This window comes from Labrus mixtus, chromosome 3, assembly GCF_963584025.1.
Source record: "Labrus mixtus chromosome 3, fLabMix1.1, whole genome shotgun sequence".
NCBI classification, from domain to species: Eukaryota; Metazoa; Chordata; class Actinopteri; order Labriformes; family Labridae; genus Labrus; species Labrus mixtus.
The window spans coordinates 2,669,156-2,741,244 of record NC_083614.1 but is presented as its reverse complement, the minus strand read 5'-3'; the positions used below and the strand labels follow the sequence as shown (position 1 = coordinate 2,741,244).

Here is a 72,089-nt window from a genome sequence, read left to right as displayed (position 1 = left end):
GCTCTGAGTGCAGCGTGAGGTCACTGCTTTAGAAACACTGACTGGAAATAACACTTTTAAAGGGTTACAATAATGATTTTTATGGCACTGATGCTTCATGAAGATGACCCCTCCCCCCCTTTTTTAACCAGCTTTTCAGTAACCTTTTCTGATCTTCCACTGGCCATGTCGCACTATTAAAGTTAATAAAGTCCAGCCTCATACTACAAAGTGCTGCTGCAGCTTTTTGACCTCTTTAATCCTTTCACGCTCCATGCTCCTGGGTAGTTGGGGAAGTTGTGCCAGAAAACACGACTCTGCCTCTTTGATGATTGGTGATGAAGCAGGAAGTGTTTATTGTGTTTATAAGACACCTTTCACGGACTGCCAAGAACAAACCAGCGTCCATACATATTAAAAATATGAAAACAGATAATAAATAAATTACTGCAGCATTTAATATACAACTACTTTAACTAAGATCACACCTTGTGTCTGTAGAGTTGGTACATTATCTGACAAAATATAGAAACTAAAACGTAATTTAAATGAAAACCAGTAGAGTTGCAAGAAGGAGATATCGAGAGTTCACGAAGATGGGGCGCCGGTATCCTAGTGCAGTGTTTTTCAAAGTGAAGCTCCTCGCACCCTTGGGGCTTGCAATTGAGCACTAGTGGGGGTCCCAGAAACTTAGAGGAAAGGGGAGGGAGGATCAAAACAAGACGTAAAAATCAACAAATAAAATAAAGAAAATGTTATAAATATGTCTCTTTAAGTTGTTATCAATCACTGCATATATCAAAATGTGTGTTCTTCTTTATTCCAATCTTTCAGTTAAAAAAACCCTGCCACTAAAGCCAATCAGAATCTAGCAGCCACAATGAGTGACACTGACCAATCAGAAAGTTGCTGTTCCAATGAAAACTAGCAACCTGCCTCCTCTAAAAATGAAAACATTTCTCAAAAGAAAAAGGCCATCAGGCAACAAGACTGACAATGACACTACTGCAAGAGAGCTACAACCAGGGGAACACCACCCTGGCCTCTGAAACCCGCCGGTATGATCTAGAAAACATAAAGGACAGCTTCACTAGAGCAAGTACGAGCGGCCATGATGTGACAAAAAGATCCTCGCCAGTGAGTCTAACCTTGAGGGACACCAGAAATGTAGCAGGAGAGGGGTCCCTGCTAGAGGCTAATGCTATATGGGGTCCTTGGCATGGTAAAGTTTGGGAACCCCTGGCCTAGTGGTTAGTGCGTGTGCCCCATGTATGGTTGGCCCGGGTTCAATTTCGACCTGCGGCTACTTTCCCATGTCATTCTACCAGGGGCGTTGCCAGAGGGGTTCTAAAAAAAAACAATCATAAACTATGATTGGCTATTATTTTCCCTGTCAGAGGCGGGACTTGTGTAAAAAGTACTATTCTGGCTTTTTTTTTGCAAAAGGTTTCTTTTAGTTTCTTTTTTTTGGGGATTTTAAATTGTGCATAAATACTTTGTACATCTATTTCATAAAACATACATTGTTTGTGTGTGTTTATGCACATCACACTTCAGGCCACCACTAAGTCAGTGCCACACACGCCCCTGCATTCCCCTCCCTCTCTCTCTCTCTCCCTGATTTCTGACTCTATCCCTTGTCCTCTCTCTAAATAAAGGCATAAAAAGCCCAAAAATAAACCTTAAAAAAGGGTTCACAGAGACGTTCAGTATCACTTCTAACTCAACTTCCAAACGCCTGGATTTTATAAACATATTTGGAGCATGTGCTGTTGGTTAATCTCCCTTATTATTCTGATCCAACAACAAGCTGAGGAAGTTATCAGAGTAAGATAGAGAGAAAATGCAAGAGTCGGACGACCCGATGTCACAGGCTGTGACTCATACTCAGGATGTTTTACGAGTCTGTGGTCGGTGCCAACGAACGGATCTACAAAGCAATACAAAGAAAAACTAAAACTGAAGAAGACTTAATTGCGGTATTATTTTCTTGTTTTCTGTACATGCAGCCACATGTCCGATGTGTCCTTGGGCAAGATGCTTAACCCCGAGTTTCTCCCACTGATTCGTCAGCATCGCTTCAATGTGTACAAACCCAGGGAGACACTGCGGAGGCTTATCTACGGTGCACCTAAAGGGACAAAATAGCAGGGCGGCTGTGGGTCAGTAGAGTCGGTCATCTCTCAACCAGAGGGTCGGGGGTTCGATCCCCAGCTCCTGCAGCAACGTCAGATGTGTCCTTGGGCAAGACACTTAACCCCAAGTTGCTCCTACTGCTTCGTCAGCGGCGTATGAATGTGTATGAATGGATGAGTTAATACTGATGGACTCTTTACACAGCAGCCTCTACCATCAGTGTGTGAATGTGTATGAATGGACGAGTTAATACTGATGGACTCTTTACTCAGCAGCCTCTACCATCAGTGTGTGAATGTGTATGAATGGATGAGTTAATACTGATGGACTCTTTACTCAGCAGCCTCTACCATCAGTGTGTGAATGTGTATGAATGGACGAGTAAATACTGATGGACTCTTTACCAAGCAGCCTCTACCATCAGTGTGTGAATGTGTATGAGTGGATGAGTTAATACTGATGGACTCTTTACTCAGCAGCCTCTACCATCAGTGTGTGAATGTGTATGAGTGGACGAGTTAATACTGATGGACTCTTTACACAGCAGCCTCTACCATCAGTGTGTGAATGTGTATGAATGGACGAGTTAATACTGATGGACTCTTTACTCAGCAGCCTCTACCATCAGTGTGTGAATGTGTATGAATGGATGAGTAAATACTGATGGACTCTTTACCAAGCAGCCTCTACCATCAGTGTGTGAATGTGTATGAATGGATGAGTTAATACTGATGGACTCTTTACACAGCAGCCTCTACCATCAGTGTGTGAATGTGTGTGAATGGATGAGTTAATACTGATGGTCTCTTTACTCAGCAGCCTCTACCATCAGTGTGTGAATGTGTGTGAATGGATGAGTTAATACTGATGGACTCTTTACACAGCAGTCTCTACCATCAGTGTGTGAATGTGTATGAATGGATGAGTTAATACTGATGGACTCTTTACACAGCAGCCTCTACCATCAGTGTGTGAATGTGTATGAATGGATGAGTTAATACTGATGGACTCTTTACACAGCAGCCTCTACCATCAGTGTGTGAATGTGTATGAGTGGACGAGTTAATACTGATGGACTCTTTACTCAGCAGCCTCTACCATCAGTGTGTGAATGTGTATGAGTGGATGAGTTAATACTGATGGAGTCTTTACACAGCAGCCTCTACCATCAGTGTGTGAATGTGTATGAATGGACGAGTTAATACTGATGGACTCTTTACTCAGCAGCCTCTACCATCAGTGTGTGAATGTGTATGAATGGATGAGTTAATACTGATGGACTCTTTACACAGCAGCCTCTACCATCAGTGTGTGAATGTGTGTGAATGGATGAGTTAATACTGATGGACTCTTTACTCAGCAGCCTCTACCATCAGTGTGTGAATGTGTATGAATGGATGAGTTAATACTGATGGAATCTTTACTCAGCAGCCTCTACCATCAGTGTGTGAATGTGTATGAATGGATGAGTTAATACTGATGGACTCTTTACTCAGCAGCCTCTACCATCAGTGTGTGAATGTGTATGAATGGATGAGTTAATACTGATGGACTCTTTACACAGCAGCCTCTACCATCAGTGTGTGAATGTGTATGAATGGATGAGTTAATACTGATGGACTCTTTACACAGCAGTCTCTACCATCAGGGTGTGAATGTGTAGGTGTGATCTGCGGTGTAAAACGCTTTGAGCAGTCAGAAGACTAGAAAAGAGCTAAACAAGCTCAAGTCTGTTTACCAGTAAGTAACTGTTACAAAATCCAATCCCTTCCAGGATCAATACAAACATTTTCATCAGATTTGTGATCAGGTCTTCAAAAGAAATCTTTCCCATGAACTCTATGAGATATTTAAGCCTCCTGGTGGTAAGAGGACTGTTCATATGTTCCCAAGATGTCTTCTGTGGTCTCCAGAGACTCAAAGGTGAAACATTTCTCACTTTTTTAGGCACTGGATTAAAACACACTTTTATGAGCTAGCAGGGGAGAGCATGTGTGATTAAATTGAAAGCAAACATGAACACTGGAACTGTGAGCGATTCCTCTGGTTATCACCTGAATGGTTCAACACGTACTGTCACTATGCAGGGTCATTACCAGAGGAGCGAGCTGTTGGCTGAACTCCAGATCGAGTTGCTTTTTTCCGTTGCCAGGAACCTTTCAGTCAAGATTTACCCTCCCTGCAGCGCAGACCTGGCCCAGGTGTTTGACTGATTTCTACTTCCTGACCCGTGGATGGCTTAGCCCTGCATTTTCTCTAAATGCCTCCATGCAGTGCGTTCCTAAGAGAATGGTTATTAGCGCTGTAGCATGCTCATTTACAGAGGCAGAGGTGCTTGTCAGTTCATGCCTTGATGTTTACCAAAAGTGAAAACTTGTAATCATGAGGAAAAAAAGAAGAGAAAAATGCACAGAAGTATTCCCCAGGCGACGAGCGGACCCATTCAATCAAAGCCAGAGCGGGTACATATTCAGTCGTGTTTAAACATGCCACATTGGTTTCCATTATAATGTAATTACACAAGTATTTCCATGTTACAAATGAATAGGCAATGTTCTGGCAATCATGTGTTACTTCACTAAATGTTATTATTGTTTTTGAGTGAGAGTCACGAGAACATTCAATGTGATGCTCGAGGGTTTCGCTGTAATGTTTTCCATCTCTGCGATGAGTACGGTTTGAAGAAGGAGGAACAGGAGGAACTAACTGAGGCTCTACAGAAACACTGTCAGTATCCCCAGTGATCGACACAATGTGCAGAAACTGCTTCAGGCACATCACTGTCCTGTAATAACCTCTGATCTTTACATTCATAAATACCTAGACGTGGAGGGGAAGGCATGTCCCATCAGATACACGAGCTGATGGGACATGGACTTGAGCTTGTGGAGTGCTTTCTAGTCTTCTGACAACTCAAAGTGCTTTCACACCGCAGGTCACACCTACACATTCATACACTGATGGAAGTAACTCATCAATTCACACACATTCATAGGCTGACATCGAAGCAGCGGGAGCAATTCGGGGTTAAGTGTCTTGCCCAAGGACACATCGGACATGTGGCTGCAGGGGTTCGAATCTCAGACCTTCCGGTTGAGAGACAACTGACTCTACCACCTGATCCACAGCCGCCCTGCTATTTTGTCCCTTACGGCTCTCCGTAGATAGTGGTCCTCAGTGTCTCCCTGTAGTCTCAGTGATGTAAAAGAAGGACACTGCTGCATATTTGAATGTCTCATTTCACTTTAACAAACTCTCAGACAGCTCAGCTGACGAGTCCAAAGTAAGATCCACCTTATGACATCACACATTGACCTTATGACATCACACATTGACCTTATGACATCACACATTGACCTTTCTTACCGTTTTCTTGAGCTGTTTGACCTCACTTTGGGATCCCTAAGCACTTCCTGTTTCTGTGCTTAACTTCATGTCCTAACCTTCACTCTACAGGAAGGCCTTACTTTATTTCAAAATAAAAGCCCACAGCAAGTAAAGTACTCTCAGCTTAAGACAGGACAAACTTTCAAAATGAAAGCTGAACAATTTTTATTTTTAAATGCCAAATAAGAGAATTTCAAACATTCATTGTGACCAATCTTAAAAAAAATTGTTTCACCTACATTTCCATGAAAATTAAAAAATAAAATAAAGATTGATTGTTTGAAGGGGCTACTAATGACACATGATTTGAGTATTTTCATGTCTGGGATTAAAAACTGAACTGACGGGTAGAATAAACAGACATGCAGCAGGCTGTCATTCATCTTATGAAGCTGTGATGTAAGTCAGACTCCGACACATTGGATTCATTATTTTACCCTGCAGTACAATGTCGTTCAGTTGGCCAAGGTCATACTCAGTGTTGAAAACTACCAGGCAAACATCCAGAGGATACATTAGTCATCCAGGAGTAACACGCTGCTATTTTACGGCCTCCTCTTCAGATTTATGAAGCTTTGTTCTGGAAAAAACGGAGTAGAAGAAAAGTGCCCTTCCCATGCAGCCTATGCCCTCAGCCACAGGGAAACAAGGGACGACCGTTCGAGATTTTATTTCATTTCATTTCATTTTTATGTCCACGAGGAAAGACTAACAGAGCTTCTAAACATCCTCCATAAAACTTCTACATTATTCTTAATGTTAGTTAATACTCCAGCATTTCTGATTCAGTAGGATCCAGTATTAGAGTGCAGAGAGTAACATCAATCTAATACTTTTCCTCAACCAGCAACCTCTGCTGTTGAAAAGTGATGCACAGGCTGAAGTGTAAAATCCTGCAGTTCCTGGAGTGTCCACTAGAGGCTGGCTGCAGAAGCACAGGAAGTCACATACACACCCATTCTAAAAAGTCTGTTTTTACAGCAGAGATTAACATGTTTACAGCCTGGTTCAAAAAAACAAATAGGTGTGATTATCTCATGTCTCGATGGACACACACTGTACGGGGGGTGAATGTTTTGATGACTCATCAGTTTTGATTTGATGAAGGATAAGAGTTATTCACAATAAGGCGTGTAGCTGACCTGATTGACAGGTGGGCGCGGTGTAACGGTTTGTCAGGAGGTTTAAAACCCGCCTCAGCTCCAGCTCTCAGTCTGTCGTTAGGTTGACTGAAAGTTAGACTGAGACAGCATTTCCAGCATGGAGACCGCCATCGATGGGACTCCAACGTCCCCTGCAGGAACAGATGGGTGACCCTCACTTTTCGTCCATTCATATTTACAGTCTGTGCTTTTTCTTGAGTTTTTTGCATCTCAGCAACTTGAGGATTACCAGCGACTCTCCTTGTTTAATGTTAGATTGATTTTATCGCTCCTTCAGATGTTTTATTTGTTTCTTTTATTGTTATTTTTTCATTATTGTCATTTCCTGTTTTATTTTGTTAATGGACTTGAGGCTGCTATGTAAAGTGACCGTCACAAGTCATGTTTCCCGCCTTGTGTTTCACCTCCTCCCCTGATTCTACTCACCTACGTTTCCTTATTGTGCTTTTAGTCCGTGTGTGTCCTCCCTCTTCTTTCCTCATGTTGCCTCGTCCTGCCGTTATTTCAGTGTTAAATTTCTTATGTATGACTGCCTGCCTTTTTGACCTGCCTTTGCCTATTCCCTCGGATTTGTTTGCTTGAGCGTTTTTGGATTGATTTGTGTGTAATGAACCCGGACTGTCACATTAACCTGCCGTTTGTACTCTTACAGAGTCTGCAGTTGAACCCTCTTAGTGAATGTCTTTGTTTCAGTTTCTTGTTTGTGTGTTTTGATTTGAATATTTCCACTGAATGAAAAAATGTATTTTCTAGTGTGTTATGAGTTGTTTGTTTGAATTCCTAAAGGGAACTTTTGGGTCCAGCAGTCGTGACCATGATGGCTCTTTGCTGTATGAAGATTGGGAACTTATATGACTTTGTTAAAGAGCCACAAAGCGCCCAGGTGGAGCGTGAGCTGGATGAATGAATAAACAAACCTGGTGGTTTTGGTGACCTACTGCAGTTTCCTGTCTCACACAAACAGTCAACATCGATTTTCCCATCAATGACCGCAATATTTTAACCTGCTCCATGGTTTCCACATCTACAAGTTAACCTTGTAATATAAAGGGGGCGGAGCTGATGGTATATGAAATACTAACCAATGTCTTCAGGCCAGGGTGTGTGCAACCTTCTGTCCTGCTCCAGATCCTCTGCAGGAGACCAGGAGGGGTGCCTGAGGACCCGCTGGAGGTCCAAATTAGCCTCTTTATTCTCCTCTTCAGAAAACACATCTTCAACAAGCATCAGCAATGAAGCCACCATCCACAGCATCACCTGTTCAACACCAGGAAAGAGTTACAATGAAAGAGTTACAATGACAGAGTGTAGATTTCATCAGTTACATGCAAGTAAAAGAACTAAAGTATAAGCATAGCGCCTCAAAAAAGAGCTACTCACCATGTTTAATGGTTAATTTCAGAAACATTAAAGGTGACATATCCTCCTCCTCTTCAACCAGTTTAAATAAGTCTCAGAGCTCCACAAAACATGTGTGTGAAGTTTCTTGTTCTAAATCCACTCTGATCCTGTATTTGATCATGTCTATAAACCCCTCTATTTCAGCCCTGCTCAGAACAGGCTGTTTCTGTGTCTGTACCTTTAAATATGTAACTCTGGAAGGGCTTGGGTATCTCTGGTCTCGCTCCATGTCCTATTGTTTACGGTGAGAAGGCAGACTCAGAGGGCAGAACAAACACCTAGCTGTGGGAGTGTCACCCACCTGGGGGAGGGGTTACTGCCCTTTGTGATGTCATGAAGGGAACATCTCCAAACAGCCTGTTTGAGCACACATTTTCTGAAAAGTGGAGCAGGAAGAAGATGGAGAGGATGGACTTTTCTCATCATTGGGGGATTTGTAGACAGACTAGAGACACATGTTAGAGTTAGAGGAACATGGAGAAGAGGATTCTGTATGTGTGACCTATAACTTTTAACAGAAGATGCCCTTCTTGATCTGCAAGGATATGTTGGTGGGTTGACATGATGAAGATATTCGTAATTTACCATCTTAAAAACGCAACTTAAATGCTCCGATGCTTTTTTAGTCTCTGCTGAAGGATGAAGGACGACATCGCTAACAAAATAATCATTAACTTTAAGGACTATAATGTTATTTTATAATATAATCTATAATGTCTCCCTCCTCTCGATCAGCTTCAGGAGCTCCACAATCAAAAGATCTGATCGGTCAGTGGGTGGAGATTTTCACAGGTTGCTCCGGAGCAGGTTATGTGTGCAGCATAAGTTACGGTGGCGATATGCCTATAACACAGGGTTAACCATGAAGTTACCTCTTTGACCCCAAATCCTGCCTCGTAGTACAGGCCCCTGGTCTCATATCTAGCAAACATCCAAAACAGCCGTGTGGGGGGTGCCTTAAAAGCGCCTACCTTCTCTGGTCCAAACAAATCCAGAACATTCAGGAGCAGAATCTAAAGTTAGAAGGAGGACATACTGGCTGCTGCATTGTTGTCAGAGAAGCCAGCTCTTCAACATAGCATGTTTCCTTAATGTCTGATCATATAGTAAGATACCTTTATCATTTCACTCTCTACACATCTCACTGATTGGACCTTTAAGCCTAATGTTTCACATCTGTGAAACAAGTTCACTAGATTCTTCAATAATCAATGAAAACGCCTGAGACCACCGACAGGAGTGTATCTGACACCTGCATGAGATACTGTTTGAGCCCCAGTATACTGTATGTTAGGATGGGTCTAAACATCATGTGTGTTACATGTGTTGAAGGCTGCTCTTCACTTGATTGGTGCGCTTTAAAACTTTAAAACAGCTAGATAGAAACTCAGGCAGTCATTTGGAGGTATCCTAAAGACCGGTCATGTCTTTATAGATTATGAGGCAACAGATGAGATTTTGATCTGAACCAAAGTGTAGCCTATAGAGCCAGACCACGAGGAGTGAGTATTTGCATTTAATTTGGTCGTATACAGTGTGCATACATTATGGGAAGTGAAGGCCGCTCTGTGTAAGCTGATCCATCCTGCTCTGTCGCCTCTTTCACATGGAAATTGTGTCTGGGTTCCCTGTGTCTGGCTTTCAGCCTATAGTGGCCCTGTCTGCACGGCATTGTGGGATACCTGTAGCCTACACCTGCCCCTCTTTAATTACTTAATTGACACGTGACACCTTCACTCTGCGCCGGTAAGCTTAATATTTTAACATCACTTATAGAATGAGTTTCTCTGTGGTGTCGGGCTGAACATGAGGCCCAGATCAAATGGGCAGTGTAGTGGAAACTAGCTGATGGTGAAACCTGTAAGCCGACAGTCTGCCAGCAAAACCTACTGGCCTACTTCTGCCTCTGATAGTCCGACATTCACAAACTGATGCTCACCTTCCAGTTCTTCAGGTGATGCTGGGTAGTCGACGCTTCCTGCCTCCACCAGGTTTTTCCATCTGAAGATTAAAAACAATAACAACAAAAGAGTAAAACTCTCTGACTGTTCACCAGCCATCACAGGACTGACATATAGAGACAGACAACCAAGCCGGAGTACCCGGAGAGAGTCCACAGTATGTTATAAATAAAGCGACACCAATGATGACTTTAATTAACAAACTTAAGTTTCACAGGAAAATTGTATAACTTAGCAGTGCAACAAGGTGAGCACTGTGAGATTGGGCCCTGTAAGGGAAGTTTCCTACAGTCCCCCTACTGGCCTGGGGCCCCAAGCAGTTGCCTGCCTTGCCTGGTTGACAAGCAGTGCCTCAGAGAGGTTCCTGTGAGATGGAGATTCAAACCATGAACCTTCTCGCTGTGAAGCAACAGCGCTAACCACTGCAGCACCGTGCAGCCCAGCTCTTCTAAAAGCTTTTAGAAATGTTCACACAAGTTTCAAGGAATGTGGGCTTTTCCTGAAGTTAATATCAAGGTGCATATCAAGGTTCTGATCAAAAGACTTTCACTGATGACTCATGCTCTGTTTACTGCAGCGCAATGAGGACTGAGAGTATTTAATTTTCCACACCACGTCATTGAGGAATCCTGGAAATGCTCCCTGCTGTTTAAAAGCACATGGATTTCAGTTTAGAGAGAAGTTACTTTTAAAACTAACCTGATAAAAAAATGTTGAATGCAGCTGAGACACAGTGCTGCAGAGCCAGTGGAAGTACACGCATTAGCTAAAGTTAAAATCTATCAGCTTGCGCTGTGGAATAGAGGAGCAGACTGAACTCGCATCTGGGGAAATATAGCAGTTAGCCACCAACTCTACCTCCAGGTTATAAAAAATTTAAATAAACACAAGAGTTTCTCATAGACAACAATTCACCCCGGTTCTCTTTCACTCTCAGTTCATTCACACATGGAGCATTCACTCACAGTAATACTCTGCTCTAAGCTCTCAAACTTGTCTGGACCTCACAGGTGTTAGGACTCAGACTCATCTCTTACAGTAATCCATATTGACAGTGTTATTTTTCCTTGTCTGTGTTGCTGGCTGTGCTCGTAGTGTCATGATTGGGTCTCATTTAGTTTTGTATTTCAGCGTTTAGGTTTCCATGTTTTAAATTTTCCTGTCCATCCTAGTGTTGCTCGTTTCCCTTGTGTGTTTTTGTCTTAATGTTTCATAGTTTTGTCTTCAGTATTTCCTGTTTTATTTTGTCATTTATTATCCTCGTGTATCTTTATGTTCTAGTGTTTTGTTACATTCTTGAGTTCTGTGTGTCTTTAGTGTTTCATGATTTAGTTTATAGTTGTCCTCAGTGTTTCTTGTATTCCTTCCTCTGTGTGTTTCCCTCCATGTTGATTACCCTCATTGTCTTCACCTGTGTCATTAGTCTCACCTGTGTCTGATTACCCCTGTGTCTATTTAGTCTCTGTGTTTCTTCCCTCGTGTTGTCAGATCATTGTTTTAAGTTGCCAGTGTTGTTTGCCGTATGTTGGAGTGTCAGTGTTTCCTAATGTTTCTCAGTGCTTATCAGTTTTCGGATTTTCTCAGTTTGGAAATTTTGATAGAAAGTTTTAGTTTTTGCCTTTTTGTTGAAATAAATAGTTTTATTAGTTTATTCTGCACTTGGGTCCACCTTCTTGTTTTCCCACACCTGTGACATGTAGACCTTAGAGGCTGCTCTGCTGCCGCTAAGCTCTCTGTAATGCTCTTCTTTATAGTGACCTCTGGTTTTATTTCTGTCTTGACTTTGACTCAATCTCAAACATGTTTTAAGTAGTCAGAAGACTAGAAAATGAATATACAAGCTCAAGTCCATTTACCACTTCATCCCCCTGATTACACCTTCGAGACATTCAGATTGAAGGCCAGGGGTGTAAATATCGCGGCTTGAAATGGCAGTCTGAATAGGGCTTGTACGCATTTTTAACGAGCTGGATGCAGCAGGAAAATCAAACCAGTTTAAAAATAATTCACCAGATAAAAAGTTTCTCAGACAGTAATGAACAAGTCTCAAATGAAGATGAACAAAATAATCCTTCAAAGATACTTGGATCAAAGCCGGAGTACTTAATATGTTTCATTGAACATTTCAAAGAATGACTCAGAGACGACACAGAAGCTTTCAGGATCAACCCCCCTCATTAAAATAAATTACAACCTGGAGGTCTTCAAGTGGAAAATGATCTAACCCTCTGTAGTGTGAGTGGAGCCGTCTAACGTCTCGTTCCTTACTGTGTTCAGGCTTTGGTCACAGTAAAATAAAGTTTGTGATTGATCGTTTGCTTTGATTGTTTTTTTTATCTTTGTATCTGAATGGTCGTAAAATGGATGGATCGGGTACAGAAGGTGATATGGATCAGATTACACAACACTGACTGTGTTGTGTGTGTGTGTGTGTGTGTGTGTGTGTTTGTGGGTGGGGTGGATTATGACCTTCAATGGCACACTTTTCTCAACTTTGCATACCCCCTATTATGTAATCTTCCGCCATAACAGAAGACAGAGACAATAAACCTTCTCACTTAAATATAAACAGAACATGTAAGGGTTGGGAGGAGCCATCAGAGACCCATTTCATTTTTGGCATTCTTAAAAAAAAGTACACAAAAAATCCTACTTTGTACGTGTACCTTCATGTGTGAGGCTGAACACACTTTATGCAACACAGACTGTGACACAGTGTGAAATATTCAGAAACAACGTTCATGTTATCAGAGGGAGACCATGTTAGCCTTAATCCTGCATCATCATAAAACACAGTGTCCTCCTGAGCGACATTCTGTTTGTTGCCAAAACAAAACTTTCTCTGCTGAGCAATCTGCATGTTTGTTTGTCTGCATCTAGCTTGAAGAAAAATATTTCTGCCTGAAACAAAAGAGGACCAAACCATCAAGAATATGCAGCTTTAGACTGATTTGATTCTGGTCCTTACAAGCAGAATACCAAGAATCGCCTGAGGAAAAAAGACAAGTCGGACATGTACAAGTTATGGCTTGGTTTGATGTGAAGGGTGGTGGGACGCCTATTGTATGTAAGTTTGTTTGTAAGTTTATAAAGGTCACATATCCTCCTCCTCTTCTTCAGTTTAAATAAGTCTCAGAGCTCCTCAAAACATGTGTGTGAAGTTTCTTGTTCTAAATCCACTCTGATCCTGTATTTGATCATGTCTATAAACCCCTCTATTTCAGCCCTGCTCAGAACAGGCTGTTTCTGTGTCTGTACCTTTAAATATGTAAATGAGCTGTGTCTGACCACGCCCCCTCTCTGGAAGGGCTTGGGTGTCTCGGTCTTTCTCGCTCCATGTCCTATGGTTTACGGTGAGAAGGCAGACTCAGAACAAACACCTAGCTGTGAGAGTGTCACCCACCTGGGGGAGGGGCTACTGCCCTTTGTGATGTCATGAAGGTAAAATCTCCAAACGGCCTGTTTGAGCACACATTTTCTGAAAAGTGGAGCAGGCAAAAGACGGAGAGGATGGACTTTTCTCATCATTGGGGGGTTTGTAGACGAACTCGAGACACATGTTAGAGTTAGAGGAACATGGAGAAGAGGATTTTGAATATGTGACTTTTAACTTTTAACAGAAGATGTCCTTCTTATTTTGCAAGGATTATGTTGGTGTGTGGTTGACATGATGGGGAGTGCAAGATCTTTGTAATTTCCATAAGTTATTGGCAAATCTATCTTTTCCTAACGACCACAGCAATAGCATGAAAACAGACTGCTTGAGTTTTTAATAAGTCATTGAGTTCATTGTATCCAAAGCCCCCAAAGTCCGTTTTATATCCCTAATGCTGCATAAACACAAGCATCCAATCACACATGGTGGAATAAAACGGATTCTATCCCTGTTTATGTGTCCGCAGTAACAGTTGAGCCAGCACTGTGTCTGCACCTCTTGATGGATGTCTTCAAGACATTTTTATATAAATTGAGCCTTAATAAATGGAGTGGGTCTGTTTGGATTTCCCAGTGTGAGCGTGACTGATGTGGATGTTATTGTAAACTCTGCATCAGGCAGACAGCGTCCACCAGATGAGTCTGTTCTTTACACTCAAAGGTTACCGGCACAGTGAAGTTTTACGAGATCATTTTAACTGTAATCATCAAACTTAAAATCTCGCACTTCTTCCCCAGACATTGGGCGCTGCAGTCCGTCCATGTTTCAGGAGCAGCTGATTAAAACATCATTTTCTCAGGTTATCTTGAAGAAGTTAGCTCTGTTTACAGGAATGCCTCAGGCCGTTGTTCTTAAAAATCTGTGTTTGTAGAACTAAACTCACTCCATATTTCAAGGATCATCCTTAGCTTCTATATCAAGCCCTCGACATTATGTAGCAAAAGACAAAAACAATAGAGCTACACACATCACATCCTGCTTCCTCATACTGAAACAGTTTACACATGATGATACAGTGAAACTCCTACAGAGAGAGAGAGAGAGAGTAAAAATATAAAAAACAAGTTCCTCTGCTATCCCAGTTTAAGGCTTAGGCCCTGACACACCAAGCAGACGGCAAAGAACGAGTGGCAATGAAGGCCGCCTGTGTCGTCGCCTCACGTTTTGGCCAAAAAGTTTAACTTGAAAAGCCGACGGCCAACCATCACCTACAAATAATACCGCTGTCGGTCACCACTCGTAATATAGGTAGTTCTTTTCCAGAATAATGTCTGATAAAAAGTAGAAAATGGCGCTGGCGCTGTCAGCTCTTGGTCTTTCAGTGGAAAAAGAAAAGAAGAGGCGGAGGAGACAAATAAGGAGAAACCACACTAATGGGTGAAAGCATGGATACTACAGCGGCATGCTCAAGGGGCTTTACTGAACCTGAGAGGAGAGCTGGAGATAAATGAAACCTCCCAACAGCCAATCAGAGAGATTCCTCTCACCGACGTTGAATCGGCCGAAAAAAGGCCGACGGGTAACGATTGAAGCCGGACACACCGCAAAAACTAGGGCGACGACCGCTCACTGCCGGTCAAACTTGGACTGAAGGCCCGTGTCGATTCTAGCATTTTTTTCTGAGCGGCAGCGTTTTTTTTCAATTATTGCCAATGAGGAGAGAGCGTTCGCAGCAACAGGCAGCAGCTGGGAGATAAAGCGCAGCGCCCAGCGTCTTTTTTCAGAGCGCTCCCCTTTTTTTGAGCAGCCACTCCAAGCACTCAAGTTGAAAATCTTTCATCTGTTCAGAAAGGCGCTGTTGAAGTCACCAGCACTATTTTCCAAATATTTGATATTCCCCATATTTTTTCGGCCTACAGATCATGTCACATCCTCCTCGCTCCGTGTCTGATCGGGAAATAAACGATCTCTAATCTAAAACATACAGTAAAATGTAACAGAGCAGTGTCTGTCATACAGCGGCCGTCGTCAACAGACTGTTGTCATAGAGACAGGACGGACGTGCAGGGCTTTTCCTCTCAGTGCACAAACGCTTCATGGAGGTGCTCCCGGGCGCACAGCCAGCACTTTACTGCCCGGCAAAAACCGCCAGGTGGACACGGAGTCTTAAGGTAAGCTGCTGAGAGGCATCCTCAAAACTCCTCTCAGAAATCTAACATTTTGCTGTGCATCATTTTAACGATCTAGAAAAGTAGTTTAATAGGGAAACAATAATAAACACAGGAAGGTGACATCATATTCTCATACTGTAGATATCTGTATATGAACCTGAGGCCAAAATGTTCTAAAGTTGATGATCACTATCAAAAACCAAAGAAGTCACTGAGCTTTAGTGTGGAGCATGAACATGCAGGCAGTGAAGACCCTTTGGTCACAGCATCGTTTGTTTGTTTACAAAGCTGGTGAACCATTAACAGAGTGGTCCTACAATTCTCACACTAATCAGGTCTGTAAATTCAGATTTTGTTCATAAGGCCCTGAATTAGAGGTGGGCGATATGGGAAAAATATCATATCACAATTTTCTTTTGGCAAAATCACAATCACGATTTTATCACAATTTTTTTCATACTGAACTTTAGACAAATTTGTAAGTTACTGACCAGTTCAACCAAACTTATTTCCCTGTACAATGTTTTTAAATGCACAAAAACTATGCAGACAAGTTTAATCTATTTGAAAAACATCTTTGTAGGAGGTCTGGAGGTCTCTCACCCAGAACATCTTTAGCAACAGAAACATCTTTCCCTCAATTTGATCAATATTTATGCACAATTTGAAGGTTTTCCTCACCACTTTGAAATAATGATTGAGTCCTCTTTTTATTTTCATCAGGAACATTTTCACGCAGTGATGCATTCATTTAAAAACATGTAGACTTCAAGTTCTTGTGTTTCTGTTCTATTTTAGCCCTGCAGAGTTCCTACAGCTGTAGCTTCATACAGGCTCTGCAGCCTTTGTTGTTTTTTATGACATCATTGGACTAACTTTAGTTTGGTTTATATATAATCAAACATAATACAGAATGTGTTCATTATGTGACACATGATCAAAGTAAATTTTACTGACAGAAGAGTTTAATTCATAGAGGGGGCGGGACATCATTGATTGACAGACAGACAGTCACCATGGTTACTCACTCTCACCTGCCTGCTGCACACAACGGGTAACGTCGTTTAGCGTAATCCCTCTAGGTTCCGTTATCACAACAGGTGAGCTTCAGGTGGAGAGTCAGTTTGGAAAAATATCAGAACAGTTGCATATAACCGGGATGGAGTTGTTTTTGCGGACTAATTCTTAAGTTTCGTTTTCGTTTTTACCGCTGCGGAAAGGAGGGGGGGAGACGCGTCTGTGTCGGAGCATAAACTGCAGCATGATAGAATAAACACATAAGCCCAGTTCTACGATCTCCCTGCTTTGGCAGATCGTCAGCAAGTTAAAATCCTTCACGATCTAAGATCGTTATATCGCCCACCACTACCCTGAATCATCTCTGTACTCTGTTTGATCAAGTCGGCTGGCTTGCAATGTCTAAAACCATTGAGAGTGATCATCGACTCTAGGTAGTGGGGCGGGGGGAGAGACAGCTCTCTCCAATGTTTTGACTTTGGACTGCAGTACCCATTTTAAACACTAGGTGTCAGAGTAACATACTGCTCCTTTAAATAGGAAATTAATACAATAACCCACATAAGATGTAGAGTGTTTCAATTACTGCACGCTATAAAAAATTCAAAAATGCAAATCTTTCTTTATGTCCAGGTCTCTCACACACACACACACACACCAGGAGCCAATGTAGTGTGAATAATAGTTATGTTATTGATTTACATGTTTGTTCATTCACTGAATTTGGACCTCGATGGTGATAAATGGGGTTAATAGGTCAGGGGATACGGGTAGGTGTTTATAGGTCATGGGTGAACAGGAAGTTAGTGGCATATTGTGAAGACACAGTTCTTCCCATGCACGTAGTTTCATACTGGTAATGGTAAACATACTGGCCTCAGCAGCAGCACTGAACAATCTGGTTTTATATCATCACTTCATCTTCACGCTCATTCTTTATCTGCTTCATCCACTTTTCCATACACCTTTGCAAGCGACTAAAAGCTGGAGATGAACATTAGATAGTCACACACACAGAGGTGGAAGTGTTCCTATGCCTGTCAAACTTCAGACAAAGCAGGCCACTACTACTCCACACGTTCAGGCTCACAGCCCTCGTCTCGCTCACCTTGCACTCATTGCAATCACTGTCTGATTTTTTAGGTGAGGCTTTTGAAACACCTGATTTCAAGCTTCGTTTAAACACACCTGTTGTAAAGACACACGACAGTTTGTGATCAAGAGAAGCTACTCTGGAGATCTTCTACGGGGACTAAATATTGTGATTCGGTTCTGTCGTTTCCCCAACAGTTAAATCATCCAATAACCAGGAAGAGGTTTTTCTCTTCATGCTACAGTACGGGTCGTGTCAAATACTGGATGACCTGAAAGGTATGAACCCTGCATACAGTGGTGGTTCTAGACCACTTTTACTGAGGGGGCCAAACAGGGGCCAGTTGTTTTGTCAGAGGGGAACATTAAACCCAGGTGAAAATAAACAAAGATGATTGCTTTAAATATATATATATATTATTCCAAATAATAGCACTCATCATTAAATACCATGATTTATATTTGTTCCAGTAACAGAATTTAATACTAGATTGTGAGTCAGGTTGTTGAGTCACATATTGTGTATGTGTTATTAGGGGGGGCTCTTCCTTTTGGAGGGGTGGTCACAGGGAGGACCAAGCTCAGTGTTACAGGGGCACTGGCCCACGTTGGCCCATGCCCGCATATAAATTTAAATTACATGTTTAACGTGGTCGTAAACAATACAGAGAAGAAGACATTTCTGTCAATGATGGTGATCTGATGACCCAAAACCTTTAAGTAGGTCCACTACCATCCACCAAATGTCTAGAACATGTTAGCATGCTCCCTTCATGGCTTGATTGTTTGATACCAGCTGGCTGATTTGGCAGAGCGACCTACCTACTGGTCCTCATGTTGAAACAGTGTTATGACCCACTCAAGCAGCACTGTGGCTCTTTGCCTGCCTGCCTGTGGGGTATTTCATTGCCAAGCAAAGTGCATGATGAATTGGTTAGAGAACAGACAACAAGAAGCATGATCATGAAAATGATGCAGCTTGAAACATGTTGTTGGTATTTCCGTGGAAATCAGGTTTTGGAAGTTGCACTGCGAACAGACCTGTCAGAAGCACATCTGTCTCACATCTGACGCCAAGAACCCCGGGCAATTCTGTTATTCAGTCAACAGGGACAAGATAAGTGTTTGGAAGGGATGCTATGATACAATGAGAACATATTTCCTTAAACACACACAGAGTAAAAAGATCAATGATGTGACTGACATCCTGAGTGACGTCCCCCCGTCTGTTCCTGCAGGGGGCGCTGGAGTCCCATCGATGGCGGTCTCCATGCTGGAAATGCTGTCTCAGTCTAACTTTCAGTCAACCTAACGACAGACTGAGAGCTGGAGCTGAGGCGGGTTTTAAACCTCCTGACAAACCGTTACACCACGCCCACCTGTCAATCAGGTCAGCTACACGCCTTATTGTGAATAACTCTTATTCTTCATCAAATCAAAACTGATGAGTCATCAAAACATTCACCCCCCGTACAGTGTGTGTCGATCGAGACATGAGATAATCACACCTATTTGTTTTTTTGAACCAGGCTGTAAACATGTTAATCTCTGCTGTAAAAACAGACTTTTTAGAATGGGTGTGTATGTGACTTCCTGTGCTTCTGCAGCCAGCCTCTAGTGGACACTCCAGGAACTGCAGGATTTTACACTCCAGCATCGGCTTCATTTTTCAACACCGGAGGATACTGCTTATTCTTAACATAAAACCTGTACACGATCAGCATAATGATGCTGACTCCTGGAGAAGTTGACCGATTCTTTGAGTGATGTCATGATTGACAGAGACTGCTAACATCTGCAGCTCCAGCATTGTAACTGAGTAAGAGAATACTCAGCTATAGTAGAGTCTGTGACCCTTTCTCACTTTTAACTCACTGCACATAAATGACCTGACATAGCAGGATGCTCTTAAAGATGGCCGTTCTGAAAGTCTGCTCCTGTGTTTGTCTTGTTATGAAATAATCAGTTAAAGGTTGTTCTGTACACCTGACAGTCAGCACAACTTTCACTGTCTTTAAGTCCTGCCTTCAACTCCAACAACATTATCATTTAAAATAACTATTAAACCTCTGTCATGGTGTGTATATATATATATATTTAAGTCACACAGCAAGCATGTAGTATCTCCAACACTTGTCAGTGCACCCGTCCTTTTTGTAACCTATATCCTCTTGTCAAAATAAAAGCTTATCAAGAGAAGGCATCTTAAGTCACATTCCTCCCCACATGTAGTATTCCTAGCAAATAGATCGTCTCTCTACAGAATACAGAGAACTGTTAAACATTGTCTTAGAGAGAGACACTGGACAAAAAGCAAGTCACTGTTGAGTCCAACAAACCTTTTTTTTTCTCGTAATGTTTTCCAAAAAGGATTCTCGACTTCTGTTTAATCAGAATCTGCTGAGTTGTCATTTTAATTCTCTCAAAGTGTGCAAGAATGTACAGTGGGTAATGAGAAACAGACAGCTGTAGAAATGAAAGGATGAAACAGGAAATTATTCTCCTCCTTGTATGGTCCAGTGTGTGCATGCAGGAGGCTGCACAGGCTAAATGAACAAGTTAAACCAGATTTCATTTCTAATTTTAAAATCAAATCCAGAACAAACTCCATCAAAGTGATAATCATCATATTGACATCCAACGAAGTTTAGCACCACTTTAGTGTGATGTGCGCTATTTCATCACAAAGGTTGTACAGATATCCTCCATGGATTCGTCTCTTTATGGAAAGTCATAAATGATGTTTAAACAGAGAACTTAGGATCTTGTTTAATGCACGTGCTGCCTTTTTTGTAGGAGACAAGATTTCTGTCAGTAAAATCTTCCAACGGATATAACCTTCCAAAATGAAACAAAACAACTATCCCCTTAAATGCAGCTTACACACTGTGAATTTAATATATTTAATATCAAATGATAAGCCTCCAACCTTTACTGTTATCATTTTAAAGCAACCATTGATGGTATCGAGTGTTATATGAGATGGAGTTAAAATAAGTTAGGGGCTGTGTAGAGCTGTAAACATCTTCAGACATCGTTTATTCATCTTCTGTTTTTTTTTTAATCTCTTCACACTCAAACATCTCCTGACACATTATTCAGTAAGTGCATGTTTAGACATGTGGAATATCTGCATCTGCAATTATCTTTTTTCAACACTTCTTTTTTGCATGTCAGTAAACGACATGCTTCATGAAGTTATCTTTTCAGGCATTCATCTTATAAAGAGAAGAAGCGAGTAATCCTTCCACATATAGGTCTATGTCTTGGGTTGAGAAACTTGCAGGCTGACCTCAGGTCAGGGCACTGACAGACTCACTAAACGCCTTTCTGGTCTTCACTAGTCTTACCTTTGCAGAGTTCGCTCGCCCTCCCGATCATGGACGTGATATGAAAAGGCAAACTGCTGCTTTCCCTTTGCTGTAATAATCCACACACACTCGGCTCCTCTCGGTCTGCGCTGCTTCCTCGGTTATATCCTGTCTCATAGTGGCGCAGTCCTGATCCCGGTGCTCCTCATGACCGGAGACGCTGTCAGAGTGACATCGCTGACCGCAGAGCAGATCCTGCGGGACTCAGATCACTGCTGTCAGAGCCGAGCCGAGCCGTGCCGAGCCGTGCCGTGCCGCGCCGCGCAGTGCGTCCTGCAGCAGGACAGGTGAGGTTGAATAAATACTTCACGTCCGCGTGTGTGTATGTGTATGTGTGTGTGTGGTATTTAATACTCTCCCAGATCACACAATAATGGTTTTAAAGAAGTCAGCAGCAGCTACATAACTCATCTACATCAGAGTGATGACACACATCAACAGAAGGAACTTATCGGCCACTCCCACAACTTTTTTTTGACGTCACATGATAGCAGCGTATCCAGGGGAGTTCTGAGCATTATTTATACACTGCAACTTTTATCCCATAGATGTGTTTATATTTGTACATGCATGTTTGTACCTAAAGCGCTGTTTCAAGGCTGTAACGATTTATCAGGCAGCTCTGGGTCAAACACATTGCCCTCATGTTGTTTTTAAACCTCCTCTGCAGTCCACACTGTGTTTACTGTGCACATGCCATGACACCTTTCAGTTCCTTCTAGAAGAAAAAAGAAAGCAGGATTGTCATATAAAACACCTAAATGAAGCAGTTTGTATTCAAGTCAGTTTTGCCTGTGACTGAGAGAGTGATATAAATGATCCGCCCTCTGTATCTGACTGTGTTTACGAGTAGACATTTCCATTCATGATGAAGTTGGAAGTTCCTTTTTATTACTCAACTTTAATATTTTTCTCTTTTAATATAATGTCTCTTGATGCCTTGCCCGATGGTGCCTCATTATAACCTTATAACACGCTCTTCATCCTCAGAGCATCAGACTCCCCTCCACAGGGCAAACATGGAAGTAAGGAAGAGCGTTGTGTGGACAAAACCATCCAGACTCTACAGTCTGGATGGTTTTGTCCTGAATCAGGAAGCGTAGGGTCTGGAAGTTGGTCTTGTAGCTGCAGAGGTGCCATTTCACTTCTACAATTCTTACAGACACTTTTATCCAAAGAGACGAACATTAGAGAGTAAGTTCAACACCAGTGAGGATCTAGAGAAGAGGAAACAACGTCAGGCTGTAAACAAACAGCTTTAAATCTGATGGGTCTATAATGTTTAAAACACTTTACATTTAAATCTGCACACCTTCATTTACATGTTTGTCTCAAATAGATTCCTTAAACTTTAAAACTGCACACTGATGTGTTTATATGTTTGTCATTCTTTCAGGTCGTTTAATAAAATACACTAGACTAATAAATACACTGATTACTCAGTTTATAAAAAAAGAAAAAGAGGTGATTCTGGCTCAGGTGGTAGAGTCGGTCGATTCTCAACAGGAAGGTCGGGGGTTTGATCCTCAGCTCCTGCAGCAACATGTCTGATGTGACCCTGGGCAAGACACTTAACCCCAAGTTGCTCCTTCTGATTCAGAGGTGGCGTGTGAATGTGTATGAATGGATGAGTTAATACTGATGGACTCTTTACTCAGCAGCCTCTACCATCAGTGTGTGAATGTGTATGAATGGATGAGTTAATATTGATGGAGTCTTTACTCAGCAGCCTCTACCATCAGTGTGTGAATGTGTATGAATGGATGAGTTAATACTGATGGACTCTTTACTCAGCAGCCTCTACCATCAGTGTGTGAATGTGTATGAATGGATGAGTTAATACTGATGGACTCTTCACTCAGCAGCCTCTACCATCAGTGTGTAAATGTGTATGAGTGGATGAGTTAATACTGATGGACTCTTAACTCAGCAGCCTCTACCATCAGTGTGTGAATGTGTATGAGTGGACGAGTTAATACGGATGGTCTCTTTACACAGCAGCCTCTACCATCAGTGTGTGAATGTGTATGAATGGCCGAGTTAATACTGATGGACTCTTTACTCAGCAGCCTCTACCATCAGTGTGTGAATGTGTATGAATGGATGAGTTAATACTGATGGAGTCTTTACTCAGCAGCCTCTACCATCAGTGTGTGAATGTGTATGAATGGATGAGTTAATACTGATGGACTCTTCACTCAGCAGCCTCTACCATCAGTGTGTAAATGTGTATGAGTGGATGAGTTAATACTGATGGACTCTTAACTCAGCAGCCTCTACCATCAGTGTGTGAATGTGTATGAGTGGACGAGTTAATACGGATGGTCTCTTTACACAGCAGCCTCTACCATCAGTGTGTGAATGTGTATGAATGGCCGAGTTAATACTGATGGACTCTTTACTCAGCAGCCTCTACCATCAGTGTGTGAATGTGTATGAATGGATGAGTTAATACTGATGGAGTCTTTACTCAGCAGCCTCTACCATCAGTGTGTGAATGTGTATGAATGGATGAGTTAATACTGATGGACTCTTTACTCAGCAGCCTCTACCATCAGTGTGTGAATGTGTATGAATGGATGAGTTAATACTGATGGACTCTTTACTCAGCAGCCTCTACCATCAGTGTGTGAATGTGTATGAATGGATGAGTTAATACTGATGGAGTCTTTACTCAGCAGCCTCTACCATCAGTGTGTGAATGTGTATGAATGGATGAGTTAATACTGATGGACTCTTAACTCAGCAGCCTCTACCATCAGTGTGTGAATATGTATGAGTGGACGAGTTAATACGGATGGTCTCTTTACACAGCAGCCTCTACCATCAGTGTGTGAATGTGTATGAATGGCCGAGTTAATACTGATGGACTCTTTACTCAGCAGCCTCTACCATCAGTGTGTGAATGTGTATGAATGGATGAGTTAATACTGATGGACACTTTACTCAGCAGCCTCTACCGTCAGTGTGTGAATGTGTATGAATGGATGAGTTGATACTGATAGACTCTTTACACAGTAGCCTCTACCATCAGTGAGTTAATACTGATGGACTTTTTACTCAGCAGCCTCTACCATCAGTGTGTGAATGTGTATGAATGGATGAGTTAAAACTGATGGACTCTTTACACAGCAGCCTCTACCATCAGTGTGTGAATGTGTATGAATGGATGAGTTAATACTGATGGTCTCTTTACACAGCAGCCTCTACCATCAGTGTGTGAATGTGTATGAATGGATGAGTTAATACTGATGGACTCTTTACTCAGCAGCCTATACCATCAGTGTGTGAATGTGTATGAATGGATGAGTTAATACTGATACACACTTTACTCAGCAGCCTCTACCATCACTGTGTGAATGTGTATGAATGGATGAGTTAATACTGATGGACTCTTTACACAGCAGCCTCTACCATCAGTGAGTTAATACTGATGGACTCCTTACTCAGCAGCCTCTACCATCAGTGTGTAAATGTGTATGAATGGATGAGTTAATACTGATGGACTCTTTACACAGCAGCCTCTACCATCAGTGTGTAAATGTGTATGAATGGATGAGTTAATACTGATGGACCCTTTACTCAGCAGCCTCTACCATCAGTGTGTGAATGTGTATGAATGGATGAGTTAATACTGATGGACTCTTCACTCAGCAGCCTATACCATCAGTGTGTGAATGTGTATGAATGGATGAGTTAATTCTGATGGACTCTTTACACAGCAGCCTCTACCATCAGTGTGTGAATGTGTAGGTGTGACCTGTGGTGTAAAAGAGCTTTGAGGAGTCAGAACAATAGAACAAAAATAAACAAACTCAAGTCCATTTATAATTTGTCAGGTGTGGGTCCCCTGTGTGCATGGGCTTGTGCATCTGTTTAATTTGAACCCTTAGGTTCAGGCCTCATAGATACCTGAGCAGCAGCAGGTTAACTCGTACTTGTATGTTTTGGTCTTTTCTTTCTCTCTGTTCACAGACGCAGCACGGACTCTTTGGCTGCTGAACATTCTGCATGTGTCCAACCTGTGATGATTTAAAAACACTTTGTCCATCAGGCTAATCAGCCAAGCAGCGCTCCATCTTGTGGTGATAAATAAGAGCTCAAGTGACACATGATTGATTGTTTGGACTTCACAAAGTAATCAAAAGTAATTCAGCGTAAAAACAGCACCGGGAAAATGTTTTTCTTTAGTCCACATGTGAGTTCATTTAACCAATTAGCACTGAAATGACGAGTTTGTATTGTGGGCAGAAGAGGAGTTTGATCAGTGCTTGTTGTAGAAAAAGATATGAATTACCTGTAAAAGAGAGAGAAAAAAGAAGATTGAGATCATATCTGACCTCAGCACCTTTTAAAACCGCCCTTAATAAATGCATATTTTATGAACTATCTGTGCAAACAGAAGACAGAGAAAGAGTGTTCAGGCTTCACAGACACATTTCTCTCCTGCATGCTCTAGTGTGCAACCTTCAATCCTGTGTGACTTATCAAGATTGGCTGAGACTCAAATAAAACTCCACTCCGGCTTTATAAACTCCTTTTCTGATTGTGTCTCTGCAGTCAGAAACAACCCCCCCCCCACCTACACACAGCATCTCCAGCAGCCCCGAGTCAAAAACACAAGATTAGAACCCTCTGACGGCTGCAGCTCCTTCTACGGGCAGCGACGGCTGGCTGCTCGCTGCTGAAGCCTGACCCCTGCCATCCTCCACCGCCCAGGGTCCACTCTCAGCTGGAAGGGCTGTGTGATGGTTTGAGGCGGTGGAGGCCTGGCAGGGGCAGCGGAGTGGGAGACAGCAGCTCAGAGGGGCACTGAGGAGTGTCCTTGAACGCATCTCTTCAGTCACACATTTATTCATGACTAACCTGCTCGGTGAGCTGCAGCTGCTCCGCGAGGAAGAGACAGCAGACACGAGAAAACTTTTGAGCAAAGGAGAAAAAACGTATTTTAAACAAAGTAGAAATATTTGAACTTCTGCTGTGATTGACGGATGTTCACTATCAATCAAGAGCATTTGCATTTCCATTCTTTTTTCAAAAACTTCAAGCTTTTCAACAGCTGACTGACTTCCTCCCTTCTCTCCTGTTTGAATTCAAGAAGCTACTTTGACATGATCTCTTTACTCCATGTTAGTCAAAGGTTCAAAGTCAAATAAAAGAAGAATACATTTAGTTCTGTACCAAAAATAGAGACCAGAAATGAAGTAACTCATCCATTCATACACATTGACACGCCGCTAACGAAGCAGTGGGAGCAACTTGGGGTTAAGTGTCTTGTCCGACGACACATCGGACATGTAGCTGCAGGAGCTGGGTATCAAGCCCCGACCTTCCAGTTTAGATATGACTGACTCTACCACTGACCCACATCCGCCCCCACATGGCATTCTCTGCAGGCTGTTCATGAGACCAACATTAGGCAGGTTTCTGATTATTTTGACCTCCTACGCCGCTCCCTCAAACGAGCAGCCACACAAACATTTGACCGTTTTCATCAAACAAACAACAATTATCACAGGACTGACGCCGCGGCCTACGAAATCTGTGAGGAGGATTTTTTAGTCCTTGTCAGTAGGTAAAACTTCTTCCCATCAGAGAACAAGTACAACAAACATGAACAAACTAATCCCCCCCCGACATTGCATGTTCAAAGTGAATTGATTATTTCAGCTCTGCAAAAAGGACATCAATGGCTGCCAAATCTTTTCAAATGTCTCAAGTTTGTTTGAAAGAATAAATCTCAATCTCTCTATGTGAAGTGTTTCTATAAACTCAGTTAACCACGGTGTGAAAGAAGGCTCTTCTTTCTTCACCAAAAAGAGGAGAGATAGCTTCTGAGCAGTGAGAGGCCCATAAGACAGAAGGCATCGTTGAACAACTTTCAAAGTGTTGAGTTCATTCTGAAGAGAAAATCTGCAGCTGAACTCTTTTCAAGGACACACTTTTTATTTCCAGACAAAACCAGATACAGGAAATGAGTGTTGAAATCAGACCAGATTTTAAACCTCAAATCCAGGATATCTGGCAGCATGTAAACATGTTATGATCATATAGCGAATCAGAATCAAGGTCCATACAAGAGAAAGTTCTGTAATGTGAACATGAAGTATTATGGTGGATCATATAATGTATAATTACAACTCTGTAAGGGGCTCTTGGGAGCGAGGAACACTGTGGCTCAGGTGGTAGAGTCGTCGTCTCTCGACAGGAAGGTCGAGGGTTCAATCCCCAGCTCCTGCAATCGCTCAACCACAAGTTGCTCCCGCTGCTTCTTCAGCGACGTGTATGAATGTGTATGAATGGATGAGTTAATACTGATGGACTCTTTACTCAGCAGCCTCTACCATCAGTGTGTGAATGTGTATGAATGTATGATTTGATACTGATGGACTCTTTACTCAGCAGCCTCTACCATCAGTGTATGAATGGATGAGTTAATACTGATGGACTCTTTACTCAGCAGCCTCTACCATCAGTGTGTGAATGTGTGTGAATGGATGAGTTAATACTGATGGACTCTTTACTCAGCAGCCTCTACCATCAGTGTGTGAATGTGTATGAATGGATGAGTTAATACTGATGGACTCTTTACTCAGCAGCCTCTACCATCAGTGTGTGAATGCGTATGAATGGATGAGTTAATACTGATGGACTCTTTACTCAGCAGCCTCTACCATCAGTGTGTGAATGGATGAGTTAATACTGATGGACTCTTTACTCAGCAGCCTCTACCATCAGTGTGTGAATGTGTATGAATGGATGAGTTAATACTGATGGACTCTTTACTCAGCAGCCTCTACCATCAGTGTGTGAATGTGTAGGTGTGTACTTTACTAATGGAAGAGTAGAAAACATTCTCCAAGCAAATGAGGCAAGAAGTAAAGAATTGACAGCAGCAACAACTAAAAAGGCTAAATGTGAACACCATTAACACCCTGCACCCTCGCTCACAGGCAGCACTGCAGACCTTTACCTGCTTGGTTCACACATCAGCTAAACCCAAATGAGTGCAGACTTCTGAGGACACATGCACCGCTCCATGACAGTGTTGGGAAGTATTAAGTGCTCCTCTTTTTAAAATGGGCTTCAGTTTGTTTGTTCTTCACATTATAATGACTGTTCTTTGAAACACACTCACTCACACACACACACACGATCGGGATGATATCAGCCTTAGCTGTAGACGGCTGAGGCCCTCATCCACAGTCCTGGCTGATCCTTCATGGCTGCTGACATCCTCGACCTCTGCTCTCTAAGAAACCATTCCTGAGCTGCACCAGCAGAGAGGCCTCAGCCCTGCACACGTCCAGGCCATTGCCCCCCCAGCATGGGGTCTCATTCTCAGCCTGCCAAACCCACACAAAGAGTCCATCCTGAACAGACCCGGGGAGACAGCACAGGCCACCTGCTAAACCATCAAACACTCGTATTACTGTGGTCAAGCAGCTGGATCACTACAACACTGTTTGATTAATAACTTTAAGTCATTTGTAGTTTGATTCTTTGCTCTGGTTTCAGTTGCATCCTTCCCGGTGTCACAGTCTAAGTGAGTGACCTGAACACAAGCAGGAGGTGAAGGAGACGACAGGAGGAGAGGAGGTGTGTGTGTGTGTGTGTGTGTGTGAGAGTGTGTGCGTGCACAGGGACGGAGATGTCTGCAGAATCCTGTTTTATTAATTAATCTGATCTTTATCTGATTTTAGAAATGAAACATCTGCCGTCATGTCACTAAATGTAAGTTAGAGGAAGGAACTCGTTAAGATTTGAGATTATTTGGACTTTGTGGTGTTGCTGTCACATTAAGTTAAATGCAAAAAATATAATATATATATATATATATTATGTTCAACCTCATGAAGATTTACGTTGATATTTATGGTCTCGGTCTCAGAGCACTCTGGTCTCTGGCATGTCCTGTTCTTGGTCTCAGAGTACTCTGGTCTCTGGCACGTCTTGGTCTCGGTCTCAGAGCACTCTGGTCTCTGGCACGTCTTGGTCTCGGTCTCAGAGCACTCTGGTCTCTGGCATGTCTTGGTCTCGGTCTCAGAGTACTCTGGTCTCTGGCATGTCTTGGACTCGGTGTCAGAGCACTCTGGTCTCTGGCATGTCTTGTTCTTGGTCTCGGTCTCAGAGCACTCTGGTCTCTGGCATGTCTTGTTCTTGGTCTCAGAGCACTCTGGTCTCTGGCATGTCTTGTTCTTGGTCTCAGAGCACTCTGGTCTCTGGCATGTCCTGTTCTTGGTCTCAGAGCACTCTGGTCTCTGGCATGTCCTGTTCTTGGTCTCAGAGCACTCTGGTCTCTGGCATGTCTTGTTCTTGGTCTCATAGCACTCTGGTCTCTGGCATGTCTTGGTCTCGGTCTCAGAGCACTCTGGTCTCTGGCACGTCTTGGTCTCGGTCTCAGAGCACTCTGGTCTCTGGCACGTCTTGGTCTCGGTCTCAGAGCACTCTGGTCTCTGGCACGTCTTGGTCTCGGTCTCAGAGCACTCTGGTCTCTGGCACGTCTTGGTCTCGGTCTCAGAGCACTCTGGTCTCTGGCACGTCTTGGTCTCGGTCTCAGAGTACTCTGGTCTCTGGCATGTCTTGGTCTCGGTCTCAGAGCACTCTGGTCTCTGGCACGTCTTGGTCTCGGTCTCAGAGTACTCTGGTCTCTGGCATGTCTTGTTCTTGGTCTCGGTCTCAAAGCACTCTGGTCTCTGGCATGTCTTGGTCTTGGTCTCGGTCTCAAAGCACTCTGGTCTCTGGCATGTCTTGTTCTTGGTCTCGGTCTCAAAGCACTCTGGTCTCTGGCATGTCTTGGTCTTGGTCTCGGTCTCAGAGTTACTACATTAAAACCTTTCCTCAGTCGGAGAACACACCGACTATAAAGAGTCCTAAATCAGCGTGTGATGATTTATACCTTCAATGAGTCGTCTCTGTTTATCTACACAGCCTCGTTTCTCACCGAGTCCGACCGGCTGCACCTAATTATTTCCCCATAAATCTGCCCCGTAACACAGAGCACTACATCATCAGTCCTCTCCTCAATACCTCCCAAAGGATGTCATTAACTTTTCCTTGCTTGCAGAATGATGGCTTAACCCTTCACAGAGGAATTGATGGCTGAAATAATTTTATTTCACTCGTCATTTAAACTCCATTTAGCCCCTGTCAGTGTGATGTATTTTCAGGTGTGTGGTTATCAGCTGCACAAACAGAGTCTTAGTGTAGGATGAATAATGTGGAGGAAATGGGATCTCAGGAGAGGTTTCTGACCTCCTATCAAAACGCAAAAAGAGGTATTTGTTGTACTTGTGCTTGTAAGCTGCTACTTACAAGTGACTTCAGAACCAAGAGCAACACACTGCCGACTGCCAAACCTCACATGCTTCTTCAGTCATGGACAATTACAACTGGCAGGTGATGTTAGCGAGCGGGCAGGTACAGACAAAAGCAGATCCCTGATCATCAGCATGCGCCTGGAAGCTGAACATTACCCTGCAATCAGCGCACAGCCTGAGGTCAGGGCCCGCTACCACTCATGCCTAACCTCCCAGGATCTCAGAGAGACCCTGCTCCTGCTATCCAGTAGTCTCACAGTAGCTCTGTAGGACCTGATACCTTAGTGCTTTTCTTCAAGCCAATCTGGTGTCAAAGACTCCATTGGCCCCCTGGGGTCTGCTCAGTGTACTGGGGTCACTGTTCTCCTGGGTGGTCCCGCTGGGGGGCAGCATGCAGCCTGTGGTCAAGACGTCTGACCTAGGCTTACATCGTTGCGCTCATTAAAGGATGCTGCATGTTGTGCCATCAAAAGACCATCTTGCAGAACTGGAGAAGCTTACATGACATTTTAAAGCTCTTGTCGACTGAAGGAACTTCACACAATGTTTTCTACTATCCATCCATTCTCTCAAGTTCAAATTGTAGTCAATCAAGCTTTGTTCAAAAGTTGAATAGGGATGAGATATTTGGTTGAGCAAAGTAACAATGAACAAAGGCTGTAGTCCTCCAAGCAGGGAGCCCAGCGAGTCCAACCTGAGTCTCCTTTCAGAATCAGAATCAGAATCAGAATCAGGGTTTATTGCCAAGTACATTTACACATAAAAGGAGTTTGACTTGGTGTATTGGTGCTAAACAATTAACAAGGAAATAAAGCAGAACTAGCAACAACTTAAATAATACAGAATAAGAAGATATTACAATATATAAAATAGAATTTAAAAATGTAAAATATAAAAAATAAAAAACACAAAATGTACAAAAGGTGCAATGTAGGAGCTGTGCAGTGGACTATGACAAAACATCTTAGTGTGTATAACTACTCACAGAGTGCATGTAAGGAAGAATTCCTGCATGTCGTACCCCACTCTCTCTCTGTCCCTGATTTCTGACTCTTCACTGTCCTGTCTCTACAATAAACACACAAAAAGCCCCAAAATATAAACTTAAAAAAAACATTTCAACAATGACAAACACCACAATCAACAACAGCAACAACAACAACTGTAATAACAACTTTTCTGCTTTATAAACTTATTTAAACCAGGTCAAGCACTGTTGGGGGGGTCATGAAATAAACACCTGTTGGACTAACCAAAATGTCCAGGCGTCACAAGGCGGTTTAGGAGCTGGAGTCAGAAGTATGTTAATCTGCTGGCCAAACGTCATAGACGTGATTCTGTTTCCTTTTTGATGCTCTGTGTACAAAATGTGAGCGCTTGTGAAACACTGAAAACAAACCGAAGCCTCACAACAGTCTTTGAAGTTGAGCGTCAGTGAAGGGCCAGGTGGTTGGTATGATCTGTTTCACATCTCTGTGTCTCTCTCCGACTGGAACTCATGCTTTGTAGATGTTGATTTCATGACAGGCATACCAGGTTTCCTTGATGATGTCAGAGTCACGATTTAATCGAATTACAAATCAAACTAATCAAACACAGGAGAGCAAATACCAACTCCACACAATAAACCAATCAGGAGGTTCAAACAGAGAAATGTGGAGTGAGGAGACTGTGCTGCATCAACACTTTGACTGGAGAGTGAATTATATAGAAGTCAGGGTTCCTCTGGTGTTCACCTCAGTACCCCCCCCCCCCCCCCCCCCGAGATGATTTCTATGACAGGTAAAGACTGATGCATGGATTCTGTCTGCAGGAGCCCCCACATGTACCTCTGTAGAGTGCTGTGCAGGTTTTCACAGAGGGGGGGGGGGGGGTGCCGTGGCCTTACCCGGTGCACATGCACTGTCAGTGGGAATAAAGGAGAGAGCAACCGGAGCCTGTACAGCCACACTCTGCCCCAGAATGAGGCTCGGCCTGCCTCCAGGACCAGGATTAATTAAAACAAAACGCTGGTCTGGGACGACTGGCCTGGGTCAGGTTGCGCACATGAAAGGAGAGCGAAAGAGACCGAGCGTCTTGTGTAACAGGAGACGGGCCGGCCATTGTTAGCTGGTATGTGAACGCTGTCCCTCCTCGTCCTCACCATTACCATGTTGTCATCTCCAGGCCACCTACATAGTAGAGAGGGGCTTCTGTTTGTGTGCACTCACCCAGTGACCCCCCCCCCCCCTTCAAACACACAGCCTGAGAACACGTCCAGGTCAAGGATCCTCTTTTAATAGTGGCCACCTGCTCCTTCTGTCCACAGCGAGGCTGTTTGTCATCACACACTCTCTGCAGAGAGGATGAAGACTGCATCATGATGCTATAAGTGTGCTGTCACATTTTGAACATTTGTTTGTTGTTGTTGGATAAAAAAATCCTATAAAACATGTCATCGCTTGCATTTGGACCCCTCTGCAGCTCATGCTACATCAGACATGATGTTTAACATATCTGAAAAAACAAGCAGAGAAACCACAGACAAAAGTTAACCCCTAAACACCCTGCTTTTCTTACGCTGCAGACACAGAAAGCAAGGTGACTACTGGTCTACATCAAGTGGACTCAAAAAGGGAACTCTTGTAACACTTGTGTTGATTGATTTCCTCTCTGAAAAGTAAGTGCTGATAAGTTTGCCTTGATGTCCCACCAGAGGGCTAACCGGGAGGACAAAGTCCCTCTCTCTGGTCAGTGAGGATCCAGTGAGGGAGGGTGGAGCCCAAAGTGAGCTCTAACTCCCTTTTCACTTCCTTCTCCTCAGTAGTGAGATCAGTTAGAGTTACTGACCGAGGGCTTATATTGCCTGTAGCAGCAGCAGCTCGATAATTTAAGGTGCATATTGAATCAAGTTAATTTGCTGCTTGTGACAGGGTTGGTCTTCATACCAACAGCCTAAGAGCAGTCATGCAAAAACACAGAATACAAATCAATGTTGTCATGGAGTAATGCGGGATGTTCATGCAAGATTGGTTTTCTATTTTTTTTTGTAAAGGGGAACATCCTTAAAAGAACTAATCACCCACGTCTGTTACTGTTCATGTGCTTTAACTCATCCATTGCTACCATAAAGCTGCAGATCTCTGCTAACAGTTAGCATCTTCTCACCAGACAAAATCAAGATTATATTTTAATGCAAGGGGCAAACATATAAGACTTATTTGTGTGTGAACAGTTTGGATCCCAACAAGACTGACTCTTCAGCCATGTGAGGCAAAGACCACAGACTGTAAATATTAACTGACAAAGCCTGAGTGACGTCCCCCCGTCTGTTCCTGCAGGGGGCGCTGGAGTCCCATCGATGGCGGTCTCCATGCTGGAAATGCTGTCTCAGTCTAACTTTCAGTCAACCTAACGACAGGCTGAGAGCTGGAGCTGAGGCGGGTTTTAAACCTCCTGACAAACCGTTACACCACGCCCACCTGTCAATCAGGTCAGCTACACGCCTTATTGTGAATAACTCTTATCCTTCATCAAATCAAAACTGATGAGTCATCAAAATATTCACCCCCCGTACAGTGTGTGTCCATTGAGACATGAGCTAATCACACCTATTTGTTTTTTTGAACCAGACTGTAAACATGTTAATCTCTGCTGTAAAAACAGACTTTTTAGAATGGGTGTGTATGTGACTTCCTGTGCTTCTGCAGCCAGCCTCTAGTGGACACTCCAGGAACTGCAGGATTTTACACTTCAGCATGGGCTTGTCTTCGTTTTTTCAACACCGGAGGTCGCCCCTCGTTTCATACTCTACACAGACCCCCCCCCCCCACACACACACACACACACACACACACACAGGGAGAAAGGCTGTAGCCAGCTCAACCATGATTGTGTGTGTGTGAGAAATAGGGAGGGGGGGGGCATAAAAATAGTATGGGTAAATCTCCTTTATAGTATCTTTATTTGGTCTCACTGTTCAGCATCACACACAGAGAGCAGCATTGACCTGTGACCTCTCTGTGACCTCTTCTCCTGAACAGTTGAGAACAAAGTCTGGATTCCATATTAAAGGGATTTTATACGAAACTGAGGATCAGATAAAAGGCTGAGTTGGGGGCAGCGCTGTGTAGTAAGAATTAATCTCCTAAAGGAATGTTTCCACGTTGTCAGGACAAAGTCAGGACCACTTTTACTCACAAGCTTTTGGAGATTTTTACTTCAAGGTTAACTGAACTGCTATTTATAGACCACGGGGGGAGTGGATGTAAGGAGTGAAAAATCCAGAGAAATAGTTCACAAACTTTTATCAATCCATGAAGCTAAGTGATGAGAAATACTAAAATGGTGAGTAGTCTTCTAAGTTCTAAGTCAGTGGTTGTAAACTGGTCTAGCCTCAGGAATAAGAAATCGCGACCCAAATTTCTGAAAATGTTTCAACCAAAAAGATTTGTTTTATGAAAGATTGCGCAGTTTGGACCTCAGACAGAACAAAGCGATGAAACAAAAAAGCATGTTCCTTTTAACACTTTTAAAAAAGCCGCCATGTTCACTGCAGAACATGTCAATCAGGTCAGCTACACGCCTAAATATGGATAACGCATATTGTTCATAACATCAAAACAGTGTTAACAAAGTTAATATATATTCATCAACATCATCTACAGCTCTTATTGAGAGTTCTAATCAGTATCAATACCATCCTAAATGTCATCATCCTCATCATTAAGTTAGTAGGTATTCATAAAGAGCTGGGTCTTTAGCTTTTTCTTAAAGGTGCAGAGGGACTCTGCAGATCGAATGGAGTTTGGAAGTTCATTCCACCACCGGGGGGCGACAGAGGAGAAGAGTCTAGTCAGAGACTTAGGACCCTGTTGTGAAGGAGGGAGTGTATACCTGGATGAGTTTAGGTAAGGACGAGCCATTTCTGTGGCTGTTTTTTGTAAGCGAGCAACTTACATTTGATACGAGCAGTCAGTGCAAGGAGATGAACAGTGGAGTGACATGTGCTCTTTTAGGAAGGTTGAAGTCCTGCAGTTGCGTTTTGGATCATCTGCGGGGGTTTGACAGTGCATGCCGGAAGACCTCATTAAAAAATGACAGACAAGTTGCAGCATCATTAAGTCTTTATTTATCAATGAGCTCCTGTGCAAGGCCAACAATAAATATATACAAATACTTTGGCATGAGAACCTGACCAGCATCAAGTCAACAAACACTGCAGTGAGGCGAGCACAAACTATGCAGGTCATTGTATATAAAGCAAAACAAAAATACTCTCACAGACTTTTACAACCAAACTTAAATAATGTGATATAGATCGATAAAGCTGAGTCCATCATGTGTGAATAACACTGACGGTGAGTGACGTCTGGGGGCCTGAGATAGCAGCCTTTCACGGGGCTGAAGGAGGCGAGTGAGGGGTGCTTTGGTGTTCGACTGAGACACAAACAATCATGAAGAAGCTTTCAGACAAATCACAATAAGAAGGATCAGTGACTTAAAAGAAGAGCTTCAGAGAAGGTTACTTTCCATACACACATGAAATCAAAAAGTACACATAAGGCAGCAAATGACTCGATATGATCCAACCAGCACGGGACCTCGATTTTCAAGTGTGGCTTAACTTACCTATGTGCAGTGTAAGCCGGTTCAAAGGTCAAATATTAAGTTTCTTCACAGATCAAATGTATGTTAGAATACATCGTCACTGAGCAGAACCCTAAACATTCATCCTGCTGTTCTTACAAACATCTGTTGAAACTATATAAGCATGTTTAGTAAGTTTATCTGATCCATTGTTTACATCTTTCTCTCAGTTTCCTTCTTCACTGAGTGAGGACGCCAAAGAAACTCTGAAGATCTAGTCTCTGTGTCGTGATAAGGGAAAAAGCATACCAGTAACAAGTAACACAGGATCAAATTAGATTTACCTTACTGCCAATTTCCAATCAGTGTGCACTGCGTTCCTTCAGCGCACGCCCTGCCCCAGGGGGTCTGATTCTGGAGCCTGAGCGCAGCCATGAGCAGCTGAACACACATCTCAGGAGAACTACAAGATCACAGGAGAACTCCGAAATCTCAGGAGAACTACGAGATCTCAGGAGAACTACAAGATCACAGGAGAACTCCGAGATCTCAGGAGAACTACGAGATCACAGGAGAACTACAAGATCACAGGAGAACTTTGAGATCTCAGGAGAACTCCAAGATCTCAGGAGAACTACAAGATCTCAGGAGAACTACAAGATCTCAGGAGAACTACAAGAACTCAGGAGAACTACAAGATCACAGGAGAACTACAAGATCACAGGAGAACTACAAGATCACAGGAGAACTACAAGATCACAGGAGAACTACAAGAACTCAGGAGAACTACAAGATCACAGGAGAACTACAAGATCACAGGAGAACTACAAGATCACACGGGAATAAAGAGAAAAAGGTGCTAACAACATGTGTCTTTGTCTCTCAGAGGATGATTTGTTGTTCTTTCTGTTTTGATGTCATGTTGATAAAGTGACTAAACATACGATCAGGAGTCTGTATGTTGCGTTTTACTTACTTACCCAGCTTGACGCATTCTTACAGCGAGCAGGGTTGAGTGGCGCTGCAGGCACACTCCGGAGATGGCCCTCAGCGCTTGCTACTTTGTAGAAATTGGCAGTTAAGCTGATTCTCATCAATAATGTCTTATTTCTTTGAGACATTATCCGGCTGATGTCATGAAGTCTGACCCCGGGGGTTTAAAGGGTTTGTTTGATAATCTTGGATGAAGCCACCTTGATCGACCGTCTGCTCTTTATTTGAAATGAAATCAGAGAGTTGATCATCACATAAATATCTGCAGGTTGAGTATAAGATGTGCTCACAGTAATATGCAGAAACACATTAAAAGTCTTTGTCACATGCAGGAGGAGAATGTCTGCATGTTTGAGTCTCCTGGCTATAAAGACTCTGGAGACAGTCAAACCCTGATGCCACCAAGCCGGTCCATGAGAGATTCAATACACTGCTGTCTGATATGATGCCGTTACCCTCCATGTGTCAGACATAAACATGACCTGCAGGTGTTTGTATACTGTATGTTCTCCACGCCTCTATGAGTGAGAAACGAGGAGATGTCTAAGTGAACTGAGGACACAATGCATTACAGTATGCACTTTAAAAAAGCAGACATGTTTTCAGTTAAACAGCATGCTACTGTGAAATAACCGGAGCCTGAACATCTCACTGGGCGTCCTACACAACAGTTAGAGTGAGACCCAACCTGTCGGGTCACATGAACAAAGACTCAGTAAGGTCCCGCCTCATGTCCCCTGGCCACAGTCTGGCAACACTACACCTTTGTCATGTCTCCACAATAATGTAGACGTTCATATAAAATAACTCTAACTTGACCGGTTGATTAACTCTTATCACAACATGCAGGTTAAGATTTACTTCCTGTTGTTTTTCATACAGAACATTTAGCAAAGAAGTCTACCGTTTTCAAAAATGTAAAGGTCCAATCAGTGAGATGTGTAGAGAGTGAAATGATAAAGGTATCTTACTATATGATCATTAAGGAAACATGCTATGTTGAAGAGCTGGCTTCTCTGACAACAATGCAGCAGCCAGTATGTCCTCCTTCTAACTTTAGATTCTGGTTCTGAATGCTCTGGATTTGTTTGGACCAGAGAAGGTAGGCGCTTTTAAGACAGTGGTTCAGATAGAAGTGATTGTACCCGATCTAAAAAGCCTCTGCATGTTTCTAATAAGCTCCACGAGCAGAAACGTGCTCAAACTAGGATCAATATTGGAAATGCTTTTGAAAAGTGACAGAGTTACATACTGCTCCTTTAAAAAAATAAAAAACCTCAAATCAATAAAAGCTTTCTGCTTGAACATTGAGTCAGCAACACATTTAATGTTTAATTTAGTATGACTTTAAATCAAGTGTTAATGAATATAAAATGTTATACATTCAAGTAAATTTTCACTTCCTATATTTAGAGAGAAATGTGAGCTGGCTACGTCCAGAGGACATGAGGAGGTCTGTAAGGAATCAGAGGTTTCTCTGCGCCACACTGAACAAACATGACACGTCTGCATCCATCCAATCAATGTGATGACCCTGCTGTTGAGGCTCTTTATGTTCCCAGCTTCACTCTGACTCCCTCTAAATTAAAACTGTGATGATTGTCATATTACACTGATAGACAGAATCTCTGGGATGTGGGAGACGGATCCAGGACGGCTGATTTAGTGTGTGTACCTTGCTGAACAGAAAAACATAACGATTTCAATATTTATAACTTTTAAGTATGATGCAGATTACATTCAAACATATGAGCAGAAGGACACTTGTAGAGGTATTCTTGGCACAGGCTCAGTCAAACATCTTTGTCTGCACCTTCTCTCTCCAGTCTACAGCATGTCCAGATGTAGGCCAGCCTGTTTTAGGTGCTGAGTTCGATCCCCGACGCTGATGTCACGCACACACACGGAGAAAAAAAACAAAAAAACAACACACCTGCGGCTGCGGTTAGGACGCGCTACATACTGCAATATAATGCATAGGCCATTTACTTCCAATATGATAATGTGCCACGCTATGCCAGTGTTTCCTCGTCAACAGGCCTCATTGATCACAGTGTGAACACTGACCAACATGTGTCACAGCTCCGATGGCTGGGACTACACGACCTTTAGTTTCCCTCCTCAGGTGCTGGAACGGCTGGAGGTGAGCACAATGCTGCATTCAAGAGCCTTCAAGCTGATTGTAGATCATCAGCACCCTGCACCACAGATCCCGTTGGTCCAGTCCTGGATAACTCCAGCCTTCACCAGCTTCATCAGGAACTCTTTCTCTTTAGATATGTTGTGAGTCCAGGACTGCAGAGGGGACGGAGAACACAAGAGAGGATGTGGGAGGTTTAGTTTGGACAAGCACACACACAAAATGGACTTTGATATTTTTGCTTTTCACATTAAATATCATGACAACATTTTCAAAGGACTGACCACAATAGAGGCTCCATACTACGGGCAGTGATACACCTTATTCTCAGGTTGGGGGGTGTTAGTTTGTCAGTGTGGCTGCCTAACTCTAGTCCAGATCAAAGGTGTTCACACTTTGACACTCTTATCCTTGTTGGTGTAACAAAGAAAGTTAAGTCCTACATTGCAATGCTACAGCAACTAGCAGCATCTGATTCATTAGCAACATGTTCACTACCTGTGCTTGGAGATTGATTTCAATAAAGCGCGGCTGCTGCCATATGGACATAAAAACTTTGGATGATTCTAAAACTCTCCACTCACTGACTCACAGACTTTGTTGTGCTATACAAGGATGTGTGTGACAGTTCTGATGCCTAATCCTAATCCCAGTTTATATATTAGAAGTCATTCACATGTTCTGTTTCGTTAAAGGAGCAATATGTAGCTATGACCCCTAGTGTTTAAAATGGATACTGCAGTCCAGATTCTAAACATTGTAGAGAGCTGTTTTATTGTATTTTGTAGTCAAGATGTACACAGCAAGGGGCAGGACCGAGACGCTTTGAGCGCCCCTGGACTGTAACACAAGTCCGTGGCAGCTGGTTAAAAAAGGATGAAGGGGATTGCATGTCTGTCTGTGAAAACCTGGCTAAGAGTGATTTATCAGCTGTCTGAAGACTGAGTCTGTGAAGTGGAGTCGACAGTGACTTAAGCAGTGCATGTAGTGTGCTGTGACAGTGCTGCTCTCTAAAACATTGGTCCAGTAACATTCACACACTTGAGATTTCATACACATCTCAGGCCACAACTCAGCATTCTGGGTAAATCCCACACAGCGTCCTATGAGGCATTAATCATAGAAAGGTCACAGTAAACTGTTCCAGTGCAATGTAAACCTGGAAAACTGACCAAGAAGGATGTTGGATGACAGGTCGGTCCGAATGCTAACAAATATGGAGGTTGTGTGGGAGTATCGCCCATTAAGAGTAAAACTTGCAGTGTCGAACAGCTGTGGAAGCAGATGAATCATAAACCCAAACTAAATTGAAACTGACCACAGCAACAGACACGTCCTGAGTCCAAAGTGCTGAGGTCACACATGAAACAGGGCACATTTTAGTTCTGGACTTTGAATCTCAGACTTGTGTCAGAGACCCTGAGGGGCCATAAATGTTCATACATTGTAATCACCTTGTAATGAGGTTAACAACTCTCACTGAGTTGCCATGGTAATATCTGGGATGTGCTTTTAGGGATCTGTCATCGGATCAGTTGACTCTCAACGGGGCGGACTGATGTCAGTAACTGTCTTATAATAACATAACCCGAGATTCTTCAGGACCGTGGTTGTCTTTTCCTACATGCTCATGAGTATCGACTTCACATCTTTACTTTACCTGTTGGTAAACCTTTGACTGTAAATATTAATGTTTGAAGCCTGAGTGACATATCTGTTCCTGCAGGGGACGTTGGAGTCCCATCGATGGCGGTCTCCATGCTGGAAATGCTGTCTCAGTCTAACTTTCAGTCAACCTAACGACAGACTGAGAGCTGGAGCTGAGGCGGGTTTTAAACCTCCTGACAAACCAGTCTGCTTTTTCATGATCATATAATTGAATTTTAAAAAGACAGTAGGATATGCTGTTGTAGCCGTTATCAGCAGTCACGTTTACAACCTCTCTTCCTGCAGGACTCAGGACTGTGGATTAACATTACTTTTACCAAGGAACAAAGGAACTGATCAATGATTTAAGTCTCCCTCTCAGACAGGATGTTATGAACTTTTACAACACCTGGAATAAACAATCGAGCGGAAACAGAACACTCTGCTATCTACGAATTGACCTCAAAGACATGAACTATGACCGAAACCAGTCTCTGCAAAGTCGTAAAATTGACCATCTGTTGAAGGACTGCTGAAGAACTGAATTAAACCACAGCTTTCAATTCTGCATCAAATGAACATTTATGTCTTTCTTCATCTAGATATTTGTAATTGTCACATTGAATGTATTATAATCATCTTTTTAAACTCAAAATCTGATCTTCAGAACAGGAATAAGAGTTATATTATGTTTAATAGGAATTTGACGTGGAGCGCTATTGCCATCTAGTGTTAGAATATCCATGAATACGTAACCTTCATAATTATACATTTAGACGTGTTATAAAGCATACTCTTTGATATTAGATATAGAAGGTGTTATTTAAAGACACCAACTTCTTTTCCTACTTTATTAATATGTCTTATTAAGAATGTTGACTGTATAACATGTTTTTGTTCACCTACAGGATGGGATTAACTGAGGATGTTCCCAGATGGTGTGATTTTCATCTCAACATGAATCTGATAGAAATGTTTGTCTAAATATATGACGTGAACCTACATCAACGTGGATCTGATAGAAATAATATCGAAATGAATCAATCTCCATCCCAGCTGCACACTCCGACCAAGTTGTCAAGGCATCTAATCTGGCCCGTGGACCTCTCTGGGCCTGAAAAGAACCGCTTGCCAGAGACCGAACCATTTTCTGATCAAGTCATTCAAACAATACCGCGTCTTATCTCATTACTAAATATATAATGTCACCATACATTATAATTGCATTATCTTAATCATAATAATCATATTCTTTATCTGTTTCATCTATACATTATTGTTTACCCCTTTTATATTAAATTTTACACATAAAATTCAGGACTTTGTGTGTTTTCTTGTTTAACATTTCCAGAACTTACTTCTTTCAAGATATGAAACGGACTGATTAATTAATTAACTTATACCATTAAAGTTATTTTCTTCCTTTAACAGGAAGTGGTGCCCCTTCTTAAATACGAGGTTAAATAAAGATATAACATCTTAATAATTTAATTACGCCACACTGTTAACTACTCATTCTCAACCTTCAAACTGTGTATTAACTCTGCCAGTTTTTGGGCTCATGTAGGACATAATGAAGTTCTGACACAAGTCTTACCCTGGTAGTAGTTTGGGTCAGTGGCAACTGAACCTACACTGCTTAGGGTGCACTCATGCTAGGCAATCCGTACCCCCATAGTCCAGCTCATTTGACTAATGTGAGTGCTCTGTTCAATGATGTAGCTCGGTACACTTTCTTGGCCCTGGTACGGATGGAAGAGGTGGGCTTCGGCATGGTACAGTTGCTCATACACGAGCACACAATGTGGTTATTCCTGGAGCCGTGTGAGTGCAGAATAAACCTTTGGTGCATCTTTATTAATCAGGCCTGTAGTTACCTCTTTAATGGCTGACATCCTGATCTTCTCATAGTAGTGGAGAGGGGCATGGGGGGTGCTCATGTTGTAGCCAAATCCAGCCACAGCTACTTCATCGCAGGTATGAAGAGCCATCGTTATGGCAACTGCCCCCAGGGTTGGGATATTCTAAAAAAAACAAAAACAAACAGACATGCATAAAGAGTTGTTTGAAAACAGGTGACCAAGCCGTGACCCGTCCCAGATCACATCCTGTAAGAAGGGAACGTGTAAACGATAAACAGAAGTTCCTCATTAACACTAAATGGTTATGTGTGGATATCTTACAGATGCTTCTATTTATAAGAGGCTAATGGTAACACTGTTTGTTTTCAGGTTGTTGTCAGGCTCTGAATAGGTGCTGGGCTTTCTGCAGCATCTGTTGTGTGTTCAAAGAGGCCTTCATTATGCAAACAGACAGACAGTGTAGTCAGCTGCCAGAGCTCCTGACCGTTAACTCACGGCTGTGTGTGTGAAACAACTCACTGTTCCTGCTACTTCTCTGCTCAGAACAGAACAGACATAAACTGCTAGGAAAACAACTGGTCTCTCACCCCTCTGCCCATCTGTCCATTGTTGTGAGGAAGGCCAATGAGCTTGAAAGAGGCCTCCTGGATGAAGTAGGGGTTTAGGATACGCATGTCGCTTGGCTCCCTTGGAACGTGCTTGGCCACCGACTTCCAGAACCCATCAGTGCTGCGCTGAGAGACAAAGAGTGGGGGAATGAAACCGTCTGGTTAGTGTGACCTTCGTACTAACAAAATGTGCATCAATCAAATAAAAAAACACAAATAAACAGAAAGTGATTCCATATCAGGCAGCTGGTTTTAGTTTGTATCGATCTCAAGAATATTACGAATAGGATCGACCAGAAGAACTTGATAGAAGCAGCAACGCAGCCAGACTTACAATGATGGTAGCAATCAATCCCTTATTTACACTCAGAGCAACATTATAGTTCAACTGGAGTCGTGTTTGTGTCTGCCTGATAACTGAATATCAGAATCTGCTCTCCTTTTATCTCTAGTTTGGTCTCAACCAAGTCCTGAGAAACATATCTGGCCCTTAAAGGAAGAGTGTGCAACTTTCTGATCCAGTACATGTCGCCCTTGAGCACCAGCTGAAAACCAAAACAAACTGCTGTTTGGCCACACCTCCTCCATACTGAAGCCTCCGCTCTCCTCCAGAGACACACCTCCAACCACCCCTCAGCTCACCTTGCCCGAAGAAGTCTGGCGCAAGCAGTGGTCGCCTTTGTCTTGAACTGCAATCACCTGTGTCCTGCATTGTTGTGTTAGCATGCTAATGTTAGCGCTCTTTAGTTAGCTCGTAGCTTCACGTTGCATGTAAACTGACACAGAATGAGCGTGATCTAAAAACTCTTACTAACATCCAAATAATCAGTGAGTATGTTCTTCTTCTTCTCTCTAGTTCTTGACTAAAACAGCTTTTATACACAAGGGGAGGAGCCGGCCGTCCCGTCCATGTAAATACGACTCTGACAACAACACAGCCAGCAGGACTCGAGCTTCTCCCTCATTGTAGACAGTCATGACTCAGAGACACATTTACACAGGATAGACTGGATCTATGATTTATTTATGTGGAACATGTCGCACATTCTTCCTTTAAACTGACACTGTTAATTATGATCAATTCTTACAACGGTCAGCTGGTGGGAAAGGATGCAAAGTGGGCAGGAATGGAAAATATGATGGCATTTAAGCAGCCCAGTGAAAGCAATACTCTGAACGGAGGCTTGGACGGGGAGTCAACACCATTTAAATACTGATGAAAAACAAGTAGTGCAAACAAAGCCAGTCAGAGAAGGAAGCCCCCGTATCAGTGTACCCAGGGCCATTACACTAATTATGAGCTGCCTGCCCAGCAGACCTTGAGGCTCTTTATGAACAGTTACTGGGATACCTGCTTCTCAGTCCGCTCAGGAATGTTAGAGTGAGGTGGAGGGAGAAACCCAACAGCAATGACATGAGCTATTAGCGTACTAGCATAGCACTGTTACCCTGCTAAAGAGGATTACCACCTGATCTGTCATGAGGAGCTCACGGTCTGACTGAGACCATTTTGCTCTTCTTACAGAGTGGGAAACCAAACACCTCCGCTCCGCCGGCAGCACTGAGAGGACACAAAAGTTCCTGGGGAATCCACTGGCACAAAGCAGAAGGGATCAAATGACCAGCAGCTCTCACATCTCTTTAATAACATCCATCAGTGAATATGTGCCAATATTTATAAGTCTACATCAAGCAACCTTGGAATACAGTTAATGTGCCAAGATCCAATTTCTATTACCATAAAGTCACACCGGTATATAAGACGCAGTGTGATTTTAGGGGATCTCTCAGAGAGAAAAAAACGTTAAGATTCTCACTGCCTCCCTTCGCTGGTCACTCACTTTCAATCAGTCCAGCGCTCCACAAGCTTTATTAACTGAACAGTTTACCACTGTTTGCTTTAAATGCACCATTATGACCTAATGAGGGAGAAAAGATGGTAAAAAGTCGAGCCTTGTAGTGTTTAAGTGCTCTGAGCAGTTTACCATTTTAATCATGTTTATAAGAATGTGCAGCGCAGTGAGGAGATGTCTTCATTTATAAACCACAGACCTACAGACAAACATCAGGCCACATGATCAATTCAAGTCTTTAGACCTTCTCCTTACTGCTGTCTCTCTCTCCTTCATCCAATCCCTCTCTGCCATTTATCAGCTTAAAAACGCACTTGAGCACTTGGTGATTTTTGTACAGAAAATCTATTTTTATCTGAATGCAGATGAGGGAATCGAGATCCAATCGCAAGGTCAATCCAGATCTAAAATGAAGACTTTCTTTTTTAGCAAAAGTGCCGTAACTAAGCTCAGCCGCCATCACGTCTTTGCTCCGTTCATATTGATTCTGCGACGCTGTAATGTTGGCGTCCCAGTCTGGATGTTTGCGATTTGGCACAGCAGGAGCTCCACATAAACACACAGTCAGACATGCACACACACACACACAGCGCTGCTCTCCCCCGCTGGCTTCCATGGTACCGCCTCTCCTCTGTAACGCTTCGTTACTACCTCCAGAAGACAGTACAGAGGGGGGATCACTTCGTCCCCCGTTACACTTCTGCGACATTACAGGGGCGTAAATATCGGGGCTTGAAACAGCGGTCTGAAAAGGGTTATTGTTACACCATGTGTGAGCGATTGAACCCAGATCTTTCCACTTGTGTCTGAATCACTCAAGGTGCTTGTTATTGCCTTGGCTCAATGTGTCATAAACTAAAGTCAAGGAGCAGTAGTCCTGAAATGATCTAGATATTATCAGGAGTGCAGATGTGAAAGTGTGCAGGTTTGTATGTAAGTTTATGGAACATACTGTACACACCTGAAACTCACATAAGGTGAGATGCTGGAGGTAGACGTCAACAGATGACAGACTTTATACTCAGAGCTAGAACTAATAAATCTCATGTTTTTTTCCAGACACTGAGAATAACAAGATGAACCTTTAAGTGTCAGAAACAAGCATTGCAACAAGATGTACTTTGAAGTTAAAAATATGTAAATGGCTTTAGAAATACCCTCAAAGGGCCCTTTAACAAGCTGCTTCCTGTCTATATGTGGCTCAGGAAGCTAACTTTGTTGATGTGTTAATTTGTGAATGTGTGTGAGTGAGCAGTCTATTCTTGAAGCTTCACATGGCATACTGCAGGTACTATTACAATCGTTATCTTTAACTCAAGGACATGGCTGCATTCTCCGAGGTTGTAACACAGTAACACAACACTCACCGAAAAGAAACACGGGCGAGAAGACTGCTGCTGCCAACGGCCATTGTTTGTACACGCAGGAAAGGAGCCACATGCTGGATTTGAACCCGGGCTGCCCGCTTTGAGAGCAACACTCTCTGTACATGGGGCTCGCGGACTAACCACTAAGACACAAAATCCATCAGCGCCTCCATTTTCTCAGGAGACTAAGAGTATTTGGTGTATGTAAAAACATTATGTTCATCTTTTACAGAGCAACAATAGAGTCCATTTACGGTATGGCATCACCAGCTGGTTTGGTGTTTTAACAGTAAAATCTAAAGCTCAGATCCTCAGCCTGGTTAAGACAGCAGGCAAGATCATGGGAATGTGTGGTAAATGGTAAATGGACTTGAGCTTATATAGCGCTTTTCTAGTCCCTCTTACCCCCTGGATCTTTTTCAGCAGGCCACAATCAGACAGGCCAAGGGCATTTTATCGGACACATCCCCTGTATTGCACTCTGAATATGTTTTGTTGAACTCAGGGAGAAGGTACAGGGTTCCTCTGTGCAAACACAACCGCTACAAAAACTCACTAGTCCCTTTTTCAGTTAAGCTCAAAAATAGTGGAGGAACGGAAAACCAGGAGGCCCCCAATGTACCGATAACTGTAGACATGTATGTATGTATGAAACTGTCTGGAGTGGCATGTGTACATGTGCACAGTGTGCATGTGCATGCGCCTGTGACTGTAGGAGTGAGAGTGTGTGTGTGTGTGTGTGTGTGTGTGTGTGTGTGTGTATGGATACGCAAGCAGACGCTTGGGTGAACTGTAGCACGGAGAAGTTAAATGTTTTTTTGCACATTTGTAAATACTGTATTGTCCATGCAGCAATTTCCCAGCATCCTAGACAAATTTCTCCCTAGGGAGACGAATAAAGAAACCTTGACCTTGACAAATATAAATAAAACATGTTCCTAACAAGCAACAACCTCCAGGGTTGAATAATGAAGTCGATACTGAAGTATAATATCCTGCAGTTCCTGGAGTGTCCACTAGAGGCTGGCTGCAGAAGCACAGGAAGTCACATACACACCCATTCTAAAAAGTCTGTTTTTACAGCAGAGATTAACATGTTTACAGCCTGGTTCAAAAAAACAAATAGGTGTGATTATCTCATGTCTCGATCGACACACACTGTACGGGGGGTGAATGTTTTGATGACTCATCAGTTTTGATTTGATGAAGGATAAGAGTGGCGACTAAGCAGCAGACTCCGCTAACGATGCTTTGATGAGAATATGTGTGTTTGTATCAATGCTGCGTGTAGTTGAAGAGAATCTCAATGTGAACTAAAGAGTGGAGAAGAACATACTGGAGAACAGGAAACATGCAGCAGCAGGTTCATTAGAGCATGGAGATGGTAGAGGTGGCGTGCAGACAGTCTATGGTCGTGCAGCGATCACAGGTGAATAAAGGTCACCACCCCCCCCCCCCCCACTGGCTCCAGGTGAATTCTCCTGATTATATCCTGCTGTGTTCTCACATCAGCTCACTCTGACTTTCTGCAGAATAAATACGAGGAGACTGGAGGAGAAACTCCAGGTGGAGAGTGATAAATAAGTTGTTTGTTGTTTGACGCACGCTATAGTTCTCCTTTAACCCGGAATAATAATCTATATTGTGATGATTGGTCATGTGACCATATATGTTTTACACACGTGTGTATGCTCGTGATGATGCTGGGCCAGCCTGAGGAAGCTACAGGCCAAATGCATTGTTCGCTCACAATAAAATGAGGTGAAGTCATTTTCAGACTTTTGATTTTTTCATTTTATGTTCCTGCAACCGACTGCCTGAGTACATAGGTTGGCTGTGCACGGGGTATCCTGTTGATCGTGATATATTTGGCTGTTTGCGCTCACACATGCAGCACATACTGATTAGAGCTCTCAAGAACTGCCGTCACCGTGTGCAATGCCTCTGGTCACTTCCTGTCAGCACCTGTGTGTCCAATCAGACTCAAAGCTGATCGTTTGCTCTTACTGACATTGTTCCTTTTTTTCTAGATCCTTGCTTGTGTTGTTCTTACTCTCTGATGTACGTTGCTTTGGATAAAAGCGTCTGCTAAGTGAATTGTAGAATGCAGCTGCTCCTGGAAGTATAAGGAGTTTTTCAGGAGCTTTCTGCAGGTGTGAAAGCTCTATTAAAGTGATATGGAAAAGCTTTTGTAAATGTAGTACATATCAAAATATGTAAAAAAAAAACAGTTGCACGTTGTGAAGCTGAGTGAATATCAAAGTGATCCATGTCACAAACTCCTGAGAACATCCACAAATTAAACATGTTCCTCTGCCTTACCAGCCTCTGGTTGAAGACCATGTATCGAAGCCACCTGAGGTCGAGAGCTTTGAAGGCGGACAGGACAAACAGGGACTGTGACTCATAGCGTTCCGTCTTCTGGATGGCCCCCTCTGGGTAGGTGATCCTCATGGTGGTCTTGGAGCCGACGTCTTTCTCAAAACCTTTCACTGGGGCCTCGTTCAACCTGCAGCACACAGCGACACCATCAATCACAACTGCACAGCCATAAAACATGTTCTAGTTCTTATTGCTTGTTTTTTTTTTTAATCCGTTACTGTTCAAATATCTTTATGGCATCACGTCGTTATTGAAATATTACATTGAATAAAGTTATCACACGTTGCAATTTTCACTGGCCTAGCAATGGGTAGGATGTAGATTATTTGTGTCTTTACGTACCTGACCACAACATCAACCTCATCGATTCTTGGTCCCAGAGACTTGTTGGCGAGGATTCCTCCGTTCCCTATGATGATGCACGTCTTACAGCTCATACTGTAACACAGCCAGGATGAAGCATTATGATGTGCTATTACTTCACTTCTGTTTCTATCAAGTTTTATTTTTGGGCTTTTTATGTCTTTAATTTATAAGACAGTGGACAAAGTCAGAGGGGAATGACATGCGGGAAAGGAACCACAGGTCTTGATTCAAACCTGGGCCGCCCGCTTGGAGGACTATGGGTACTTCTCATGTCTCTTATTTTCCGTTTCCTCTCTCCTCGATTCTCGCTTGAACCGAGGATCGAGGAGCAAGGAGATAACTCTGAGGAGCTATGATCGAGGAAACATGAGACCAGCCTTCCAGGAAGTCTTGGTGTTAGGTTAGGTTAACACTTAAATAAAACACAGACATACATGTTGGGAAATAATAAATGAAATTCATCCGACTGATGGAAGCAGCTGATCGAGAGGTGATCGGCCTTCGTGCCTCAGTCTACACTGCATGATCTACTACTAGTCTACTTGCACATAGCTCTGTATATATATATTTATTTATCGTTTACTGCACATAGTTCTGATTACATCTGTTAGTCTGATCACTGTCTACTTATATCTACTCCTTTATATTTTGTATTTTTAAGTTAAGTTTAAGCTTTAAGTTGTATTTAAATTGACACTTTATATTTAGGTTAAAATGTTTGGTCTATCTGCACTGTTGTTAATTTACTGCTCTGTGTGCCTTTGAATTGCCCCCCGGGGACAAATAAAGTTTTTTGAATTGAATTGAACAATTGATGTTGGGCGATTCAAAATGAGTCCTATGGCTCAAAAATCGGGTCTAAATCGACCTGAAATCGTACAGCGTACACTGGGCTCAAGTATCAGTCTAAGTTTCATAAGCATGTTGTGCAACTTCCATCACTGTTCTGTCTGTAGAATCATATTAGAGCAGATTGTCTTTGCTGATCGGTGTCAGTGATTAAGATAACAATCAACACAGACAGAAATGACACTCTTCACTCATGCATTCAGGTTTGAGACTTCTGAGAACCAGAAGTACTACAATATATCCAGAATCCTGTCGCTCGCCTTCTCACACACTCCCTCACCCGTCCCACAAACTCCTTATTATCACCTACAAAGCCCTCCATCACCTGGTGGATATATTTTTTATTAGAAGACAATGCGTGTTTTAATAAATTGAATATTTAAAAAGATGTACAACATGCACTCTTAGAAATTCCCCCTGTTAAAAAACGGTAAACAACTGGCAGTAGGGTTGCCAGGAAGTTACTGTAAAATTAATGATATATTGCTGTTGCTGAAATTTACAGTTTTCTACCGTTTTTGTAAATACAGCAAAAAGCTGTGATTTTAAACCTTAACAGGAGAATACTGTTGAAAAAATTAACTGTTTAATACTGTTCATTTACAGATTTTTACTGTGAATTGTAAATACTACACCTAGCTATAGATTAATTTCCTTCTACCAAAATGGACACAATATATTTATTTTCTAAACCTAGTGATTTGATAAATGATTCCTTGCATGTCAGGTTATAAAACACCATGTTTTAAAATAATAAATAAACAGTGCCTTTAAAATTGCAACTTAAAATGTTAAGACAAATAATAAAACTTCAAATTGTCTTCTCAAACCACATCTGTCTTTATTGAAACTGTGACAAAAACAAAGAAAACACACATGAAGGTTAAATAGGCAAAAAATCTAGCACAAATATTTACATTAAGACATTCAGCAAAGGCCATTTCCAATATATAGTGAATAAAATAGTTTTGGTGGATACATTTTAAACAGAGAAGTGAAAAAAAAAATCTGTTATAGTTTCATAACTGAGTAAACAAACTGTCCTCAGAGGGAAACTGGGTCCCTGGACCTGCACCTCCCTCTGATTTATCCTTCCAGACTGAAAGTGCCACAAGGATTCTGTAAAGGGAAAAAACAACATTAGAACAAAAGCAGCTCCAGCTGAACAGTGAACATTATCATATGGACAATCCTTTGTAAATATTCTCCATATACAAAGAAGTAAAGTAAAAGTATGTAGAACTAGTATGAATAAAAATAAGTCATGGAATTACTTTAAGTACATGAATTCAGGATGTATTGTAGCAGCTTTATGTGTTAAAACAGTAAAAAAACAAAAAACATGCTTCAGGTCCATTCTGACAGTCTCACTAAAGTTTCCTTTAATACATTTTCAAATACTGTATATTATATTATTTATACTATGGCCATATTGCCTAGTAGGCCCAGCTAATCATCATTTCTAATTCAATATTTAATCAATAGTCAGTGTCAGTTGAAGCTGAAACAAAGAAAAAGTGACTGTTGATGTTAGCTAACCTACCATTCTAGTACCACCAGGCAAGCAAGTCAAGTTCATTATTGCCCACTTAGTTAACCACATTACAAGAAAATGTTTTGTTTTTTGTCCCATTTAGCAACTGTTAAGATCTGTATTTCAAGCTAATGTTAGCTGACAAAGAATTCACTCACTGCGTGTGTGTCTGCTTGCAGTGTTTCTGTGTAATTTCCAAGCTAACGTTAATCCCACAAATGACATCAAACTTAGTAAGTGATGGTTTTTGCCTATTCTAACAAGCAAAGCAGTAAGGCACTCACCTCTTAATTGTCAGGATGGAGATGGATGACAATCTGGCAAAGCCAACTCCACTGTCCTTTCAACCATGTGGTCTCAACTTCTTTTTCCCAAAATGCATTGCAAAAACTACGGTAAATTACTGTTTTGTTTCCTTCAAGCAATAATACAGTAAGATATTGTTATAAACCGTTATAATACAGTAATGTCCTGTTTTTAAACATAACAGGATCATACTGTTGAAATTTCCTTGTAAATTTACAGCAATTTCTTAGAGTGTGCGCCTTGTGTGGATGTGGGATGGAAAAATAAACGCTGTACTAATTGTCTCAGCTGGCTGATGAAAACAGGGTCAGAGCTCAGAGTCTGTGAAACTGATGAAGTCCTTATAAAGACAAAAACTTTTGCACACAGTGGAAATAAACAGTGATTCAATACTATCAGAGCTTATGATTGACAGACTTGGCGGACTACATTCTTGATTTCTACCGATGTATTTGACCTTAATTAACCCCTGTGGGGCGGAGCATCAGCTCGAATCAAGGACAATTTTGTCCACTGTTTGTGCTAAACTCCTCCGTGCAAACACGGGGGGGGGGTGACGCTGGAAAAGAGCGGAGGCTTCAGTATTTTCTTCCCGGTTTTGCGTACAAGCATCCATGCAAGGTATTTGAAATGGCTCTGTGTGTCTGCGTTTATGTGCTTGGATTAAGGAAGCCCATCCCCCTAGAGCTGACAATACTGGCATCAAATATAACTTGAACATGGCGAGCGGTTAGGGGACGCAGCAGTATGAGATAACAAGTCAAATCAGTGATGTGGGGATGTTTTGGTATCAGCGCAGAGTAAAAAGAAAATGAAGAGAAAATGGTAAACAAAATATTTTTGTTGTTAAATTAGCAAGCTGTAATGCTATCAAGCTGTTACTTTAGCAGGCAGTCATGTTAGCGGGCTGTCTCGTTAGCAGGCTGGCGTGTTAGCAGGCTGGCATGTTAGCAAGCTGGCACGTTAGCAGGCTGTCACGTTAGCATGCTGTAATGAAAGCAGCCACCAGCTGATTCTCCAATCAGACGGAAAGCTGTGTATTGTTGCATCCCTACATAGTTCCTAACTTTAGTAGCACAGAGGTCTGAGACAATGACAAAGGGGATATGTTGATTAACTTGCCTGTCAAGTTCTTCCCCGAGGCCGTAGTTATTTGTAGCTGATAGAAGAATATCTATGATCTTCTCTGCAGGAAGGAGAGAGAAGAGGCAGAACAAGAAAACAACAAGACTTCGATTAACATTAAATTAAACTTTCCTCCAGACTGTTAGGAAGCTAACAGCTGGCTGGGCTGACATTTATTCCTGTGATGGTGTGGGGGGGCAGTCCTGGTACCAGTGCTGTGTGTATCCCCTTCCTTCAGGAGAGGGGTACACACAGAACCAGGAACTGTACGGTGGAGAGTGAGCATGCAGACCAGCTGAGGGAAAAGCCTTTTTTAAACACCCTCTTACAGAGAATAGAGCTAACTGTGGAAGGGAAGTGAGGCCATGATGATGTCATCATTAATGAAGACGACAGAAAAGTGTTGATGACTAATATAATAAAACATGTATTGTAGATATTGTTACTGCTTAAAATGTTTTGTTAAAAAAAAGCTGTCAGCATGAACTAGTTAATCTTGATTAATCTCATGCTGTTTTGTCCCTTCAGGCTCTCCGTAGATAGTGGTCCTCAGTGTCTCCCTGTAGTCTCAGTGATGTAAAAGAAGGACACTGCTGCATCTTTGAATGTCTCATTTCACTTTAACAAACTCTCAGACAGCTCAGCTGACGAGTCCAAAGTAATGTTGCATTCAATGCCCTTGAACACCTGCTCAAGTCGGAACAACAACTCGGAAACGAATGAGGTGCCCGACTTCCTGACTTGACGTCATAATCGTTATCAAATGGGGGGCAAAATATGTTTTGTTAATGTTAACATACTTTTAATTAATTCAGGTATTGCATATCAACTTTGTGCTCAAATATAACTATTAACAGAAACATTTCACTGATCTTCTTTGTAGCATCAACGCTTGTTTGTGCTATTGTTACAACATTCTGACTTTCCGAACTGAAATCACGTGAACACACTGAAGTCGGAAGAACGACTTCCCAACTTGGAAACTTGGACCACCCGAGCAGCACATGAATGCATCATAATATCCACCTTATGACATCACACATTGACCTACAGATTTACATACACATATAAATATGTGGAAATGATGACCATGCATAGAAATGTTTTTGTTCTGTTTCTGCTATCATTCAGTGTAAATGAATGATAGCAAAAACCAAACAGGTGTTTCCTGAATAAACTTGTTGCATTGCTTCAGTCTTGAAGGTTGGATTATTAAAACCTTTACTGATGAGCTTTGTGAGCTGCTTATATAGAAAGGCTGTTTGCTTGTAAATCTGTCTGACTGTATACAAGACCCTCTATGAGGACCAACATACCACTCTTTTCAATGTCTGGTCTTTACTATAAAGTCTTACCAAGTACTATCAAGTACTGCAATAGCACGGTCACATATGTGTGGTCTTACCTTGAGACTTCACACCAAACGGAGGCGAATAATCACCAATTTTGGCGTACCGCTTGTAATTCGGATCAAGGAACATGGGCTCCAGTTTGGCAAACCTGTTGATATAAAGTAAAGCGAGTTAGGACAAGTCTGAATGAAGACCTGGATTTCATCGATGCTCTATCTGCCCAGGAACCTGACGCCCCAACGTAGATGTACCGATTAATGGAAGAAGACTTAAGAGGATTCAGAGCATCATGTTTCCACATAATCCAGTCTGTCTGAGCATACCTGCACCAAGACCCAAAACAAACTCAGAGAGCAGTGTGAGGTAGAGGACAGATCAGACGGATGTATCTGCCACTGAGCGGACTTAGGAGAGCAGAATGTGGGGGGGGGGGGGGGGGGGGGGGCGCGTGTTTAAGGCAGTCGGAGGTGGTACCTGGGAGACAATACGAGTGCCCTTATCAGGACATTTCCTGATTGTAAGTTTGAATGTCTGTGAACATTCATTGCCCAACAACACACCTGCAAAAAGATAACTTTAGCCAAAATATCAAATAAACATCCGACATACTGACCTCAGTCTGCAACAAGGAAACACACATGAACTAACATACTTAGGGAGGGTAATATTGCATTAGGGTTTTATGTTTCACACACTTTAAAATGATGAGTGTACTTGAGCTTTTTTACACCGAATTGCTCCCGCTGCTTCGTCTGTGACGTATGAATGGATGAATACTGATGGACTCTTTACACAGCAGCCTCTACCATCAGTGTGTGAATGTGTATGAATGGATGAGTTAATACTGATGGTCTCTTTACTCAGCAGCCTCTACCATCAGTGTGTGAATGTGTATGAATGGATGAGTTAATACTGATGGACTCTTTACTCAGCAGCCTCTACCATCAGTGTGTGAATGTGTATGAATGGATGAGTTAATACTGATGGACTCTTTACTCAGCAGCCTCTACCATCAGTGTGTGAATGTGTATGAATGGATGAGTTAATACTGATGGACTCTTTACTCAGCAGCCTCTACCATCAATGTGTGAATGTGTATGAATGGATGAGTTAATACTGATGGTCTCTTTACTCAGCAGCCTCTACCATCAGTGTGTGAATGTGTAGGTGTGACCTGTGGTGTAGAAGAGCTTTGATCAGATGATGACAAAAGAAATATACAAGCTCAAGTCCATTTACAGATAATATTTGTGAACGATTGCAGTCCTCCCCCATCTTGTTTTTCTTTTAGATTTAGCTCTTTAATATGCATTTAGTCAAATGTGAACATCCTCATTTTGCTCTGTCATCGTGTCAGAGGTGATTGCCTGATACTGCAGGAAATGATCCACTTTGAATATTCTCATGCTACTGATATTAAATCTGACCAACAACAACAACGTGTGTGAGTCTGGGCTGCACATTCGATTCCAGGTTGAAATCAGACTTTGTGTATAAGTGTTTCCATTTGTTTGTTCCTTCAAAGTTGCATTGTGCTTTTCAAGCATCTTTTAATCACAGGGCTACACGGCGGGTAAGGTGGACTTCCTCCCTGTCGTTTATAGTCAAGCTGGATAAATACCTTCGCACACAGTGAGACACTTACCGTACAAAACGGAGGCAAAAAGTCAGGATGCATCATTAGTACCTGATTACTTAACAGTGCTTTAGTTATTTTTATTTTTTTTGTTATTTTGTACTGATTAGCAGCTGTTTTGTTTAGCCAAATCAAAGCTAATTTAAGGTTCGTTATGTCATCCTGAACATGAAAGCATGACGTGCTGAAGCTGCCGGAGGATGACTCGGTTACAGAAACACTCTTTAAGTCGATCCAGATCCTTTGTAGGTTTTCATCTTTGGAAACAGACTGCATCGAAGCTGATGATGAAATCGATTTTTAATATCAGTAGCACGGGAATATTCAAAGTGGAACATGTCCACTGCAATCACCTCTGACATGATGATATAGCAAAATGAGGATGTTCACATTTGATTAAATTCATAATAAAGAGCTAAAGGACTGCAATCGTTCACAAATATATCTGTCACCCCCCCTCAGATTTTTATGATCTACGCCTTTTATATTTACGTTTGGATGACTTATAACAATGGGTCTGAGCCGGGGGACAGACACAGTACCTATAGTATAACTACAGTTCGATTCAGAATTACAGCTATAGTGACTGGGAGACAGATCTAAGGGAGGCGCAGAGAAGTGTGTAAGACTGCAGCTCTGCCTCCTGGTCTGAACTCTGTGTTGTTGTCAGGGTTTTGGACTAATAACCTCTGCTATGTTTCTAGATAATAGATCTGCACCGTCCAAAGTGGGATGGATGCCGTCTCTAGCTAGCAGACCAGGTTTTCCCCAAAAAGACTGCCAGTTATCTATGAAGCCCACATCGTTTGCTGGACACCACCTCGACAGCCAGTGGTTGAGTGATGACATGCCATCACTGGTGCGATTAGGGAGGGGTCCAGAGAACATTATATGCACATTGTGTTCCCGTGCTTGAGCTTCTGTACTGTGCTGAAGAGCAACTCTTCCATCCATGCCAGGGCCAAGGAAGTGTTTCATGCTTGGGCAGGGTACCCTCTTAGATATCTCCTCACTTAGGGGTGTAATGGAGGATCACTTCGTCCCGACATTACGCCTCAGCGACATTCAGATTGAAGATGAGACATCACACGGGCGTAAATATCCCGGCTTGACATGGCAGTCTGAACAGGGCTATTACCAGGAGTCTGTTAGCTTCATGTCACATTAGCTTTATCGCAATACGGTCACCTAGCAGCTGAGACGGAAACGTTTTAGACGGATAAAGATTTGATTTATCTCAAACTGTGAACATGATGCTCATTTTGTGCAGGATTTTCTTGCTTTATTAGTGCCCAAGGTGGATCATCTTCAGTTCAGACAGAAAACACTCTGTTAGCACGATCTCTGCTTCAGCCACAGTCGTTTGGCAGCACATGGTCATTAGCTGACCTGCTGTCAGCTGCTGCAGAGGAAATATCTGCGTCAAGACAGCAGAGTAAATGGGACAAGGATGCCCGGGGCATTTTTACCACTTTTTCCTCCGGAGGAAATCCTTTTGTGTTATTCTGACAGGTTACAGTCTGGACTCTGAGAGCACACTTCATTAATGCTGCCGTCTCAAGGCCCTGGTGGGTTTGAGGGTTGCGTGTCTCTGGCGATGAGTAGGCGGGTAAGTGAACTGGCCTGAGGGTTTCTCACGCACTGGGACAACAGCAGAGCAGAGGAGGACATAAATATACTTTCACAACACATGGGCCCATTCAGACCATTGCATCTTCTGACTCATTTTAAACATCTCTCCAAAAACATAACCAGCTGAGGGGCTTTCTCAACGTGGGAACTACTTTGTTCTTAAATAATGCAGAAGCAGAAATGGGATCTTCCCTCCATAAACCACTCTGAGCTCAAAAAGATTTCTTAAAGAGAGGAGAGAGGGAGAGAGGGAGAGAGGGAGAGAGAGAGAGAGAGAGAGAGAGAGATAGAGAGGGAGAGAGAGAGAGAGAGAGGGAGAGAGGGAGAGAGATAGAGAGAGAGAGAGAGAGGGTGAGAGAGAGAGGGTGAGAGAGAGAGGGAGAGAGCGGGAGAGAGAGGAGGTCAACTGTCCGTACATCCCTCTTGTAAATGCACCGGTTGAGATGCATTGCTCGAATCAAAACTGAAACATCTCGTAGCTTTGTTTGAATAATGTTCATACTGATGCTGAACTCCTATAAATAACGGAATATCAAGTGGAACTTTTCAAACGCTGAAATCAATCAACAAATGAGAGGAATGGGATGGACCAGTGATTGTATGACTCTAACAGACATGAATGATGTCCCTTGTTTAAAAAACACAAATAAGGTCCATGCTCTTACTTTGGATAAATGGCAGACATCTTGGCAGCTGCATAACCCGGCTTACAGGCTCCTTCGCTGAGATTTCCGTATTTGTACAACAGCTCCAAAGGCCTGCAGACGTGGAGGAATGAAGTCAGGAAGGTTTACAAACACAAATATTAACTACAATACTTAAGACACAAAGATTATTTATCCTCAATGACATAAAAAAACCCGATAGATGGGTTCCTTGACTCTTGGTCAAAAGTGAAACATAAACAGGTAAATGTACTTACAGACTTCCATCCAGCTTCACAAGGAAGCCTTGGCTGTCGTACACTAAACAAAGAAACAAATAGATAAATGTTATACATGAACACTTACAATATCAGGGATTATTTATAGGACATTAAAATCATTAAAGTTCAGGGGAGGAGGCAGGATTTTGGGCACACACATCTGTAACAATGTCATGTTTCCTTAAAGACAGAGTCAGCAGCTTGTTCCTTCAAAATAAAAGACAGACTTCTCCTAAAGTAAAGATAGAGTCAGCAGCTTGTTCCTTCAAAATAAAAGACAGACTTCTCCTAAAGTAAAGACAGAGTCAGCAGCTTGTTCCTTCAAAATAAAAGACAGACTTCTCCTAAAGTGAAGACAGAGTCAGCAGATTGTTCCTTCAAAATAAAAGACAGACTTCTCCTAAAGTAAAGACAGAGTCAGCAGATTGTTCCTTCAAAATAAAATACAGACTTCTCCTAAAGTAAAGACAGAGTCAGCAGATTGTTCCTTCAAAATAAAATACAGACTTCTCCTAAAGTAAAGACAGAGTCAACAGCTTGTTCCTTCAAAATAAAATACAGACTTCTCCTAAAGTGAAGCTGCTCCATTGTCTCTTCTGGGCCTCCATACATGTGTGGTGGTGACTGTGTCTGCAGAGACTCTGTCCTCTGACTGGATTTTACTGTTCTGCTTTGTTCTGGTTGACTCGGGACGTTTCTGGGCAGAGCTAGTGTGTTTCCTCCAGCCAATGACAGCGCAGCAGGTGAGTTTAGGAGTGGATAAAAAATATAATCAGAGTGAGGAGAAACACCAAGTGGATAAAGCTCGTTCTAAAACGAGGGTGAACCTTGTGTTGTCTTTTACCCGTGGACGTGGAGTTGGTCTACTTCCTGTTGGACAGGAAGGTGACAAACACCGACGGTTAGATTCACTTATTGCTGAAAACAGTGTTCTTCATGAAAACAGCCGTCAGAGACTAGAGCTGGGGGTGGTACAACATTTGACTCTTTAACCACGAGTCTGTTGTACACAATGTATCGTTCTGTAAGGAAAAGATGAGGTGCATTGTTGGGGTGCCTGGATAGCAAGTTCACTGCGTCCTTTTTAGATTTTATTTTATTTTACATACACCAGCGCCCCTCCTTTTTAGATTTTAATGTCAGATATGCAGGCTTTAGCAACATCATGGCAATTTGATCAAATTGGGAGAAAAAGGCCACGTGTCCACCTAGTGATCTTTGCGGGCAGAAAAGCGCTGGCTGTACGCTCAGGAGTGTTTCCATGAGGCGTTTATGCACTGAGAAGAAAAGCGCTGCACGTCTGTCCTGTCTCCATGACAACAGTCTGTTGACAACAGGCACTGATCGACACTGCTCCGTTACTGTTTACTGCATGTTTTATATTTGAGATCGTTTATTTCCCGATCAGACACGGAGTGAGGAGGATGTGAGTACAAGACATGATTCTTAGGGTGCAAAACTACGGGGAATTTCAAACATTTGGAAAAGAGCGCCTGTGACGTCAGCAGCGCCTTTCTGAAAGTTGAAAGAGTTTCTACTTGAGCGCTCGGAGCGGCCGCACAAAAAAGGAAGAAAAGACACTGGGCACTGCGCTTTTTCTTCAGATGGCCGCTTTCTGCAGAGAACGCTCTCTACTCATTGAAAACAATTGAAAAAAGCTGGCACTGGAAAAAAAAACGCTAGGTGGACACGGGGCCTAAGGCAAGCCATAGAACTTGGGTGTTATTCAACTGGCTTTTCAAAACAAAAGGCATGAGACATTAGAAATATTATGTTAAGTGGTGTTGCAGTATATATGGGGGGGGGGTGGGGGGGGGGGGGGGGGGTGGGTGGGTTGGCCTAGTACCACCCTTTAACCTCTTCCTTATTTCCAAGTCAGCCTCAGTTTACAAAACTTGATAAAAATGTTTTGTAGGTTTACTTTAATAGGTCTTTTACTGTATCTATCATTAGACACTGACAGCATAATAGAAACCAGCTGCTCGGTTTTACAGCTGATTGAACCCAGATGAGCGTTTGAAAAGTGTTCTGGGTCACCACTGACACTCAAAGACGAATGTACCGACATTTCCCAAACTATTTCTTACCCGAAAGTCGACAGGGACACTGATGGATGACTCGTTCAGCTGGTGCGTTTAAAGTACCAACACTTCCCTGGATGATCAATTCTATGAGTTTATGGGGGGGGGGGGGGTGGCACTGAAGCTACAGAACTATTACAGATCAGTGGGTGGGACCTCACGCCCAGAATCTATGCTATGAGGCTCTATGGAGAAAGTTGGGAAGAACAAAAGTTTGATAAAATTATGTTTCACCTTCAAGCTGATATGGATGAAGGGGATTTTGAAGGTCTTGTGCTCGAATCGGATGTTCCTGGCTATCTCTACTAGCCGCAATATAGTGACTAGGCAGCTGCTGCCGACAGTCAGGTCTCATGCCTCGACTGCAAGACCCGCTTGTTGGCGGTGGTGAGGACGAGGAGCCCGGGCTGCCTCGAGCTGGGGCAGACTGGTAGTGTCGGTGCTCTCACTGTTTGTCTATGGACACAGACATAGAGTCTGTTTTCTGCCAGGAATTTCCAAGATCAATTCTGGAAGAAATCTCTGAATCAGTTGAGGAAACGGCCGTTTGTGTTGTAGTAGTATCACTTTGATATTTTTAAGTCTATTCTTTTGGGCAGTACTGTAACCGTGTAACGTTTAATTTTTGTAGTTGCAGGCTGAAGAAACTAGCATTACAGTGAACATCAAGTCCAGCCAACTCTCATTAGCAACCCCTACCTTTATCGCTGAAATATTTTTCTGGGGGTTCTGGGTGAACTCCCATGATTCCCTGCCAGCCTCAACGTCATCTTTTTTATCGTATTGATTGAGAGCCCCCTGGTGGTTGAATCTACATGCTGTGCCTTTAAAGTCAATAAACAGGCTCCACCTTTGTCATAATAACTGGCAATAAAAAAATCAGGTAAAAAGAAATTCTGGGGAAAAATAATAATCAAAATTCATGGTGGAAAAGCAAGCAGCCACCTCCAGTCTTCAAAAATTAAGACTATGAGGAAGTGCAAAGTCCTGCAGTTAGTCGAGTGTCCACTAGAGGCTGGCTCCAGGAACACTGGAAGTCACATACACATGACAGCCAAAAAAGCTGTTTACAGAATAAATAAACATGTTTACAACCTGGTTCAAAAAACAAATATGTCAGATTAGTTATTGTCATCACTGGCACTTTTTTTTACAACGGCTCCTTTTTGATTTTATGAACGATACTTGTTATCCATAGTTAGTGTAGCTGACATGATTGACGGTTTGTCAGGAGGTTTAAAACCCACCTCAGCTCCAGCACTCAGCCTGTCGTTAGTTTGACTGAAAGTTAGACTGAGACAGGATTTCCAGCATGGAGGCTGCTGCTGATGAGCCACCTGCCATAACAGATGGCTGACGTCACTCAGACTTCAAACATTCTTATTTACACTTGATGGGAAAAAGACATCTGAAAATAAAAAGACATGGAATACAAGAAATTAATGTTACTGTAATTTCTTGTTATGTAATTTATATTTTGTATCCATTAATTTGCAGGGATGTTCTTTAATTTAAAATGAATTACAACATTTTATCTTGGACATTATTATGTACAGCTGCTCATGATGGCTTAAATGTGTCTCAATTTCACATGTTATGAAACTCAGAAAATACTGGCATTGACGATCATGTTGCTTGACCCTATAGCAACAAGACAAGAAGATAAATATTCAATGCTTGACTTCTCTGTAGCAGTGACGAGAAAACCCTTAAGGTTCCTATGGAAGGTTTGATATCTTTTCAAATGGACTGGCGCCCTCACCTGGTTAAAGGTTATATGAATACCTTCTCCTTTCTCTTCCTAAACAGACACATACATGACAATTTATTTTACTGATGATTTCTACATTTAGTTTTCAGAGTCCTCCCTCCACATTCTCTTTGATAACACACCCATAAAAGACAAGGACGTTTAGAAGGTCGACCACACTGTATAAATCAGTTGGCACAGATCCTTCAGAAATATGTAGTTGCAGAATTTCTACTTGTAAAGCTGTAGCTTTAAACAGGTAACCTATGCACAGTTAATATATGATTTAGTATGGCATTATTTTGGTTAAACATAATCCAGACTGCGATTACTTGACATGTGAGAGAGGGGGGGGGGGGAAGAGAGCGAAAGAGAGAGAGATAGAGCGAGAGAGCAAGAGAGAGGGGGAGAGAAAGAGCAAGAGAGGGAGAGAGCAAGAGAGAGAGAGCGAGGGAGCGAGAGAGAGGGAGAGAGAGCGCGCGAGAGAGAGAGCAAGGGAGAGCGGGAGAGAGAGCAAGGGAGAGAGAGAAAGACAGAGAGAGAGGGAGAGAGAGAGAGCGAGAGAGAGAGAGGGAGAGAGAGCGAGAGGGAGGGAGAGAGAGAGACAGAGTGAGGGAGAGAGAGAGAGAGCGAGAGAGGGAGAGAGAGAGACAGAGAGTGAGGGAGAGAGAGAGAGCGAGAGAGAGAGAGAGACAGAGAGTGAGGGAGAGAGAGAGAGAGCGAGAGAGACAGAGAGAGAGACAGAGAGTGAGGGAGAGAGAGAGCGAGAGAGAGACAGAGAGTGAGGGAGAGAGAGAGAGCGAGAGAGAGAGACAGAGAGTGAGGGAGAGAGAGAGAGCGAGAGAGAGAGACAGAGAGTGAGGGAGAGAGAGAGAGCGAGAGAGAGAGAGACAGAGAGTGAGGGAGAGAGAGAGAGCGAGAGAGAGGGAGAGAGAGAGCGAGAGAGAGGGAGAGAGGGAGTGAGAGAGAGAGAGAGGAGAAGATTTGACTGTAGCCTGCACACAGATTTTACCTGCCACTTTAGCGTGTTGCGACTCGGCTCAATAAGTCTCTATAACGTTTTACAACCTTAACGAGTCAAACAAAGATAGAAAACACACATTTATGTTTTAAACAGTTAAGTTTGCTAGCTAGTATGGTCTCGTTTTTTCATACCGTCAAAATATAGCAAACTACTTGCAGCATTCAGGTGACTTTTCATGCTTGTTGTGCCACCGTGGTGGTAGGCACACTGCCTTTGTCTTCACTAAATTTAAAGTCTTTGGCATTTTGTCTTCCCTTTAATGGCCAAGGTGAACTGAAGTGTGACGTTCACTGACTGCTGTGAGGATAGGAATATCAGGAACCCAAAAAAAAAAAGAATATTTGAATCCCAAAATTAATAATCGATTGCCGACCCGACGAATGAATATTCAAATAATATTTAAGTCCAGCACTAGTAATAGGCTCCTTTGCATATATCTATTTAACGTGGAAGTTTCCGTCTGATCTTTGCTCTAGAGAGCGAATACATTCAGCTCTATTGTGACCATCTGACTCCAACAGTTTGCTACAGAGATGTGGCAGAGCAGTAATTCCTCTAAATGCATCTAGCAGAGGAGGTGCTTATCTCCTTAGAAACTAACACTTAGGGGTGTTGAAAATAATCATTTAATTGATTCAGGGACAGGACGTAATCGGTTACAAAAAAGCATCTGCTAACCGCTAAATGCGGGTGTTTTGCGCAGCGTTGAGTGAGTTTGTTTGTTTCACCTAAACACACACAGTGGTGTGTAATGAAAGTAACGTAGGATAACAGAGGGATTTGTGACAGAAAACAACATAAATTGAGTCCCGGTCCTGTGCTTGCTGACTTTATGAGCAGAGTCAGCTGGTCCTGCACACTCAGACCACAGTGCTCCGCTGCAGGCTGAAACGGCTTGACTCTGTGTCTCTTTAGCCGACCACAGCACGGGTTAGCATCTTCATTACAGCTAAGGGTGTGTTTCAACTGATGCCTCTCTGTCTTAAGTCCAGGATAACTAAAAGAAGGGGGCTGTGGCGGTTACTCGTGATAAAGTGAGCGGCTGTAAACAAAGTAGACTCCCGACAGTATCACTGCTAATAGTCCATGGGCCAGAGCCCAAAATTTAACTTGTCGGTACCACTCAAGGTGGCAAAGGTTAGTGATGATTTTTGAAAATGTCCATGTCTGTAGATTATATTTTGGTATGATAGACTTTCCTGAGTGGTAACTGAGTCATAGAAACCAGCTCATGAAGAGACCCCCCCCCCCCCCCCCCCCCAAAACTTAAATGCATTTTAGACGCTGGTGCATATCCTGGTTTAGCCCTGTGACATCTAGGAACATCAGGGACACAAAACACAGAAACTGGAATACTCACAAGCATCTAAGGATTCAGGAAATGTATAATATGCCCATACTTTATCATTGTGAAACAATATTATGAGCCCTAAATCAGAACAATGACTGGCAGAAATCTCTCACGTTTACCCTCCCATTTCAACCTGTAATGGAATCAAATGTGACGGGGCTAGAACAAGGTCAAATGTAATTTGTAACAGTTTACTCTGGAGGAGAGTAATTTTGTATCTTTAAAATAAATGTTTACTATGTTTTATAAAACAATGAAAAAATAAATGAACCAAATTAAAAAAATTAAGTACTTTGCTCACTCATACAGTGATTTTATAGGTACGCACTACTCACAGTACTTCCACTGTAAAAAAGTGAATCTTCTTTGAAGCCCACCAGTACCCAGCATCCAGCACATGCCCTTTCTGCTTCAACCAGTACAGCTGTTCCAGCATGTAAAGAAATTAGTGAGCCTGCAAGCTAGCTAGAGATCTGTGATTGACCCGGAAATGGAAACAAAGCTATGTTTTGGAGGGTTTTAGAATATGTGTACACATATATGGCAATTGACTGTGGTTTACATTGCTCTCAGTCTATAACATATAAATGGACAAACAGTTATGAACAAGTTAAACAAATAATACATATTGACTGTGCTAACTTTACCCTCAACATACTGTATTGTTATTGTACATGATAGAAGGATTATCATAAAATTTCAACCAATTGCCCAAGCTTTGATTTGCTGCACCACTAGCCTGTGCACATCAGTACAGCCTTAACAACAATAACTTGCTGAATGCCTGACATACTGATTTGGATTGTTTAACAACCTGCATAGCATTAAGCATATACCACAGACTGTAAATATTACTGGACGAAGCCTGAGTGACGTCACCCATCTGTTTCGGCAGGAGGCTCTGGGGGCTCATCAGCAGCCGCCCTGATGGAAATCCTGTCTCACCCTAACTTTCAGTCAACCTAACGACAGGCTGAGTGCTGGAGCTGAGGCGGGTTTTAAGCCTCTTGACAAATCGTTGCATCGCACCCACCTGTCAATCAGGTGAGCTAGGCGCCTAACTATAGATAATTCATTGAGTTTTCAAATCAAAACGGAGCCGTTCAACAAAAATTCACCCCCCGTACAGTGTGTGCCAGTGATGACAATAACTAATCAGACCTAAGTTTCAGCAAAAAGTGTTGACTCCTGGAGATCTCTGCTCAGGCCAGCTCAGATACAAAACCATGAACCAGTTTTGGAACTGGCAAAAGACATTCCTGAAGGTCAGGTCATTTCAGAAATCTACTACCTCAGAAAGTGAAGAAGCAACATCACTGTGGAGAAAGACCTTAATGGAATTCTTGCAAGAATGAAAAGAAAAGAAAACCGTCAGTGGTTGTCCTGAAGGGACAAAATCTGAAAGAAAGACCGAATAGCAGAGATTAACTGTAACAGTGACAAGAACCATGAGCTGATGCAAAAATCAGCGGTGCATCCACAATGAAAATCGACAGCAGAAGTCTTAAAGTTGTGAGTCCATGTAGCAGGACACAACCATAGATCCTCTTGATGTCTACTACCAGACAACAATCAAAGATGCTGAAAGACAGATCAGGGGTATAGGGGTCATGTACACCACCTTGCAATGCAGAATTTCTCTGTATCTTGGGCTCTGGCGGTTTTCTTTTCTTTTTCAAGGATTCCATTAAGGTCTTTCCTCATAGTAAAGATGCTTCATCTCGTTGATGTGTAACAGGTATCCTCATTTCTAAAACCTCGAAATTCAATATGCTATTCTCGTTGAGCAACAACTCCTTATTTGAATATCATGACATCATGGCTACTGCTCCAATTAAATTATAAATTTCCATTATTTACCGTCCACAAGGTGTCATCATGAGGATTGTGTTGTGGAAATGGACATGTAACTGTCAGATATCCCTGATGATGGAACACCACTGATTGAACATCCTCACAAGCTCGGGTCACCTCTCTGCTAAAAAACCCCCAAACTCAACCCAGCCCAGGTTGAAAACTACAGACTGGTTTCTCTTCTGCCCTTTCTGTCAAAAATACTTGAGCGCACAGTCTTTAATCAAGTCTCTGAGTACCTTTCCACAAATTTCAACTAATTGCCCAAGCTTTTATTTGCTGCACCACTAGCCTGTGCACATCAGTACAGCCTTAACAACAAGATCTGTTTGACCAAAATCAGTCAGGGGGCTTTAAGGGGGGCCACTCTATGGAGACTGTACTACTGTCAGTAAAAGAATCCCTCACTTGTCTAGAGCTGTGGGTCAGTCCTCAGTTCTATTACTGCTAGACCTGTCTGCTGCCTTTGACACAGTTAATCATCAAATCCTCCTATCCATGCTCTCTGAACTTGGCATCTCAGGATCTGCCCTTTGCTGGTTCGTTCCCTACCTCTATGTGAGATCTTTTAGAGTGTTTGGAAGGGAAAAGTGTCCACTTGTGCACACTTTATCCACAGGAGTACCCCAAGAGTCAGTGCTTGGTCCCCTTCTCTTCTCCATATACACAAGCTCACTTGGTTCAATAATCCGCTCTCATGGCTGCTCATACCACTGCTATGCTGACGATACCCAGCTCTTCCTGTCATTCCCGCCAGACGATGTTACAGTCTCTGCAAGAATCTCATCATGCCTTGCTGATATCTCTAAATGGATGAATGAACGGCACCTTCAACTCAATCTTTCAAAGACTGAGCTCCTTGTCATCCCAGCCAGTCCCTCTATGCAACCACAGATCAATATCCAGCTTGGAACAACCAAATTCATGCCCACAAAGTCTGCCCGGAACCTGGGTGTCATGATTGATGACCAGCTAACTTTTAAGGTTTGATTGCCCGGTCATGTCGATTTGCCCTGTACAACATCAGGAAGATCAGACCTTACCTGTCAGAACATGCTACACATCTCCTGGTACAGGCTCTTGTGATATCACGCATTGACTATTGCAACTCTCTACTGGCAGGTGCACAAATGCACCATGCAGCATCAAACCTTTGCAAGTGATCTGATTAGAACTCTGAGAACTGCTGTCAATGTTGTGCTTTGCCTCTGGTCACTTCCTGTCAGCACCTGTGTGTCCAATCGGACTCAAAGCTGATCGTTTGCTCTTACTGACATTGTTCCCTTTTTTCTAAATCCTTGCTTGTGTTGTACTTACTCTCTGATGTACATCGCTTTGGATGAAAGCGTCTGCTAATTGAATTGTAGAAATCAACACTTTCTGAGGTAGTAGATTACTGAAATGACCTGACCTTCAGCAATGTCTTTTGCCTTTTGTCTTATTTATTTTTTCATTGTTTTATAAAACATAGTAAACATTTATTTTAAAGATACAAAATTACTCTCCTCCAGAGTAAACTGTTACAAATTACATTTGACCTTGTTCTAGCCCCGTCACATTTGATTCCATTACAAGCTGAAATGAGAGATTTCTGCCAGTCATTGTTCTGATTTAGGGCTCATAATATTGTTTCACAATGATAAAGTATGGGCATATTATACATTTCCTGAATCCTTAGATGCTTGTGAGTATTCCAGTTTCTGTGTTTTGTGTCCCTGATGTTCCTAGATGTCACAGGGCTAAAGAGCCACAGTTACCTCAATGTATGTCAGAAAGATTCACAATTGGTCTTGAATGGAAGCCAAGAATGTCCCCTTTTAAGATGATACCAAACACAATAGTAATAAACATTGAAAAATGTCCTGAACATGAGCCTAAACCAGGATATGCACCAGCGTCTAAAATGCATTTAAGTTTGGGGGGGGGGGGGGTCTCTTCATGAGCTGGTTTCTATGACTCAGCTACCACTCAGGAGAGTCTATCATACCAAAATATAATCTACAGACATGGACATTTTCAAAAATCATCCCTAACCTTTGCCATCTTGAGTGGTACCGGAATCTGGTCTGGCCCATGGACTATAAGTGCACCTCCGCTAAAGCTGCGTTCGTTCGATGATAAACACATTCTATTCCCGACAAGTTCTTCACAATGAAAGTCCCCGGCCTATCTGAATTTGAAGTGCTTTTATTGTGAAACACTCATATCAGGAAATGGGGCGTTTACAGCAGTAGCAACTTAACACAACTTGTCTGAAATAAGGACAGAAACAAAACTAACCCTGAACAAAGCTCACAGCTAAAGGCTACAACGTCCTGAGAAGAGAACACACAGTGACTTAAAAACATCTTTCTCTAATATAATAAACTAAACACACAGAGACTTAAAAACATCTTTCTCTCGTATAATAAACTAAACACACAGAGACTTATACTTTTTACCTATACTGTAGGCTACCTCTATAATTTATTCATTTTAACTTACAATGTAAAGATATTGATAATGACATTGTTGTCTAAATCACTTTTTTAATTATACAAAAGGAGTTCATATTTATAAGACTGTATGTCTCTGTTTATGAAAAAGTAGCCATGTGCAGTAATATAGAAAAGTGAGGATGAATCGTGATGCATCGTGATATCGAATCGAATCGTGAGACCAGTGAAGACGCACAGCTCTACTAACACTATATATTAATTTTTGCGCTATAACAAACTCAGATGTGACCACCATTTTAAAATAAATTATTAATTTTCTTTGGGAAATTTCGGACTCCTCCCATCTTTTGCCATTAGCCAGGTTATGACAATAGGGTGGTTGTTGGTTAATTATTTTGTCCAATAAATGTTAATAATTCTTTTAAAGAACATCATTACCAAAACATCGTTCCACTTGAACTCCACTGCTACAACTCCAAACTAGGGGAAACACTGCAGAGGCAATACGTCCTCTAACTGAAAATGATACTTTATGTTGTCATAGACATTACGCCCACTTATCAGAGGTACACTCACATGATATGTTGCTCCATCCGCGTAAACTGATCCTCCCTGAAGAGTAGTAGAGGAAACCCAAGGCCAGCATGGAGCACAAGCCCAGGAGGAAGTTGCGACTGGGTTTCATTCTCATCTCCGGCATGAATACATGGCACTTCCAGAGTGGAGCCTGTTCCAGCAGAAAACAACCTGGTTAGTCCTGCACTTATAAACAGAATCAAATTAATCAACACAATCACCTGCAGAGAGTCAGATTAAAGAACTGTTTTACTGAAGATGGAACTTTCTTTTTAGAAACATTCAGTGTGGTGCTGTAGGTGGATGGAGACTGGTCATGTGTCATGTCCAGCTTACATCCTACAACTAGAGGTCGAATTAGGGCCTGCGATGCATATTCAAAGCTGATTGTTTGCTCTTACTGACATTGTCCCCTTTTTTCTAAATCCTTGCTTGTGTTGTTCTTACTCTCTGATGTACGTCGCTTTGGATCAAAGCGTCTGCTAAGTGAATTGTAGAATATTTATCCTTGAGTTCACTACAGTAATAAAACTAATAAGGAAATCCTAATAAAGCTGCTTCTGGTTTTTTTCTCTCTCCATTTAGGCCAACTAATCCTCTATCCAATCATAATGTTCTTCTGGTTTGTTCTGTTAAGGATTTTTTGTTGTTGTTGAAATTGTTTTAGCTCTTTGGGAAGGCTTTCCTTGCGCCCATACAATAACTTGGTTTAGCAGAAGTTGCATCTACATATAACACTTTGATCCTGAGTCAGATTTTCAATCTTACATTTTATGATTTCAAAAATACATTTGAAAGCTTTCAAAACAAGTTGACTCCATTTCATTGATTTTAGACATGAGAGATGTGAAGCTGCATATCTGACTAGGAAGGACTTCTCACAATATTACTATGTTGAGACAAATGAAAATAAGATGTACTTTTATTGTCCCCTTGGGAAAATGATCCTCCCACTCCGCACGACTGCAATTTACAAGTAATATGACTACAGACGTCTGTGTACACATATTGTGTGTCTTTGTGTACACATATTGTGTGTCTTTGTGTAAACATATTGTGTGTCTTTGTGTACACATATTGTGTGTCTTTGTGTACAGTCTTCCTCAGTGAAGGGTTCAGTTCTTAGCTGTTCACAAGTGAACCATATGATGTAGTTCAAACTGGACCTTCAGATGATTATATTTTCACAATGTTATGCACAGCAATGGGCCTTATTACACCCAAATAATGTAATGTGTACTTGAAGTTGACCTATGTTCATGGTACCAAAGGGTGAACTGTTATTTATTGCATTCGTTCATTTAACAGAGACACATGCAATGGACTACATTTGTAAAATACGAAGTATATACTTTACAGGTTTTTAGCCATGGCTAATTTGCATCACTGGCTTCACTTTAATGATTAAAACAAGAATTAGACTTAACGAAACAGAAATAGTGACACTATATTATAAACTCAATGCGATTAAGAAACTAAATTAGAAGATGAGGATTATAAGAGGACTCAGTCAATGCTCACAGACTTTCTTCAGGATCAGCCTCTGTGTTTATTATCATATCAAATAATAGCAAACTTGTAGAAACTTGCAGCAAAACTGGGAAGGAGTGTTGAGTCCGTGCAGGACTTGGCTTAAGGTCGCTAATTTCATTTACACTAACCTTAAGTAGAACCTTGTTTAGTGACGGGGTTTCTGTGCCAGGGTGTTATTGCAGCTAGCAGCTAGCTGGTTCCCCATGTTTGACTGTCGCGTATTAGCAATAGCAGAATCTTCTGCTGATTCTTAAGATGGATGAAAAACACACTGTCCGTCATGTAAACAGGCCTGTCGCGATAAACTGGCTCATTGTAATAACAAATTGATCAAATAACCAAAAGCATGACTAGCTTGCTAGAATAGCCCGCAAGTCGTTCATAGACTCTTACCAGACAGGTCGGGTACCGTTAACGGAAATGTTCAAGTTGACCTCGAATCCGAAGGTGCTTCCTGCCACCGCATTAGCCTCCAAGCATCAGACATGCATTGTTCAACATTAATGTTCAGTCAAAACATCCCAAAAGTAGCAAATAGAGCTCAATGTAATCACGCCACTTGAGGGGCAGACACAGTGTCCCCCCTCCCCTTTGTGAAGGCTCCAGGCAGACACTGCTGCCGAGTTGTTCCTGTCCACATGCATCTCTCGGGAACGCGCTTGCAACAAGTAGAGAATATGAATAAATATTGCACAGGTAAGAGAAAAATATCTACTCTGCAGTAGAAAAATATTATACCAGAAAAATAAATCTATGTTCAGGTAGAAGTGTATAAATAGTAGTGGTAATTAAAAAGGAATATAGTGTTTATATTTTACAGAAGGGAATTATATTACACTGTGTGTGTGTGTGTGTGTGTGTGTGTGTGTGTGTGTGTGTGTGTGTGTGTGTGTGTGTGTGCGTGTGTTCTGGCAAGTTTCACTTTATGGGGACAACCATCTGTTTACACAGTCACGGATTGGG

The 72,089-nt window shown here is 42.3% G+C and overlaps 2 protein-coding genes and 1 long non-coding RNA gene across 9 annotated transcripts in view; all 3 read right to left on the bottom strand.

Annotated features, from left to right (window-relative positions):
- The window catches only part of LOC132955563 (artemin), a 13,910-nt gene extending 5,992 nt beyond the window's left edge, over positions 1-7,918 (bottom strand). Inside the window, exon 1 of the mRNA XM_061028452.1 lies at positions 7,748-7,918. Within this exon, the coding sequence (XP_060884435.1) occupies positions 7,748-7,910 (163 nt within the window). The 5' untranslated portion in view covers positions 7,911-7,918. The remainder of the gene's footprint in view (positions 1-7,747) is intronic.
- LOC132972063 (uncharacterized) overlaps positions 1-19,528 on the bottom strand; it is a 31,392-nt gene extending 11,864 nt beyond the window's left edge. The window contains exon 1 of the long non-coding RNA XR_009672853.1: positions 19,004-19,528. This is a non-coding gene — a long non-coding RNA (uncharacterized LOC132972063). The remainder of the gene's footprint in view (positions 1-19,003) is intronic.
- A 15,933-nt stretch (positions 19,529-35,461) lies between these two features.
- Positions 35,462-71,772, bottom strand: st3gal3a (ST3 beta-galactoside alpha-2,3-sialyltransferase 3a). Of its 7 annotated transcripts, none has more exons than XR_009672842.1 (13): positions 71,520-71,771; positions 69,594-69,744; positions 58,517-58,559; positions 58,260-58,352; positions 54,380-54,474; positions 52,972-53,035; positions 49,137-49,232; positions 48,735-48,921; positions 48,466-48,576; positions 43,172-43,318; positions 42,600-42,746; positions 36,720-39,230; positions 35,462-36,671 (listed from the first exon to the last, which is right to left on the bottom strand). XR_009672842.1 is itself a non-coding variant. In XM_061034906.1 (13 exons), exons 3-13 carry the CDS (start codon positions 69,715-69,717, stop codon positions 39,126-39,128), a joined length of 1,212 nt encoding a protein of 403 aa, XP_060890889.1. In that variant the 5' UTR covers positions 69,718-69,744; positions 71,255-71,375; positions 71,520-71,772; the 3' UTR covers positions 35,462-39,125. The 7 variants fall into 7 exon arrangements, 4 of the variants coding, with proteins under 4 accessions (XP_060890889.1, XP_060890888.1, XP_060890891.1 ...); XR_009672841.1 differs by having other exon boundaries at positions 35,462-36,614; XR_009672843.1 differs by having other exon boundaries at positions 35,462-36,576.
- Between the last annotated feature and the right edge of the window lie 317 nt (positions 71,773-72,089).

What these genes read in the sequence shown, in the direction of transcription:
- st3gal3a (XM_061034906.1), bottom strand. Translation starts at nt 69,717, where the DNA reads ATGCCGGAGATGAGAATGAAACCCAGTCGCAACTTCCTCCTGGGCTTG. An exon ending in CGGATGGAGCAACATATCAT is followed by an intron (nt 58,560 to 69,593) that starts GTGAGTGTACCT and finishes TTCTTTGTTTAG; the next exon opens with TGTACGACAGCCAAGGCTTC. An exon ending in ATGTCTGCCATTTATCCAAA is followed by an intron (nt 54,475 to 58,259) that starts GTAAGAGCATGG and finishes TTATATCAACAG; the next exon opens with GTTTGCCAAACTGGAGCCCA.